Source organism: Mercenaria mercenaria, chromosome 9, assembly GCF_021730395.1.
Source record: "Mercenaria mercenaria strain notata chromosome 9, MADL_Memer_1, whole genome shotgun sequence".
In the NCBI taxonomy this organism is placed as follows: Eukaryota; Metazoa; Mollusca; class Bivalvia; order Venerida; family Veneridae; genus Mercenaria; species Mercenaria mercenaria.
In genome coordinates, this window is record NC_069369.1 from 39,508,905 (window position 1) to 39,580,993 (window position 72,089).

Here is a 72,089-nt window from a genome sequence, read left to right on the forward strand (position 1 = left end):
TCTCTGTAGTAATAATTTCATAAATATATCTAATACATGTAAAAAAGTAAGTATACTAATAGTTGGAGAGAAAAAAGTCAAAGTCAAACTATTTCTTCTGCTAATATCTAGCACAATGTATTTGATGTGGTTTCCCTTTGACGCTACAACACATATCATCATATACACATATTCTAGCTAAAAATATTCTGTCAAATTCAAAATTCTAGTAGTGAACGATAAGAAATATTTAATATTAATTATACAATATAAGGGTTGCAACTGGATATTCATACAGTATGTCTGAAACGTTGGTTGTACTAGTCTTATTTCATGATTTGCTTATAAAATTCTTAAATACTGGTATCAAACCTCTACATACAAACTGACATATATTTTGTAGCAGCCCATTTCAAATTTATGTCTATGTTATTAAAGGCATATTTCATTTTGAACATCCCACTCAGTAGAGAGCCTTTCCAGTCTTTAAAAAGCGATTTGGTACTTGAACTTTACTAGAAATTAGGAAACATAAAAGTAGATGAAGTATGAAAACTGTAACTAAAATTCAGGTACGTAAAGGTAGTTATAAACCGTACAACAACCTTATGTTAGCATGTTACGTGTACAGAATGACTAATATTATATAATCCGTTTCACATAAACATTTTTAGCTCACCTGTCACATAGTGACAAGGTGAGCTTTTGTGATCACTCTTTGTCCGTCATCAGTCCGTCCGTCAACAATTTCTTGTCTGCACGATAGTGGTTTCATTTATGATTTTATTTTAACCAAACTTGCAAACAACTTGAATCACCACAAGATCATGGTTCCTTTCTTGAACCGACCAGATTCCATTATGGGTTCCAGAGTTATGGCCCCTGATAGGGCCGGAATTAGCTATTTTGACCTTGTCTGCACAAAAGCAGCTTTATTTATGATTTAATTTTTACCAAACTTGCACACAACTTGTATCACCATAAGATCTTGGTTCCTTTTTTGAACTGACCAGATTCCATTGTGGGTTCCAGAGTTATGGCCCCTGAAATGGCCAAAATTAGCTATTTTAAAATTGTCTGCACAATAGCAGCTTTATTTATGATTTTATTTTAACCAAACTTGCACACAACTTGTTTCACCATAAGATCTTGGTTCCTTTCTTGGACTGGCCTGATTCCATTATGGGTTCCGGAGTTATGGCCCCTGAAAGGGCCAGAATTAGCTATTCTGACCTTGTCTGCACAATAGCAGCTTCATCTTTGATTTGGATTTAATCAAACTTGCACAAAACTTGTGTCACCATAAGATCTTGGTTCCTTTCTTCAACCTGCCAGATCCCATAATGGGTTCCAGAGTTATGGCCCCTGAAAGGGCCAAAACAAGCTATTTTGACCTTGTCTGCACAATAGCAGCTTCATTTATGATTTGATTTTAACTAAACTTGCACACAACTTGTATAACCACAAGATCTTGGTTCCTTTCTTGAACTGGCCAGATTCCATAATGAGTTCCAGAGTTATGGCCCCTGATAGGGCAAGAATTACCTATTTTGACCTTGTCTGCACAATAGCAGCTTTATTTATGATTTTAATTTAATCAAACTTGCACAAAACCTGTTTCACCATAAGCTCTTGGTTCCTTTCTCCAACCGGCCAGATTCCGTGATGGGTTCCAGAGTTATGGCCCCTGAAAGGGCCAAAATTGGCTATTTTGTCCTTGTCTGCACAATAGCAGCTTCGTTTATGATTTGATTTTAATCAGACTTGCACACAACTTGTATTACCATAAGATCTTGATTCCTTTTTATACGCCCGAAGGGACGTACTATGTTATCGCTTCGGTGTCTGTCTGTCTGTCTGTCTGTTGATTAGCAATTTCCCTTCCGCTATGTAATTCTTGAACTCCTTGAAGGACATAAATGACATAAATGTTCACCTCATCAAAACGACGTACAGAGCACATGTTTTGGATGGCTCACTTCAAGGTCAAGGTCACACTTAGGGGTCAAAGGTCATATGACTTTGTTTTGTGTGTATATTGCTCTGCATTTGCGTTGCATTGCAGTGCTCTTGTTTTTATTTGGCAGATCCTTCTTTTGTTCACTTACAATATTTTTTTTTTAATAACTTCCCTTTTTTGATACTATAGATAGCTTATTTTTGTAACTTTTTTTATTATTGACTGTAGGGAAAAAATGAGACCACTTTTCTGTGGTACAACATGGATGGTACCTCCAATTTTTAGGTGTATTTTGACATATCTGTACCTTGTAAGAATTTTTTTTTCTTTTTGGTTAAATTTCATCCCTTTGTTGTTCCTGCCCTTTGGACTTAGATATTTTTTCTCAGTACTTAGATTTGTTTTCAGTTTCTTCACTTTTTATGTGCCTTGTAAAAATTTTTGTTTTCTTTTTGGTTAAATTTCTTCCCTTTGTTATTCCTGTCCTTTGGATTTATGGCTATGTAGAAAACTGATTTCAAAACAATTTTACACAAGACAAGTGTTCCTTGGGTGATCCTCTACTATATTCCTTCAAATAATTTTGATTCATTAAAAAAATGGCCTCTTGGGGGAGAGGCTCATTTTCCCATATACAGAAAACCATGTACCAGTATGAAACTACCAGCCTGATTTAAATATAATTTTATTTGAAGTAACTTTAAGAAAATTTCAACTATATTTTCTCATAATTCTTTTGATTGATCTTGATTATGATTTTTTGACCTTCTTGTTTTTAAGTGCAATGTAACAGGTGAGCAATATAGGGCCATTATGGCCCTCTTGTTTATAAAAAGTAAACAATACTTAAATCATTTCTTATTGAGTATGTACAGTTTATAAGTGTTGCAGATTACGCCAAACTGCCAAATAAACTGTTCTTTTCTAGTTTTGCACTCTATTTTAGATTATACATTTTTATATAATTACAATCATCAGAACTACTGTCTTCACATATAAACAGTTTGTTGCTTTCTTCACAAACAAGAATTGACGATGGTTTCTGGTCATGCTGCACAAAGAGAGGCAGAATTTCTCTTGTATCTGGTATTATCATGCTCACCCTTCCGCTGTTACCTTGATCACAAACAACAACAGTTCCATTGCTGGTCACTGCAAGTCCTCCTGGTGATTTAAGATTCTCACTCGTCATCGTTGCTTTTAGTTGCCCATCTACTGTTAGCTCATACACTGCATGTTTACCACAGTCAGACACAACAATACTCTTATCACCTCTGAAAGCTATGTACTCTGGACGCTGAAACATGCTCGTATCTTTGACTTCATGTAGAATGTCACCTTTCATGTTCAGTATCTGGACAGCTGGTGGGCCGATAAAGGACACTGCAATGACACCATTATGATGATCAATCCCTCTGCATCCATTTCTAACTTCCAGGCTGTGGCTTTCAGATAGTCCGTTTTTGGTGCTCATAAACAAAATTTTCCCTTTATTGAGTAAGGTGACTGCAACAGTTCCAGAATTTATCACTGTTACATCCCATGGCTCACCAGGTGTTTTATACCTTGTTGTGATCGTATTGTCTCTTACATTCAGAACCTTCAGAGAATCATTTTGATAATCCACAAGCAGAAGCTCATCAGGAGAAAGCATTGCTAATCCTGTAATCCAGCAAATACTAATGTCACCAGTAGTTTTTACATCGAGCTTCTTCTCATAGTGTGCCTTCATATCGACTAAATATTTCTTTCTGTGTACAGTAAATGCCTGCGTTTGTGTCGCAATGTGTCCTAATTGTGTCTGGTTTCGTTTTAGTGATTCCATTTCTTTGCAAGGCTCGAACTTGCACACATTTATTTGACTTCTTGAAGCAAGATTTTCTGAATCCTTTTGAAATTCTTCTATTTTCATCCGTGCCAATTTTGCTGTTACAAACAACTGATTAATCTTGTCGGCATATTTGTCTAGTTTATCCTGAAAATCATTAATTTCGTTTTCCATGGCTTTACATTCGTCTAGAAACTGACTTTGTTGAGAAACATCATTAGTATTTAGCTTTTCAACTTCTTGTATAAGATCTGTTTCAACATGATCTAGGTAACTGTTCATTTCTCTGCGATAGGATTTTATATCTTTGATAATTTTGATCTTCACCTCCTCAGCAACTTGCAAACTTCGCTTTATTTCATGTTTTGAGGCTGATATATCTTTTCGGAGATCTTCTATCTTCTTCTTTATTTGCTCAAGTTCATCACTGTTGCCATAGTTACCGGATACATCAGAAACTAACTGAACCTTGCAGGATTTATGTTCCAACACCATACAATCACTACATCCCACTAAGTTGTGTACTTGGCAATAGAATTTCACTATCTCGGTTTTGTGGACAGCACAGAGCTCAGAACATGGATCGGTCTGAATCTGGACCCTTGGCATTTCAGCTTTAGATCTGATCACGTGATTCTTGCTTACAGACTGTTTACGATGAAATTTTAGACATGACGAACAAAAATATTCATTACAGGTTTCACAGTATCCCTCTGCTGGTACATTATCGCCGTCACCGTGGCACGGTTGGCATATGATGTTTTCTTTTCCATCTTCCTGGTTGGATTTTGTACGTCCTGACACTTCCATATTTAGTTCATTTACTATTTTTACATGTCCGTTTGGTTATATTCTATAAACACTGCTAAATTACGTTTCTTTACTTCAGTAAATCATTTATTTGTTTTCTGAGATACGAAATACTGTCCTAAATGTAAACTGGGTATTGTCCAAAGTTCACATCGGATAAGAAACAGGAAGTTTTTCCGTCGTACAGGTTAAATACGGGGAGACTATACAGTTTTACTTCTTCATTAAATGCATGTAAGTTATATTACTTGTCTCTATTAAAATAAAAGTTAAACTAAGATGTTCCGTTAAAACTTTCGTGAAATCGGTTTGTCGATAGGTGATTATAGGAAAGAACAACAACAAGGTAGTGACAGAGATATGACACATTCATGCAATTGTTCTGGAAAGTACCATGACAAAGATGCAAAACTGCGTTTGTAGTGGGACTTCCGTGGCATAGTTGTTATGTCCGCTGGCTTAGAATCACTTGCCCCTCACCGCTGCGAGTCCGACACTATAATTCTTTCAAGTAAAATAGCCATCAAGCTGGTCTATGGAAGGATGGTGGTTCCTCCCAGGTGCCTGCCAATTAAATGTACGGACTAACAATTTTACCTTAAAAATACAGCCTTATAAAAAGAGCTTTCAACAAATTTCCATGTGTGGAATGTCGTCAGAAAAGCTATTTGCAAATGATTAAGCTGCATTCTAATTAAAGAAATGGGACAGTGGCCGCACTAACCATTTAACAGTCTTTAGTATGTCTAGAGATCGTACGGACGGATAAACATTTTCGAAATAATTCATTTCCGTAAAGGTTACTGTGAACCGCGAAAACATAAAATCGATACTAATTATGATTTTGTTATGCATAAAAGGGTGTAATTTAGTCAAACATGGCAACGAAGTTTCAGCCCCGATGACCCTTATGGTGAGCTTGAGCTCACAATTGAAATATGTATTTTGTAATGATTGAATAATTCTACAAAAACTTATATATTTAAAAAGATAAATTATGTATAGTTTTAGCAACTTTTGTTTGAATATGATTAATTTTCATAGGAAACATACACCCTTATTCTGGCGGCCAACTCTGTTCCGTTTGGACAATAGAAAATGTAATTCCTGAGCCCCTTACATTGAAAGTCGAAATCACGAAACTACTATGGTTAAAGTCGAAATCACGAAACCACGATGATGAAAATGCGATATCATTTCACATTTTCACTATAGTGGTTTCGTGATTTCGACTTTCACTATCGTAGTTTTTAGTTTTTTACCATTGTATTTTGGACTTTCACCATCGTATTTTCGTGATTTTCATTAACAATTAAGCATACGCTGTAACAATAAATGAGGGTACTTTTACACGCAAATTATATATTGTGAGAGAGGGAACGAAGCAGTTGACAGCAAAATAAAATATAACTGGTACCGAGACAGTTTCTGCTTTTATACCGATCAACAGTAAGCACAAACGTGTTATTTTTATAATCGAAATGAGCAATTTATACAAAGTTATGATCTGGTCATTTTTAACTTAAAGTTGAAAAACAGATTTTACTTGAAATTCATTAGGAACTTTCTTTTTGTAGCCGACTACGCATTCGAAGTCAGATGAGCCATAATATAATAAATAATACAATGTAATGAATGTGGTTCAGGTTTTACTTGCATAATTCTACTTTGATATGCTAATTTCATGCCACTAGATAAGTATATCCATTAATGTTCACAATTTCAGCAGGCCCAAAAGTCGAGCGGCAAATGAATGCCGTCGGGTAGAAAAGTGGCACCATGAGAAAGACTGAAAATATTGACTTTTCTTTGAAAATTTATTCAACATTTGAAATATACTTAAACTGTATTATAACATCAACAAAATATAATACAATGTATATGGGACAAAAATGAATTCATAGAGGAAATGCTAATAATATGCGATCGCTTTCATACATATGCATTTTAAGTTTCAACAGAAGAACCACTTTATTATTCCAGTGACACCAGACTATTACCCCGGGTCTCAGAAAAAGAATTAAATATGCGTTATATGGATCAAATATTGATCAAATTGATACTTGAGATCATTATGGCGGAAATAGTTTTTTCAACTAACGCAAATTTCTAAATATGAATTTGAAATTAATTTAAAACTTGAATGTTCGGTGGTATGTTACTAACATTGAATCTGAGCCAAGAAAAAATGTGATCCATTGAAATCTATCGAAATGTATTATGCTATCATGAAACACAAACTATGCATGTACAAAATGTAAACTTGAAATCTTATTGAAATGTTCTGGTTGTAATTAAACCTACTACTTATTTGTTCTTACCATAGAATATTTATCCATTTATCTGTAAAATCTAATGTAAACAAGTTGAACACATATTTTTGTCATTATTTGAGTGTCATGTGCTTTTTAAATCCAAACTGTCTTCATCAAAGTTTGGCTACTTAATGTAAACTATTGATTTTAAAGCACACCACATCAGCAAAAATTCTTGATTAAATGGCACTTTCAAAACTAGCGTAAAACTAGAATATGGGCACCATTTGCACAATCAAGTAGAATAAAAATTCAACTGACATAGTCATTTTAAAAGACATAATATCTGATCAATTAAATCCAGTAAATAAACATATACTTGAAAAAAATCTCATGAAAAAAATTATTTCTGCTTACATCAAGTATTTTATTTACAGTAGATTTTCCTGTCATGATGAGGCTACAATACATGAGCCGTGCCATGGGAAAACCAACATAGTGGGTTTGCGACCAGCATGGATCCAGACCAGCCTGCGCATCCGCGCAGTCTGGCCAGGATCCATGCTGTTCGCTTTCAAAGCCTATTGTAATTAGAGAAACCGTTAGCGAACAGCATGGATCCTGGCCAGACTGCGCGGATGCGAAGGCTGGTCTGGATCCATGCTGGTCGCAAACCCACTATGTTGGTTTTCCCATGGCGCGGCTCACATGTCTTCTTGTATTCTTGTATTACTAACAGAATTCTTTCAAAATGTAAAGTTCTTGGGTACTTTGAATAAAAAAAATCATCAAAAAAATCTTGGGTACTTAGATTTATAATTATTTATATAATGAAAAATTAACACAGAGTTTACAGCTGAATTCTTTCAGTGTGTCTGTAATGTCTATAGTAACAGGCCGAAGTTCATGATTTCGTTTTACCAACAAGTAACGAAAACTCTTTCGGCTTTTCACAAGTTACTCATCTATACTTCTTTAAAAAAGAGAAGTTTATGTTGGTGAGAGTAACGTCTCAGTGACACTGTTCTTCCTTAAATGGTCCACTTTTGTCTAGATGTTGGTATTCCACATAGCCTGTGGAAAAATTGTTGGCATCCCACATGTCCTGTGGAATAAGTTAACATTATAATGTTGCTAATTCAGGTAAAATAACGTATTTACTTTACATCAGCCTCCCCACATTCTGCTTTTTTACATGTTTATGCAGCCTGAGACTTTTATATAGACTCAGTAACTATAGAAGAGAGGAAAAGGCATCAATACCGATGAGAAAAATTGTAAACTACTGATCTTCATGACTGACGCTATTTTAAATTCTTCAACGTGACACTCACGAATGTAATTTGTTTGCTATCTAATACTATTTTATGGACCACTACAATTTGTATTCTAAAAGTGTAGCAAATCTTTCCTCATCACCCCCATAATTTGCTGCTAATATCACTATCGTATCCGTGCCGTAATATTTGGACAAATTGATGTTTCCTTCCCACTGTACCGGACCAAGCGACTCCAAAGGACAGACGTTTTGTTCTACCAATATAACCACTTGTTTTGCTTTCGGAACGTGAGTGCGAAATTTCACTTCCGGTTGATTCATATCCGCGTGCAGGATTAACGGTTCGAACATGTAACAGCCTTCTTTCCAGTGACCAAGCTGACGTGGGTATGGGTACACGGACTCTGTGACTTCTTTACAGCGGATAAGATAGTTGAAGAGACCAAGGGATGTATGGGACTGGTCCTCGGCTACGTTGCCATGGATTTGTAACTTGTAGAAACCGGAAGAGGGAATGTTCACAAGGAATGTGACGATGGAGGGTTGGGTTTGGATGAAGATAAAGTCCGAAACGTCTTGACCCGTGTCGGCCTGAATAAGCTGAGCATTGAATTTCATATCTCGCGTAGTAGCAAGTTGGATTTCTATATGGTTCCCGTCCCTGAGTTCCACAAGAGGGTCATGCTCATTTAGCGTTCGGAGACCAAATTCGGTGAACTTCGGTTGTGGCCCTAGGAACCCTGGTGGTAATTTTGGAAGATCTTATTAGGTTGTTACGTCATTGCATTCTACCAAATATTGCGCCACCTGCGGAATCTCATATCTTCTGCATCTTGCGTGTCCTGGATCACGTCATAAATTTCAAGCCCATAGCGACCTTTTTCGGTTGTGATGACTGTAAAGGAGGCCATATTTTCTACGATTTTGTAGACAACAAGAGGCAAATCTTGCGAAACTGAAACTGCGCTAAGTTTAACCTGGGAACGCAACTGTATCGCCTTGATCATTTAATCCTAACTTCTGCTTTTCCTGCTTTTGAATGTACAATGGCACGATTGTTTCCCGGCGTTAGTCCTAGCTGATAAAATCCCGGGCCTTGTCCCCACATCAAAGAAGAACAAGGCGGGTAAGGACAGACGACTTTTTGCGGCTCCTTCTCTTGATTTAACTGGTATTCACAAACTTGCGAGAAAGAAATATCTTTTCCCGTTGGAGTGTCTTCCTTACCAAATATATGAAGAGAATAGGTTCCTTTTTTTGAAGACTGACACGGATCACCGCCATATTTGGTAAACATTCAACCATACCATATTGGTTTAATTTTATACCGTTAAAGTCATCCGCACCGGTTTCGTAGATCATGTTGAACACAAATTTCAACCCTGTGCGTTTTGATGGAAACCCTAAGTGGATTTCTATTTCATCGGTCGTGTAAATCACTCCAGCTTTGTGTGATACCGTTTGCAGACCAAACTGCAGGAAATGTGGCGTAATTTTTGGTTGCAAAGTAAATTCATCAAGAGTGACTGTATTGTTTATTAACTGCCATACTGGTTCTTCCCACAGGCACTTGGTTGCACTGATAGTATTTTTCTTATATTGGCCTGTACCTACTGTTTGTTGGTTTTAATACGTGCACCAGTGCTCCCTGTATTCAAAAACATTATTTACTGTAAGTGAATCCCTTTTATTAAAAAAGTTAAAATTTTAGGTTTTTGTATATTATTACATATAAGGTATATATCTGACGAGGCAACGGAAGTGTATGACCGGTGTATGACGGGTAATGAAAAGGTTTTGAACCACTAAATTATTTCCGGCTTTTGAGAGTTGATCAAGACTGTTGTCTTTTTTTTTAAACTATGTAATAAAAATGTTACACAAGGTCAAAAACAAGCTCACAACATTAAATTATAGAAAAAGAACTTATTCACAATGCACATGTCAGATATTTAATTTATAAAAATTGAAAATGTATTTCTGTATGAAAGGTAGGTATATACTTCATAAGTGGCTGCAGGCAGGTATTAAAAATCTCTCTCTCTCTCTCCCCCTCCCTCCCCCTCTCTCTCTCTCTCTCTCATAATGTCAAGTCATCTCTCGACTGATAGAGACATGGGATACACGTCGACTTGCTAGTTATGTTGAAAAAGAGTTCTAAAAGACTTTTGGGTCCGACATCAGCTAAAATGAAAAGGCTAAAGGAATGTTAGCATGGTAAGTGTGATTAAAAAAGAATAAGCATTAAAAGATAAAAAAAACCCATAGCACTCTGGTCTAGTACATATACTTTATGGTTGCTACAACCACTTTGAAAGCTGCAAGGTCAGGGTGGTCAAGATTATTCCACAGTACATCTGAAACTTTGTGGTCAGGTTATTCTACAAGGTCAAGGTTATTCCATAGTATTACTTAGGGACAAGATGGTATATGCATATTCTAGCTGTGGCGGACAAGTATTTGTATGCTTATGTTTTGACGTTTTCGTTTGTTGTTGCGATGATTATGAATTAAGCGTTTTATTAGCATTTAAAGATATTTAAGTGATATTTTACATCTGTCACACTATTTTGCACTGACAATTAACTATAAAATATAGCCATGGAGTAAATATTTGTTTTGATGACAGCTTTGATTTTTGTGACATGTAGTGCCTAATTTAGAAGGATTAAACTCCATGTCCCACTTATTTACCCATTGTTCTAGCTTGTTAAGATTTTCCTGGAGGATTTTGTTTCCATCCACAGAATTGATATCATAATAAGGTATATGTATACTACATTATCGTCGGCAAAATGTCGGATTTGAGACTTGATTGAAAATGGGAGATCGCTAATATAAAATAAAAATACTGAGGTGTAGGATGGAACCTTGTGGAAACCCAGATGCCATTGGTACTATCTTTGGAATTCGCCCGTCAAAAACTACAAATTGACTTTCTATCAAGTAGAAATGCATAATACCGCTTGATGACTTGTGGACAGACACCATGATCTTAACAAAAGTCTTACTGAAGTCGAGTACAATTAAGTCAGTTTGTTTACGACTGGAAGTGCTGTTAATCAGCTCACCTATTAACTCAGTTGGTTGAGTTTTACAATATCTCCTTCAGAAACGCCATGTTGGAGGTCATAAAGAATGTTACGTTTAGAAAGATGGACAGAGACATCGGATGCATAGATGTGTTCTAGTGTTTTACACAGTGAATGATATAACAGACAATTTGCCAAGTCATGTGGGTCCCCCTTCTTGAATAGAGGACAAACAAAATCTTATCTCTGTTTTTGGGAACAGTGCCTGAGAAGAAAAAATGTGGAAGATTACCAGTAGAACATCAACAATTTTCATCATTAAGTTCCTGGAGGCAACTGGACAAAAATGGTCTGGTCCTGCAGCTTTGTCTGATTTTAGGTTAGCTAGCAATTGAGAATATCCATTTTATCGATGGAAATTTCAGATATTATAGGAGGCAATGTCAGAAGGCTATAGAATTTTAAGTTTTGAAGTCAGTTTTGTCTAAGATAAAGTGCTGATTTGTTTAAATACGGATTTATAATTTTAAATTTGAAAATGAAATAGATTATTATAGTGTTTGTGGTCTTAAACCAGTGAACTGTCAAAAAGGTTATTCCATAACCTACATATTGCTGGTAAGTAAATATTTAACAGACTATCATCATAACTGAGGAGTTACATTTACATGCTCTTCACCAGTGTGGATTATAAGTCCTGCTTTGGTGTAGAAATCTTTCGCTTGAAAAAATTTATCCTGGTACATGGAAGGTTGGTGGTTCTACCAGGTGTCTAATGAAGTTATACCTGCAGGCACACCTTATGTTTCCTCCAACAACATCAGATGTTTGAAAAATACCATGTCAAGAGACAGGAAAATAACTGTACAGCAATAGACCAATCAGTTATTACCATTCATAATTTTATCATGTCCAAAACATTGCGCAATGATAATTATTTCCACTTTGGTGATTATTACATTTCACTCGGACTTTATCGTAGACCCCTTTGTAAAATCTCAAACTTTAAACTAAAATAAAGGTATTAAATCCATATAATATTTGAACAAAATTTCAAAGTTTTGTTGTTTGTAGCATCGTCTGAAGCATGTGCATTGAAAAATCTTAATTTGATATCTAAAATAGTGTGATATTTATTTCTAGTCACTTTATTTTCATTGTAAATATACTTCGTTATACCCAAGTAGAAACTGGCATGTAACTCGAAAATGCAGCTCTCTGATTGGTCAGTTAGAATCCCTAACGTACGGTGATGTCATGTTTAAAATTATAAATTTCTGGAGGTCCATCATGAATTCTGTGAAAAATTGTAATGATAATTCTTTTACAATCTTTGTCGACGTGTCTGTGTTATGGTTCTGGCTCTGTAGGCAAAAATCGACATGTACTCCAGTTCGTTTTACAGTCTTTTTCATTGATCTGTTTTAGTAATACAGAGTTAATATGTAATATTAACGCATGAAATAAGTGAATTACAGTGGTTTCGTCAAATCACCGGTTCGTCATACTTAATTTATATAGTAAGTGAGAAGTGGTTTCGTCATAAAGACTTTATATATAGTTAATAGCATAATGATCAATACAATGGAAGATGATCGCACCTATTTAATGGCAGTTAATCTCGATGATTGCGTTAAAGTAATTCGCACATACTTAATCGATAATATTACTCAAATTGCAAATGAGTTATTAAAAATTATTGTGTATTAAAAACGAGTTCTTGATAAATATTTTTATTTTTGAAAAACAGTATAAGAAAAAAATCTACTACGTTTCTGAAATAGACGGCTCGATCTATACTTCATTTCATGAAAAAAATGAATGATTAGCCAACAATATAAAGCTGATCTTGATCTGCACTCGTCGCGAATGCAGGTACATACTTGCGATTAGGATGTTGATAATTAAAGGATGCTGTAAGAAAAATGTACAATTTTGGTAATATGAATTATTGGACTTGTATTAAATTACATTAAAAATTTGGCAAAACAGTTAGATATATTTACATATCTAAAATATGAATGTTATAAATGTACCAATGGAAATAAATTGTGTCTATCTTTACATTTACTATTAAAATTTTTGTATTTGTAGAGTAAGTATTTGTTTGCCATAATACTTATTTTACACAACTTCAATTACGGCCTTTACCTTTGCTTCGCAGAGAGGCCGAGACGGTAGATCTCCAAATCAGGCTTGTATCAGCCCATCTACTGACGAGGCTACACAGAGCAAGATACGCCAGACTCCATGGGGCATTGTTTGACGCTTGGGACAAATACGAAGACGGTGAACTGACGACGACACAACTTCTAGTCAAGTCAAGTCAAGTCAATACTTTTATTCAGAGTCACAGTTTACATGGTGTAAATACATGTGAACAAATAAATACACATAACTGATAAAGTTCATACGGGAGTGGTAATTTCTGAAGGGGAAGTGATCAAATCAAGAAGACACTTTAAATAGAAAAAAATGATACTATACGATGAAAAATATCAATAACATAATGTCAGATTTAAATAACAAGTAGAAATAAGAGACAAAAGCAAAAATAGAAGTTGAAAAATAAAACAACAAAAAAACAAACATTGCTTACAAATTATATGGCACGTTATTTTGTTGTGTAATATAGAAGTAGCTAGGTTTGCATATACTCTGTTTTGATTGGACGAGTTCGCAGGGCGCGCGAAGATCACGGAATCCACGTGTACAGTTTATGAATGGAGGCTACTATCGAGAGTTTATCTTAAATTGTAATAAACAAAATAAGTCCGAAAGTACATTTTCCTTATGCTGATATCAAAATGGATTAAGATTTCGGAATGCGTGGACTTACACGAAGGTACTTTATTTTCTTTCTTGACTGAAATACAAACGAACAAGAATTCGTAATGCATGGACTTACACTGGTTTGTTAAATCTTATTAAATCATTTGTACATAGTAAACACTGTTTAAGAAAGGTGTGTATACAGATAGGAAATTACTTAAATTCTCGCAATACATGTTTAACAAATAAGCATAAATTATGATAATTGTTTCATTTTTGCACGTCACAGTTCTTTGTATATCAGGATATTTGGTCTATGGGAAAATCTATGAGGAATATATTTATTCCTAAGAGCTGTAAAGAAAGGACAAATTAAGAGGTAATGCATTTCATCCCCAATATCGTTAAGTGGGCACCGTGGGCACTTTCTCTCCTCATGTGCAATGTGAGATTGTCGCCAGCGCCCGGTTTCAACCGGAAGTCGATGGTTTCCTGTTCTGAAATGCAGGAGACTTAGTCGGAGCGAGCAAGGCAACGACAACAAATAGCTTTCCATCTGAAGGTTATCTTTAAATAGGCTATAGCCTGTACCTTTTGATGATCCAGTTAGGGAAGTTGACCACTGCTGGTTAAATTGGTCTGTTAGAACCCTTTTAACCAAAATATCGATACCTTTACAATTTAATGTCGCCTGATTAAGCCAGTAACAGGAATAGCCAGTATTGTCTAGAATGCTCTTAATACAAGATGACCATTTAAAAGCGTGTACAGACTGTATCATGTTCTGATAACAAATATAAACAATTTTAGAATGCTTGGATAAGATTATTTTATTCCAAAACTTTATCATTCTAGCTTTAATGATAATTTCAATTGGGTATCGCCCAAATTCTGCATACAGCATATACCTAGGGGTACTGCTCCTACATTTTCCATTTTACGTAAAAAGTACAATGGACATTTTCTATCATGTCTAGATTACTATAGCCCACACTTCGCATCCGTAAGTTAGTATTGGTAAGATGGTGTGATCAAACAGCTTTAACTGAAGATCCACGGGAAGATCAGATTATTTATTCTTGAAAAAAGTGCAAACTTTGCCTTATTTGCTTGTGAGACAATATTCTTTTGGCATTGTAAGAAACTACCCGATGATGCGAACAGCACTCCTAGATATTTATATGTTTTTACGACATCAACCACTTGTTCACCTAACAGAAAATTATAATTCTGTGGCTTATTAGTTCGAAAACAATAATTTTGGACTTTGTAAAATTTATATTGAGCTTCCAAGCGCGGCAATACGAAGCAAAATCATTTAGGCTGTTTTGGAAATCTTTTTCGTTATCGCTAATAACAATAGTATCATCCTGCGTAAAGTAAAACCAGTAGTTGTAGAAATACGACTGCGTTGTCAATTTCAGCATTTAAATTTATTCCTGCATTTTTCGTGGTTAAAAAGTCTATCTAAATCATATTAAAATACAATGAAAACATAACTGGAGACAAATTCTCGCCCTGTCGAACCCCGCAATGACTTTCAAATAGATCAGAGTTCTGTCCATTTGCCGAGACACAAGACTTAATATTTTGGTACATGTTGGTTATAACATTGAATATTTTACCACGTATCCCACTTTTAAAAATTTTACTCCGTAAACCTGATCTCCAAACTAAATCAAAGGCGGAAGAAAAATCAATAAAACAACAAAATAACTTTTTCTTACTTGATCTTAAGGTTTCGATGGAGGCCTTGAGAAACAAAAATCAAACAACACCAAATCATAGAAAGAAAGAGTTGTTTGACATGAAAATTGAACAGCATGTAAAACATGTATATTAATTTACGAAACAAGTGTCAGTATACTGATATAAACATTGAATTCCGGAAAAGGGCTGCCTAAAGGGGCTCCACTTCCGGACAGTTAAACGCGTTTAAAAACTCACCTTTTTCAAAGAACAGTTACACATGTTCGTTTTGATGCATTTGCAATAGCGTGCGAGTGATGAAACTTCGCATAACAAGTTGGAACACAGTTTTCAGCAATTGTTTATCTTTATTTATTTACAAATAGCATTCATTTTCAACTGTTCCCGATTATTTTAAGTACAAATGACATTCATTTTCAAAGGGAAACAACTTTTTCCGATTATTTTAAGTAATCTTCGAGAAAAAGTTGTCTCCCTGTTTTGTCCATAAGAATTAGTTTAACAAAAACTAAATCTCTATATATCTTAAGTATCGATCGGCAATTTTACTTTTTATAGTATTTGTTTTTTTTCTTATCAAATTCATATTTTCAAAATAAATTTAAAATGTTTTAATTCTCAATAGAAATTCTTAATTTTTTATTAATTCAAATTTAATATTTTGAAAAATAAATTGTCTTGCGTCGAAATTAACATTTGTGTAGTTAGGTAGTTCTAGTTACCACGCCACGATAAATTAGTGGCTTACTACCGTTTGCAAAACCAGTCGACCGTAGTTCCGTTGCCGATAATGGCCGATAATGGCGGAGTGCAATACCTTATCTTTATATCTATCCTGAGACCAAATTTTTAAGATTCTTTAAAAAGCGAATTTTCAACATACCATCAGTGCAACCAAGTGCCTGTGGTTCTTCCGGAAAATGTGTGTAAATTAGTTTATTTGGGTCAACTAGAAAATAGTTTTCATTAAAACTGTATTTCAGTTCGCCTGTTCCAGTTTTGTTTATAATAGGAATGGTTGCCAGGTAACTGTCAACAAGACACCATTTCCCGTAAATATACACAGCATTCCACCAATGCTGGTATTCCTCAGGGGTCATGGGTTGCCCGATTTTGTAGTTGGCACCCTTTGCTAGACCGGAAATCAACTTGCAGTGAAGGCCGGCAAAACTGAAAAAAAAAACAAAAACAAATACCAATCAAATGTAACATCCAAACGAGATTATCTTTTCATTCCTTTAAGTACATGGACAAAGAAAAGTAATTATGAATATACATGACAATGGCCACTGACATACTACGGACATACATTGCCCAATTCTTTGATTTTAGTAACCAGTAAAATCTGAAGAGCCCATCCGCTTAGCGGAGAGCGCAGATAGATCTAAGGATCGCGGGGTCCCGAGTTCGATCCCTGGGCAAAGCGTATGTTCTCCGTGACGATTTGATAAAAGACATTGTGTCCTCCACATCTCTGATTCATATGGGGAAGTTGGCAGTTACTTGCGGAGAACAGGTTGGTACTGGTACAGAATCCAGGAACACTTGTTAGGTTAACTGCCCGCCGTTACGTAACTGAAATACTGTTGAAATACGGCGTTAGACCCAAACAAAAGTAATCTGACGACGTATTTTCACCTTGGTGTGAAAATATATTATGTTAATAATGTATATTTAACTGCTTTACACGTGTAACGATATGTATTGTCTAATCACAACAGTTTTGCACTAAGAATCAAAATCGAACATACATGATTACTAACATAGTGTAAAACGAAATTATCAGAAAGCAAAATATAATAACAAATTACAACTGTTGTGGCGTTCCATAGATATTTATTATATATTTTACCAGCACATGGTATAGAAGACATGAGCAGGAGTTGACCTTCCCATCTTCAACCATATCAGGATTTCTTCTGGACTGTCTTTTTCAACCGTCTTAAACTCGATATCTGCTACATCTTTCTTTGTAATCCAACGGAATATAAGCCTGAAATATGCAAAACAATACAAAATTATAAAGTAAAGCAATATAAAAATCTGGCAAAATCATTTTGCTCAAGGAATTTTTGTGAGAAAATATATCTCATTTGAAAATCTAACGAAACTTGTATATATCCATAAGTAGAACACGAAAATTCCATTTTAAGAAATACAAATCACTTGCCCCTCATCGATGTGGGCTCGAGTCTCACTCGGGGCGTTGAATTCTTCATGTGAGGAAGCCATCCAGCTGACTTACGGAAGGTCGGTGGTTCTACCCAGGTGCCCGCTCGTGATGAAATAATGCACGGAGTCGCCAGATGACCTATCATGTGTCGGTGCGACGTTTAATAAAAAAAAAAACAAAACAAAAAACAAAAAAAGAAATGCAAAATTAAATTTTGAGAAATTAAAGGTTAATTATCAAGTGAAAAAAGTGTTAGCAAATACGTCATAAAGTGATCTTGGTTATAGAAATAGGATAAAAAACACACCTAGCTTTTGCAAGATCGTTGGTAACATTGACCGAGAAGATTAGGTCCCACATTTGGTCTCTGAAACTGTCGTGGTTACACTGCGCCACCTGGTGGTCAAACAAAACTCGTACTATTAGCTCATATAATTACATAATTTAGTTTTCAATAAATTTACTACTCATTTACACCTTCCTAAAGATCTTAAACCTTAAAATGCTAAAACTGGTATTTCAAAAAATTTCCACATTGCCACTAAATATAGCACATACATGTATATACAGATACATTTAATTTACAGATGTTAAGGGCATTTTCATGCCGGTGCAGTCAAGGGCGTACATTATATTTTCTTATTCAAATCCGTAGATGTAGAAATTTAAAAAAAAAAAAAGAATTGCTGATGCTTCTTTGTTTCTAAAGTGCCAGTTCGGCGGAATATTCGTTTCTGTAAGCAGCGATTCAAAGTTCCGACCGTGGCTTACGGTGGTTGGTTTTTATGCTAACATGGCTGTTTGGCCTATAATTTTTGCGCAACTAGATCAAAAGGTGGATCACTTAAACTAAGGGCTTTCTAAACAAATACTAGTAAGTGATATTCTAACCTCTTCTGCATGAGAATCTAACGATTCGATCGTCCTTCTGTCCGTGAAGTCATAGAAAGTCACGACGCGCTGGTTTCGGCGCTTCGGTAACATTCGGAAGAAGTTCGAAGTTTTCCGGAGGCTTTGGCGGCTCCTTACGATCTTGAAATTCTAACGCCTCAATCGTTGGAATATTCCATGACATAGTTTTCCGAGAAAAAAACATAGATGTTATTTCTAAACTCTCAAAATTTCAATACATAATACTTTAAAGATTTACGACCGATTTTTCAGTTAAATGAATTGATGAAACAATATTTACATATTCAATGTCCAGGTAATTCGCAATTAAGTGCGGTTTAGAATACGCAACAACAAGCGGTACCCTTAATAAATTTTGGTATGAACAAGTGAAATAATTATATATCCTTAGCAGATTTCAGTAAACTTGACAAGTATCGTGTTTGCTAGCTTTATATAGAGGACCAGTTAACTGCTGCTACTGCCAGCAGTTACAGCAGTTAAATGCTCCTACTGCCAGCAGTTACAGCAGTTAACTGTTCCTACTGCCAGCAGTTACAGCAGTTAATAAGCTGTTACACTAGTTTGATGGTGTTGCTGACATCAGGTATTTTGTGTAAATAAAAACCTTCACCTTCTTCACAATATACATCACATCAAGTAAATCCTAATATTAGTTCATTCTGTGCATCCAAATGTTTTCTTTTTGTACTGTTATTTAAAGCACAAAATTGGAGAGATGGGTGCGCTACCTACCCCCCCGCCAACCCCCCCTCCCCCTCCTTCCTTGTTTCTACGCCTATGGTAAAGTAGTTTTAACAAGTTTGATGTAATTAATTCCCTTGATTTGCTCGTTATGAAAATGAAAGTAGAAAAACGCGCGCTTTTCTAGATAGTTACATGTATGATCAATTATGTGGTTTCGTATTTGGCCCGGTCACGTTTTCTAAATAAAATGAGTACGTGTATTTTATAGGCATATATATTCAATGAGATATATTTTAAGATTATTGACGTGAAGATAGGAATAAATATTAACAAACAGTTGCTTGCTGTGGAATCGAATTTCCTGGCTCCGTAAAGACACTAAACTAGGTTTTAGGACTCCATCTATCGCATCATGTGTGCGTGTGTGCGTGTTTGGGTTTAACGTCTTTTTCAACATTTCTTCAGTCATATAAACGACGGTGTCTACTTGTAGCAGTGAGCACAATAGTGCTGCCTCAGACACGTGGCATGATATCCCACCAAGTCACATTATACTGACACCGGGCTGACCAGATCTAGCACTATCCTCTTAATGCTGAGCGCAAAGCGAGGAAGCTGCTAGTACCATTTTTTTTTTGTCTTTGATATGACGCGGTCAGGGATCGAACCCACGACCTCTCGCTCTCGAGGCGGACGTTACCGAGGCAGTACTATCGCATCATATAGATTTGGTAAAAGCGAGAAGTTTGGGGGTCGCCAGCTCCGCCCCAGACCTTGAGTTTTGGATCGGACCGGGTGGCCATTGTAGAGAGGGTTGTCCCCCACCAGGCACGGGTGGCCGCCATTCCGGGAAAACTCTTGTTCGGGAGAAACCCGGGTCGAGGTGTGAGCCGGGGGTGGGTCGGGGGTGGCCTAAAATCGTTCCAGCAGTTAATAGGAGGTCCCTATGGGATCCTGAGTTTGGGTTGAGACCGGGTGGCCGTTGTAGAGGGTGACGGTCTATGGGTGGCCAGCATAGTGGCTATTCCGGGAAAACAGTAAATACACCTGAAATATATTCGAAACTGGTAAATTGCTCTCGTTTGCCGTAACAGGAGCCTTGCTATTTGCTGTCATAAACATTTTACTGCTAGCAGTAAGAGGAGCCTTGTAAACATTTAATCGCTGGAAGTTAGATGTAAAAAAACTTGTATACTGGTCTTTATAATAAACCATTTGACTGCTGCCAGTAACACATAGAAAACTCTAAAACTGCTTCCATTGGTCATTACACTGCTGGAAGTGACATGCTCTCATTACGGTGTCCCGTTTGGACAATCGTGACATTTTATTGAATTCTAAATCGCGATGTACGATGGTACGATGACGAAAACGCGATGGTGCGATGGCAGGATGATGAAACAACGTTGGTACGAAAGTGAAAACGCGATGACACGATGATGAAATCGCGATGATACGATGACACGATGGTGAAATGTGGATGTAATATCGCGTTTTTCATCATCAAAACATCGCGTTTTCACCATCGTATCATCGTAGCATCGCGTTTTCACCATCGAATCATCGTAGCATCGCGTTTTCACCAGCGTATCATCGTACCATTGCGTTTTCATCATCGTACCATTGCGTTTTCACCATCGTGCCATTGCGTTTTCATCATCGTACCATCACATTATCACCATCGTACCATCGCGTTTTCACCATCGTACCATCGCATTTTCACCATCGTACCATCGCCTTCCGGTGGTCATGCGCAGTGGTACAGTTTATGTGTCAGTAAAATACAGGCTTGATACAATTTCATTTTCACATTGCACTATACACCTTCTACATCCTAACAAGAATAAGCTGAGTTTGAATAATATCATGTGACTATTACACCCAGCTTTTTATTTACTTTCATGCATACATAAAATACAAAGGACGTGGCCTTGAAAGTTTTACACAGTTTTAATGAACTGAGCACTGAACATTTTGTAAAACATATTGCAAAACAGCAGAATCTAAATGGTAAATTTCTTCTCACAAAATACATTGAGATACATTCATCTATTGTTGACAAAAGTACAAGTGCACGGGATTACGTATTTCCAGCCGGAAGGCGATGGTACGATGGTGAAAACGCAATGGTACGATGGTGAAACCACGATGGTACGATGATGATAACACGATGGTGAAAACGCGATGGTACGATGATGAAACCACGATGGCACGATGGTACGATGATGACAACGCGATGGCACGATGGTGCGATGGTGAAAACGCGATGGTACGATGATGAAAACGCGATATTACATCGACATTTCACCATCGTACCATCGCACCATCGCGATTTCATCATCGTGCCATCGCGTTTTCATCATCGTACCATCGTTGTTTCATCATCGTGCCATCGCGCCATCGCGTTTTCGTCATCGTATCATCGTGCATCGCGGTTTAGAATTAAATAAAAAGTCACGACGGGAGAGACTTTTAAACCATTTAACTGTTGGTATTACATAGTTTATAGGAGAATTTAAGGGTAAATGGGACAATTTCCTTGATAGGGTAAACAATTTTCCTACGGGCAGAATTTCTTTAAACTTTGTATACTTACAGAGAATCAAGTTTAGAACAAAAATATGTATTAAAATCATAGGTACCCAGGCTTGAGCCTGAATTTTCTGCCCTTGAAAGTCAGTTTCAAGGGCAGATAATTCATGATAGAAATAGATTAAGAACGCTTCAATGATCTTTAAACGGTACGGACAAATGTATAAGCGAGAAGGGCAGGTTTTACGGCCTATTACACATCTGAAGGAAACTTGCAAAACTGATTTTAATAACACAATTTAACTGCTGGCAGTATTATATGTAGGACACTGACAAAATAAATACCTTATGCTATTCTCATCATCTGGTAATACAGCTTTATTAACTGTTATAATTGCTGGCAGTTGTAGCAGTTAACTGGTGTTAGTAAACACGATCAATTGCTGTAACTAGTGGTAGTTAACTGCGACAGGCAATAAACTGCTGTAACTGCTGGCAGTAGGAGCAGTTAACTGCTGCTACTGCCAGCAGTTACAGCAGTTAACTGCTCCTACTGCTGTACTGCCAACTTCACGCCGATTTTATATAGACTGGAGTGTTTCGGTACAAGAATTTGTGTCTCCGTTAATTTCTCAAGAAACTCAAAGTAAACAAATGAGAGAGTTTCGGTGACCACCAACAACATGAAGACAGACAACTTATTTAACAATACAAACAAAGTTTAAATTGCAACCGTCACATCTTTCGAACCGCTTCGGGTAAACAACACAAGTGGCCAGCGGAACAGAAAATGTTTTACCAAAATCTGAATTCATTTATTACACATAAACTAAACTGCGGCCCATAAGGTGAAGAGCCGCGACTTCATGAACCAGATATGAAACGAAACTGTGATTAAGTACTGAGAGTCTCTTGGACTTTTGAGTCATGTGCTCAGGGAGGAACTTTACAATAGTTAGAACTTTAATAGAGCTTCATTTTGAAATTTTAAAATGCATAAAATTTTACAGGAAAGATAACGAAGAAGCTGGTTATGTTGCGTGCATAATCTATTTAGTGTAGTACAAATGTACTTTTATTAAAGGTGAACTAGGGTGATCTACTGGGTTCACTGAATCGCAGTTACTGCGAGAACTTTAGTCGAGTTCAACATATCAAGTTAAATTAAATGAAAAAGTTTATTTCAGTGAAAATATCTTAACTAATTATCACTTTACCTCCTTTTCTTCTTGTTCGAACACCTCACCGTCGATATCATCAGTACCCTGTCCTCTCGTGATTTCTCCAACAAACGTTAACTTCTCGTCGTCCGCGAGATATAGAACGAGATACTGACACGCATGACAGAATGACCGTTTCTTTTTGGGTTGGTTTACGAGAATATCTACACCGTATTCCCCGGGTTCAGATGGATTTAAACTGACACTGACCTGAAATTAAAAGACAAATGAAGCCTCTGTCGTCCTTAACTTATTTTAGTTTTGATTTAAAAAATTCGCAGTGGAAATGCGAGAATATCATGCGATCAGATTCTGAATACTTCTGCACTAAGATATCGTTGCAGTAATTAGTAAGATTCATTGATCAAATTATACGTGACCTTCAAAAGAAATCAAAGCATATTTGCTTTCAGTCTTTGTTTGTTTTTTCATACATTAGATAGAGAATAATGCAATCACCTTAAAAACTAAAAGAATATATAGCATGGTAAAATTACTGAACGTGGCAACACTGCGTTTTGTTTATGCATTAAATATATTTCCATTTTCCAACTAGTAATTACCCTTTCACATCTACAATGAACTTTTAAATACAATTAAAATCAATGATATTTCTGTTGAGATGAAATTTGTATCTTTTAACCAGCCTTTAAAAGATAGGTTGGTAACTTTAATACACCTATCTAGGATAGCATCATCAACATCTCACCTCCTTAACTTGCACAACACCTGTAACGTCAGGTCAACTGTCGGCTCCAGCGAGGTTATTACTCCAGACCTGAAGTCGGCTTCTAGTCCTAACTGTAAAGGAAATGGATTTTCTTTCATAAAAGTTACTTTTATTTTCTTATTTTTCAATAGCGTTCGTCACAAGAACATTTCTTTGAGAAGTTGTTCTCTGGACCTTAATGTATATTTGTTAATTTTTGACATGGTTTTACTTGCGCTAATTTTCGTAAAAAAAGTAAAGCGCGAATTCAAAACAATCATTAATATAAAAATGCGATTATGTCTACACTAAATCGCGTTTTCAACTTTAAATTGGCTCTATAGTACAAGGCTACTAAACCCTAGCGCCACCACCAAAAAGTGGTGATAAGGGAAAGTGCTATCGACATTTCCGTGGTGCAGGTATCACCGGTTTCAAAATATAAACAGGTAAGTAAAATTTATATTTACGTTCCATTTTCGTTGATATAAATTATTTAAAAAATCGGAGAATGTAGTGCCGCGTAAGAACATTATTACTACAGGTTGACTGCAATTTCGTTAAGATATTATGTAAATTGTGGTGCCAAGAGCTTTTCTCCCGATTCCGACATTTGTAAATTTTGACATCTGTATGCATTCCAGCTAAATTTTGATGCATAGAAACACTATATGAACATTATTGCGCTTGCAAATGGTCTAAATGTGTATGATACTCACACAGACATACATTAGTATTGATAAAATGTCCTGTAAATGAAATACACCAGCATTTATAAATTTAATGTGGTGGCGCTTTCACATCAGTGATGGCGCTATACAGTAGTGGTGGCAATGTGGCGGACGGTTAGCGTTAGAACGTCTGACAACAAATAAGTAGTTTGATTCATAATAAATAAGTTATAATTACAGGGATTGTATTTATCTTTTTAAAACTAATGTCTTAAACGTATTTTTGAAACATGTGTGTGAATAAAGATTGAACGACTATTTTTTTTAATCAAATAATAAAACTGTTATATATTCAAGTATCATTCAGACACTGTTTATCCGTTGCAGATGGGAAGTCTTAAGCGAAAACGGAAAACTAGATCTCTCCTAAAACATAAAAGAAGAACAATATCTTGCCAATCCTTTTTTGTCCGAAGAGATTAATTCAAATGAACACAATTATCTCACTGAAGGCAAGTTCTACAACAAGAACACATACTCCTCCAAAATACAGTCACTCAAAAACTTTGAAAAAGGGCTAAATTTTTTCACCGATCAAAAATAAGTCGTAAAACTGAAATCACATTCCAAATAAAACAAACTTTTTGACAAGTCAGTCGCTTTCAAATCAAGCAACACTTTAAGATTTGAAACGATTCTAATCATGACAATGAATATGGAGAGGTACGTGAAACTATTAGCGAAATGGAGGAATGTGACACTTAGTTGTATTAATTTGGTGCACGTGAAGACTCTGTCATTAATTAGGCAGATAAGTCGATTGATTACTTTGTTTTTTAACAAAGGGAAGACCATTTAGAAGTATTAATAGATGTTCTAAAAACATTTGAAAAAAAAATGTAAAAATTGAGTTTCGGTCATTTCACGAAAATTCCACATGCTGATGTTACATGTATGTTGTTTCTAGATGTAATAAATTGATTCAGTGCAAATGGAGTTCAGCAGGCTAGATATGTATAACGATACATTTCTCAGGGGAAAATCGCCATATGATATATTATGTGGTGGGCACTTTTATTTCGGAAATGCTTAGTTTCGAAATGTTTTCTTTTCTGTGTGTTTTTATTGATTGAACATTTGTTGTTTATATATATAAATAAAACTTCAAATTGCCCAGATCTTAAACAAGATAGACGTGTAAGTTGGTAGCCACAATTGATATTGAACAGAAAACGAATGCCATAGCCACAGCACCACCACTACTGTATAGCGCCATCACTGGTGCGTTAGCGCCACTACTTTTAAAAAGTACTGGAATATTTCTTTTAAGGGAGATTTCATTACTGCTAATGTTTGCCTGTGTAAGTATCATGCATATTTAGACCATTTGCACGTGCGATAACGTTCTTATAGTGTGTTTATGTATCAAATTACAGCTCGAATACAGACGGATATCAAATTGTGCAATTGTGCGAACCAGGAGAAAAGCTCTTGACACCACAATTTTTAAGACATTTCAATGAAATTACAGTCATCCTATAGTAAAAGTGTTCTTACACAGCGCTACATTCTCTGATTTTGAAATAAGTTTTATTAACAAAAATATAAGACAGAATGTTAAAATTTAGTTTGAAAGCGGTGATAGCAGCACCACGGAAATGTCGATAGATGTTTTCCTTATCACCACTTTTTGGTGGTGGCACTAGGGTTTAGTAGCCGTGTAATAGATATACAAAAATGTATTGAAAACAATGAACTAGGGTGATCTAAAATTTTCTCCGGGGAGGTAACCGCAACAGGCTTACAAAATTTTGACTGTTAATTCCCTGGAAAACAGAACTGAGTTCTCGCTCTTGCATTATAAAAAAGGTGCACTTCATATTTTAGTTACCTAAATTAATTACATTAAGTAAACATAAAAGACAAATAAATAAAATCCAAAACAAAACATCTCGTTTAAATGTTTCGTCTAAATTTTGTTTAAGCATTAAATCCTTTAATCTAAACGATGGAAACAATAAGTATTTATGAGTGGGGCATGTGCATGCATTAATTTGAATACAACGACAGGAAAAGCACCTGTACCATCGGCGGCAGACAAAACATTTGTACGCATGTGTAAGCCATAGCCACTCGTTATATATTACCTGCAGAAAAAATATTCTCTAAGACAAGATAAATGTACCGGTTGAGAGCGGTAATGTAATCATGAACTTTTAATACTGGTGTAATTATGCTTAGTTTTTAATAACAGTTTAGACATTGCACAGGCACAATTCTGAAGATGTCGTAAATTAATGAGATTTGTTTCTCAAACTCGTGACGTTGGCGGGATACAAGCTGTACATGCAAATGGGCCGATATCAAGCAATCTTAAGTTTAATTTCTTTCTTACCGAAATTTTCTAAGAAAACCATTTGTCTATCTAGGCTCATCTTAAAAGTCAGAGACACAGATAATGTAAAACATTTTAGAAGTGCTATTAAAAAGCATATTCTACTGCAGAGAAAATTATTGCAATGGACGCTATAACATTGGCAGTCAAAATCCGTTTAATTGTTTGTCGAATGTCGAAAGGCGAACACACGACAAATAAGCAGTTTTCGACCTTTCGTGTTTCCGACATTTCGACCCGACTACACGAACAAATATGCATCATTTCGACATTTCATGTTTTCGTTACTTCGACATTGCGCCTCGCCGACACGAACACACGAAATGGCAGAACTAAGCCGCCATAGTTATTCGAATCATTTCTACAGAATAACAGCCAATGTGTACCAACACTTGCTGAGACTGCAAGCAAATTAAATGACATATGTTCCAACGAAAATACTTCGGAAGTTCGTGAGGCACATGTTGATTTGTTGGAATCCATTAACGAACAAGACATAATGAAGCATCTCAGTTTCTTTAATACTAATGGTAGCCCAATACACATAGCGTTTATCAACTATATAAAGATGATTATATGCATGCTTCAGTTTCAACGTAGAACAGGTAACTGGCTGTTACATCTATCTTCGCTGCAAGAATTTTTGAAATAATTTTTGCAATGGACAGATTAAATTTTGCAATAATGATACCTCTTTACTTTACTGAAATGAATGAACTAAAGACAACTGAGTCCGGTATTTGGTCAGAATTCGAGTCTGGTAATTAGGTTGTGAATCGGTCATCTGTAGCATTTTGTGCTGTTGGTGCTGATCATGCATTAGAACAAGTTAACAGATAAATTAAAGTTGCAGGAGGTATTGTCGGGATAACTCGCAATGAGCATGCCCGCACACGCTTCTTTCTTGTCTCCCCAGAACTTACAAGCATTAAATCAGACGCCCAGACAATGGCAAATGTTTCACCATTCAGTCATGATGTACATTATGAAAAGTCCCCTTCTTCCTGCAAACTGCTTGCCTCAAATGTAGCGAAACTTACAAGTGCTATATCCAGTTCCAATGATCCGTTTTCTTACGAAAAAGGTGATATCCTAAACATTGTAACAAAAGCTATAATAACTGACAAAATCCAAACAGACATAGTTACAATGGAGACCACAGGATCTTCTAAAATGAATGACTTTATTATAAATAAACTGTGGAAGGATTCGATCAAAGATAAAAAAATATATATCTGTTGTGACTGGACTATTTGCCTAATTTGTAGAATGCTAATTGTTGCAAACTCACGACAGGAAGTCAATCTTGAAAATACATTAGGTAAGTATGAGCTGTCAGTTGTTCCAAGAGCTCTTTTTGCAGCAGATGGCACTATGAATCACATTTCAGAAAAGAGCCAGTTAATAGCAATCCTTGAAAAAAAAGTTCCAGATAATAAAACCGAGATCGAAATAAGGCCGTACTCATTAGAAAAACCTTCCGTTGCTATAGTTGATGCAATGGCAATGATACAAGCTCTGTATATGCCCACATCAATTAAAACGTGCAAAGACCTCGCTGAACATATCTTTGAAAGAACAAAACAAAAGTTTCATGATTACGATGAGGTATTCATAATATTTGACAGATATGATATCCCTAAATCACTTAAAACAGCCACACGCGTCCGAAGACAAGGCAAGAATCAGCCAATAGCTTATCACATAACTGACAATACGAATATAGAAAATGTTCAAATGCGAACACTTCTTTCATATGCAAGCCCTAAAGATGAACTATCGGTTTATTTTGCTCCCAAATTAATTATGAAGGCGAAGACGAATGATGTCAAACATCGTTGCGCGTAGAAACAAAATAGTCTCTTCCAAGATTAAGGTAGATTATTTGGGAGAGGCTGATACAAAACTATTACTTCATGCTGTCGACGAAACAAAGCGAGGTGCAAATTCATTACAAATATTTTCTTGCGATACAGACGTGTTTATTTTGTCCTTGACACAATACGAATACGTGCCAAAAAGTACCAGCTTCATTACGGGCACTTGGGATAAAAAGCGAAAAATAGAAACTTGGTCCTATATATGAAGCAGTGGGTCATGAAATTATTCAGGCTCTCCCACTAAGGCAGCATTTTTACAGGCAGTTCATCGTACACAATATCAATGTATCGTTTGGAACAATGATATCACTAATCACCCAGACTTGCCCGACCAAGAACAGTTTGGCTGGAAGAATGGCGACGGTATTTATATTCCTATAATGACATTAAATTCTCCAGCTCCTGACACATTATTGCAGTTAATTAAATGCAGCTGCTCAAAATCACTATGCGGTACTACGCGTTGTAAATGCAGAGCAAACAAACTGGTTTGTACCGGATTATGTTCATGTGGAGCAAAGGAAGATCTTTGTTCAAATACAAATAGCATAGATATAGACATTGACATGTAAATATCCTTTTATTAAATTGTTAATAACAACTAAAAAGCTACGAAAGTCTTCGAATATCATGATTTTGGTATATTAAAGTAGTAAAGTTGATACGTAACAAATATATGCAAGAACATAAGTTTATGTTTCAAAACGTGGGCGGGGTAAGCTTTATTTCGAGTATTTCACTACATTTTGTTATCTCTTTACTTCTGTATCTTATTCAGTATTGTAGTTACATGGTATACTAATATTCCAGAACAAGAAACAAAGATATTGGTTCTTAATTTTGCTATATATCTAACGTTAATGCCGAGTAACACAAAGTTTCATTTACACAAATGGTCGACATTTTGATGACGTCATAAATCGGTCCAGTCGCGGAACTCGGACTGGCGACATGTCTTTTTGTGACCAATAAGCATTACTTAACAAGTTGGTATATGTCATTATTAAACTTTTTTTCCGATCGCACGGGATTCCCGTTCTGAATACCCTAATAATAGGGTAGTATGCTTAATTGTTTGCCAGACAGATTTGAAAAATTTGGACCGCGTACAAGTTCTCGTAATGGGCGTGTACGGAAAAATCACAATTTTGATAACATTTTCGCAAACAAATAATTTTTCTGCCTTGTGGATTTTAATGACACTTGTCTCAGTCATTGATAAACATGTAGTCTGTTATATGATGAAATAAAATGAATAGGTTTTTGAAATATTTGCCAATGATCTGCACATCACACCCTGATTTTATGAAATTTACACATTAGTTGGAGCTACTTAACGTGCCAAACGTTTTAATATTATCTTTTACATTTAGAAAGATTGCAACGATGCCATTTAAATAAATTTTCTTCCAGGTTGCCATTAATTCATAAAACGATTTTCATTTCTGTATACTGACCCGAGGCTTTTGTTTTAGCTCACATGTCACGTAGTGACAAGGTTTGATAGGTGAGCTTTTGTGATCGCTCTTCGTCCGTCTTCCGTCCGTCGTCCACAATTTCTTGTGAACACGATAGAATTGATTTTAATCAAACTTGCACACAACTTGTATTAGCATAATATCTCTGGCCAGATCACATCATGGGTTCCAGAGTTATGACCCCTTAAAGGGTCAAAATTTGCTAATTTGGCTTGTGAGACCACATTTTGCAATCAATTTTAATTACACTTGCAAATTTGTATTGGCATAATATCTTGGTTCTTTTCGAAAACTGGCTAGATCCCATCATGAGTTCAAGAGTTATGGCCCCTTAAAGGGCTAAAATTTGCTATTTTGACTTTTGCAGCCATATAGAGATGAATTGATACAAACTTGCAAAATATCTTTAACAACAATAGATCTTGGATTCCATGATGAATCTGTCAGATCCAATAATATGTTCCAGAGTTACAGCCCCTGACTGACCCCTGAAAGAGCCAAAATTTGTTCAAATCTTTACCATGTGAACACGATAGAAGTGACATTTTACATTTGATTTTAACCACACTTACACACAACTTAAGACAGAATAAAATCTCGATTCAGATCGAAAACCAGCTAGATTCCATTATGGGTTATAGAGTTGCAGCCCCTGAAAGGGGCAAAATTTTATAATTTGGCACTTTCAGCCATATAGAGGTTCCACTTGATGTATGTTATTAAAGGCATATTTTACATTTTCCTACATTACACTGTGGAGAGCACTTCCAATCTTTTCAAAAACGATTCGGTACTTGAAATTTACTAGAAATTAGGAAAAATAAAAGTAGATGAAGTATGAAGTATGAAAACCGTAACTAAACATTCATGCGAGTAAAAGCACTTATAAACCGCACAGCAACCTTATTAGCATGTTACATGTACAGAATGACTAATATTATATAATCCGTTTCACATATATAAACATTTTTTAAAAGTTAAGAATACTGAAATAATTTCTTATGAAGTATGTACAGTTTATATGTGTTGCAGATTACGCCAAACTGCCAAATAAACAGTTCTTTCCTAGTTTTGCACTTTATTTCATATCATACATTTTTATATAGTTTTGATAGTATTCACATACAAACATTTTGTTGCTTTCTTCACAAACAAGAATTGACACTGGTTGCTGGACATGCTGTACATAGAGAGCACGAATTTCCCTTGTATCTGGTACTATCATGCTCACTCTTCCTCTGTTACCTTGCCCACAAACAATAACAGTTCCATTCCTGGTCACTGCCAGTCCCCTTGGTGTTTTAAGATTCTCACTCGTCATCGTTGCCTTTAGTTGCCCATCTACTGTTAGCTCATACACTGCATCTTTACTACAGTCAGACACAATAATACTTTTATCACCTCTAAAACCTATGTAGTTTGGAAACTTAAACATGCTCGTATCTTTGACTTCATGTAGAATGTCACCTTTCATGTTCAGTATCTGGACAGCTGGTGGCTCGGTAAAGGACACTGCAATGACCCCATTATGATGATCAATCCCTGCGCACCCATTTCTAACTTCCAGGCTGTGACTTTCAGATAGTCCGTTTTTGGTGCTCATAAACAAAATTTTCCCTTTATTGCGTAAGGTGACTGCAACAGTTCCAGAATTTATCACTGTTACATCCCATGGCTCACCAGGTGGCTCATACCTTGTTGTGATTGTATTGTCTCTTACATTCAAAACCTTCAGGGAATCATTTTCATAATCCACAAGCAGAAGCTCATCAGAAGAAAGCATTACTAATCCTGTAATCCAGCAAATAATATTGTCATCAGTAGTTGTTACATTGAGCTTCTTCACATAATGTGCCTTCATATCAACTATACTTGTCTTGATTTGTGCAGTAAATTTCTGCGTTTGCGTCTTAATGTTTCCTAATTTGGTCTGGCTTCGTTTTAGCGATTCCAGTTCTTTGCTGAGTTCAAACTTACACACATGTATTTCACTTCTTGAAGCAACCTTTTCAAAATTCTTTTGAAATTCATCTATTTGCGTTCTTGCAAGTTTTGCTGTTACGAACAATTCATTAATCTTGTCTGTATGATTGTCTAGTTTATCTTGAAAGTCAATGATTTAGTTTTCCATGGTTTTACATTCATCTAGAAACTGACTTTGTTGCGACACATCATTAGCATTTAGCTTTTCAACTTCTTGTATAAGATCTGTTTCAACATGATCTAGGTAACTGTTCATTTCTCTGCGATAGAATTTTATATCTTTGATAATTTTGATCTTTGTCTCCTCAGCAACTTGTAAACTTCGCTTTATTTCATGTTTCGAGGTTGGTATATCTTTTCGGAGATTTTCTATCTTCTTCTTTATTTGCTCGAGTTCATCACTGCTGCCATAGTTACCAGATACATCAGAAACTAACTGAACCTTGCAGGATTTATGTTCCAACACCATACAATCACCACATCCCACTGAGTTGTGTCCTTGGCAATAGAATTTCACTATCTCGTTTTTGTGGACAGCACAGAGCTCAGAACATGGATCGGTCTGAATCTGGACCCTCGGCATTTCAGCTTTAGATCTAATCACGTGATTCTTGCTTACAGACTGTTTACGATGAAATTTTAGACATGACGAACAAAAATATTCATTACAGGTTTCACAGTATCCCTCTGCTGGTACATTATCGCCGTCACCGTGGCACGGTTGGCATAAGATGTTTTCTTTTCCATCTTCCTGGTTGGATTTTGTACGTCCCGACACTTCCATATTTGGTTCATTTACTTTCCTAACAAGGTAATTTTTACATGTCCGTTTGGTTATATTCTATAAACACCGCTAAATTACGTTTCTTTACTTCAGTAAATCATTTATTTGTTTTCTTAGGTACGAAATACTGTCCTAAATGTAAACTGGGTATTGTCCAAAGTTCACATCAGATACGAAACAGGAAGTTTTTCTGTCATACAGGTTAAATACGGGGAGACTACACAGTTTTACTGCTTCATTAAACGCAGGTAAGTTGTATTCCTTGTCTCTATTAAAATAAAAGTTAAACTAAGATGTTCCGTTAAAACTTTCGTGAAATCGGTTTGTCGATAGGTGATGATAGGAAAGAACAACAACAAGGTAGTGACAGAGATATGACACAATCATTCAATTGTTCTGGAAAGTACCATGACAAAGATGCAAAACTGCGTTTGTAGTGGGACCTCCGTGGCATAGTTGTTATGTCCGCTGGCTTAGAATCACTTGCCCCTCACCGCTGCGAGTCCGACAGTATAATTCTTTCAAGTAAAATAGCTATCAAGCTGGTCTACGGAAGGATGGTGGTTCCTCCCAGGTGCCTGCCAATTAAAGGTACGGACTAACAATTTTACCTTAAAATACAGTCTTATAAAAAGAGAACTTCCAATAAATTTTCATGTGTGGAATGTCGTCAGAAAAGCTATTTGCAAATGATTCAGCTGCATTCTAATTAAAGAAATGGGAAAAAATCATCCACAAACATGTTTTCAATTTCTTCTTAGAAAATAACTTTTAAAATTATTTCTTCTCTCCAATCTGGATTTGTCCCCAACGACTCAACAACAAACCAACTTGTCTCGATATACAATACATTCTGTCAAGCACTAGATGAAGGAAAAAAAGTCCGTGCAGTCTTCTGTGACATCTCTAAAGCCTTTGATCGCGTCTGGCACAAAGGTCTTCTTTTCAAACTCGAATCTACAGGAATCTCTGGACGTCTTTTAAACTGGTTTCGTGACTACTTATCACAAAGAAAACAAAAAGTAGTTCTTCCTGGTGCCTTTCCTGATACAGTTGTAATCTCTGCTGGTGTACCACAGGGCTCTATTCTGGGACCTCTTCTCTTCACTGTTTTCATCAATGATATTGTTCATGACGTACACTCTACCATCAAACTCTCTGCTGACGATACAAGTCTATATATCATTGTAGATAATCCAATATCTGCTGCTGAATCTTTGAACTCTGATCTTTTAAAAATAACTAAATGGTCAAATGACTGGCTAGTAGACTTTAATCCAAAAAAAACAGAGTCTCTTCTTATCTCTCGTAAAGTTAATAAATCCTTACATCCTCCTTTAACCATGCATGATGTCCAGATCAATGAGGTTGAATCCCACAAACATCTTGGAGTTGTCCTCTCTAAAGACGGAACATGGCACGAACACATAGATAATATCAAGGAAAAGGCGTGTAAACGTATCGGTATCATGAGGACCTTAAAGTTTATTCTTGATCGCAAACCCCTCGAAACTATCTATCTGTCTTTACGACCTCTTCTTGAGTATTCTGATGTGGTATGGAGTAATATTACCCACCAGGAAGAATTTGAACTTGAGAAAATTCAACTGGAAGCCTGCAGAATCATTACTGGAGCAACCAAATTAGTTTCTTTTGAGAACCTGTACAATGATACTGGATTTGAGCCCCTTAAAATCAGGAGAAACAAACATAAACTGATCCTATTCTATAAAATGACTAATCTTCTGACTCCCCATTATCTCTCCTCCTTGGTTCCAGATGCCGTTGGCCAAACATCTGTATACAATCTAAGAAATGCAAACAATATCAGAAACTTTCAGTGTCATACACAACTATATGCTAACTCTTTCCTACCATCAACCATAACCGATTGGAATCAATTACCACTAGATCTGCGAAACTCTCCCACACTAGCTATCTTTAAAAGGAGATTCTTTTCTGGAGGACATAAAGCCCCCGACCACTACTATGTTGGAGACCGCAAATACCAAATTCTCCATTGCAGACTCAGAACACATTGTAGTTCTCTAAATGAAGACCTCTTTTCCAAGAACATCGTTAATAGCCCACTATGTACATGTGGCGAGGTTGAAAATACATACCACTATTTCTTGAACTGTCCTATTTACACAAGAGAGCGCACGGAATTATTCAACAGCGTCCAACTAATTTCCAACATAACACTACATACTTTGCTATATGGTAATTCATCAATCACAAACACACAAAATAATTCTATCTTTCTACATGTACAAAAATATATACAGCAAACAAACAGATTTAAAACATAACACGACTCCAAATTATCTGATTTCTTAATTCAGACCCTTTATGAGTATGATACAAGTCCGTCAAACATAACCAAGTGCTCTAAAGTGACCACTACAACCTATCTTTTCTTGCTTCTTGCTTTTCTGTCCTTTCTTTCCTGTACGATCTCATAGATATGTTTTTGTCTTTACATTTGCTTTAAATACTAAATGAATACACGTATATGTATTTTCCTTCATTTTATGTCTAACCGGTCTACATACAATACTGTTTATTGTGAAGTTAACATGTTACCGAAACAAAATACCAAAATACGCAAGGAGAGAGTTTCAAATAAGCTTGGCTTTCTACTCAATCCTTCATGCTGTAACTATGTAACGTTTCATGTTGTAAATATATATGAATAAAATATTGTTTAAACCAAAGAAATGGGACAGTGGCCGCACTAACCATTTAACAGTCTTTAGTATGTCTAGAGATCGTACGGACGGATAAACATTTTCGAAATAATTCATTTCCGTAAAGGTTACTGTGAACCGCGAAAATATTTAATCAATACTAATTATGATTTTGTTATGCATAAAAAGGTGTAATTTAGTCAAACATGGCGACGAAGTTTCAGCCCCGATGATCCTTATGGTGAGCTTGAGCTCACAATTGAAACATGTATTTTGTAATGATTGAATAGTTCTACAAAAACATATATATTTAACAAGAAATCACAGAGTGATCTTGGCGCCCACCAATGTTCCATTTTTGAGTGTTCCAAATTTCAAGACTTATTGACTAGCTCATGGTCAAATTTAATTTCTGCACACAACATTGTGCATGTGGTCCAAATTCGAAAGCTGTAGCTTGGAAAATGTGAAAGTAGGTCACTAGATCAATTTCAAGGACAAAGTTCTTTGTACACAAAACTATGCATGTGCATCAAGTTTGAAGGCTGTAGTTTGAGAAATTTAAAAGTAGGTCACTGGGTCAATCTTAAGGTCAAAGTTTATTTCGGTACACAAAACTATGCAAGTGGTCCAAATTTGAAGGCTGTAGCTTGAGAAATGTGAAAGTAGGTCACTAGGTCAATGTAAAGGTCAAAGTTTGTTTCGGTACCTAAAACCATGCATGTGGTCCAAATTTGAAGGCTGTAGCTTGAGAAATGTGAAAGTAGGTCACTGGGTCAAAATGAAGGTCAAAGTTCATTTCGTAACAAGAAACTATGCATGTGGTCCAAATTTGAAGCCTGTACCTTCAAAAATGTGAAAGTAGGTCACTAGGTCAATGTCAAGGTCAAAGTTTTTTTCAGTGCACAAAACTATGCATGTGGTCCAAATTTGAAGGTTGTAGCTACAGAAATGTGAAAGTAGGTCACTAGGTCAAAATCAAGGTCAACTCATGTCAAGGTTCATCTTGCCACTCAAAACCATACATGTGGTCCAAATTTGAATGTTGTAGGTTATTGACAAGAAGTTTTTAAAAGTTTTTTCCTATATAAGTCTATATGAACCATGTGACCCCCAGGGCGGGGCCATATTTGACCCTAGGGGGAAAATTTGAACAATCTTAGTAGAAGACCACTAGATCATGTCACATACAAAATATCAGAGCCCTAGGCCCTGTGGTTTTGGACAAGAGGTTTTTCAAAGTTTTTCCCTATATAAGTCTATATAAACCATGTGACCCCCAGGGCGGGGCCATATTAGACCCCAGGGAAATAATTTGAATCATCTTGGTAGAGGACCACTAGATGATGCTTCATACCAAATATCAAAACCCTAGGCTCTGTGGTTTTGGACAAGAAGATTTTCAAAGTTTTTCCCTATATAAATCTATGTAAATTATAGAAATAAACAAAGGGCCATAACTTACTAAACAATTGTTGAACCAGTCTGATTTTCAGGGGGACACAACTAGGGTACCAATTCATCATTCTGACAAAGTTTGGTCAAAATCCCCCTGGTAGTTTCTGAGGAGAAGCGATAACGAGAAATTGTTAACGGACGGAAGGACGGACTGACTGACGGACGGACGGACGGACAGAAGGACGACGGACCACGGACGCAGAGTGATTTGAATAGCCCACCATCTGATGATGGTGGGCTAAAAAGATAAATTATGTATAGTTTTAGCTACTTTTGTTTGAATATGATTAATTTTCATAGGAAGCATACACCCTTATTCTGGCGGCCAACTCTGTTCCGTTTGGACAATAGAAAATGTAATTCCTGAGCCCCTTACATCGAAAGTCGAAATCACGAAACTGCTATGGTGAAAGTCGAAATCACGAAACCACGATGGTGAAAATGCGATATCATTTCACATTTTCACTATAGTGGTTTCGTGATTTCGACTTTCACTACCGTAGGTTTGAGTTTTTTACCGTTGTAGTTTGGACTTTCATCATCGTATTTCCGTGATTTTCATTAACAATTAAGCATACGCTGTAACAATAAATGAGGGTACTTTTACACGCAAATTTTATATTGTGAGAGAGGGAACGAAGCAGTTGACACCAAAATAAAATATAACTGGTACCGAGACAGTTTCTGCTTTTATACCGATCAACAGTAAGCACAAACGTGTTATTTTTATTATCGAAATGAGCAATTTATACAAAGTTATGATCTGGTCATTTTTAACTTAAAAGTTGAAAAACAGATTTTACTTGAAATTCATTAGGCTAGTTGACATCCCAACCAGGTTGTAAAACCGTCATCAGAAATGTCATCAGACTGGCACTCTCTTTTTGTAGCCGACTACTGCATTCGAAGTCAGATGAGCCATAATATAATAAATAATACAATGTAATGAATGTGGTTCAGGTTTTACTTGCATAATTCTACTTTGATATGCTAATTTCATGCCACTTTGATATGCTAATTTCATGCCACTTGAGAAAGACTGAAAATATTGACTTTTCTTTGAAAATTTATTCAACATTTGAAATATACTTAAACTGTATTATAACATCAACAAATGTAATACAATGTATATGGGACAAAAATGAATTCATAGAGGAAATGCTAATAATATGCGATCGCTTTCATACATATGCATTTTAAGTTTCAACAGAAGAACCACTTTATTATTCCAGTGACACCAGACTATTATCCCGGGTCTCAGAAAAAGAATTAAATATGTGTTATATGGATAAAATACTGATCAAATTGATACTTGAGATCATTATGGCGGAAATAATTTTTTCAACTAACGCAAATTTCTAAATATTAATTTGAAATCAATTTAAAATTTGAATGTTCGGTTGTATGTTACGAACATTGAATCTGAGCCAAGAAAAAATGTGATCCATTGAAATCTATCGAAATGTATTATGCTATCATGAAACACAAACTATGCATGTACAAAATGTAAACTTGAAATCTTATTGAAATGTTCTGGTTGAAATTAAACCTACTATTTATTTATTTTGTTCTTACCATTGAATATTTATCCATTTATCTGTAAAATCTAATGTAAACAAGTTGAACACATATTGTTGTCATTATTTGAGTGTCATGTGCTTTTTAAATCAAAACTGTCTTCATCAAAGTTTGGCTACTTAATGTAAACTACTGATTTTAAAGCACACCACATCAGCAAAAATTCTTGATTAAATGGCACTTTCAAAACTGGCGTAAAACTAGAATATGGGCCACGTCACATTAAAATGGCACCATTTTCACAATCAAGCAGAATAAAAATTCAACTGACATAGTCATTTTAAAAGACATAATATCTGATAAATTAAATCCAGTAAATAAACATATACTTGAAAAAATCTCATGAAAAAAATTATTTCTGCTTACATCAAGTATTTTATCTACAGTAGATCCTTTCCTGTCATGATGAGGCTACAATACATGAGCCGTGCCATGGGAAAACCAACATAGTGGGTTTGCGACCAGCATGGATCCAGACCAGCCTGCGCATCCGCGCAGTCTGGCCAGGATCCATGCTGTTCGCTTTCAAAGCCTATTGTAATTAGAGAAACCGTTAGCGAACAGCATGGATCCTGGCCAGACTGCGCGGATGCGAAGGCTGGTCTGGATCCATGCTGGTCGCAAACCCACTATGTTGGTTTTCCCATGGCGCGGCTCACATGTCTTCTTGTATTCTTGTGTTACTAACAGAATTCTTTCAAAATGTAAAGTTCTTGGGTACTTTGAATAAAAAAATCATCAAAAAAATCTTGGGTACTTAGATTTATAATTATTTACATGATGAAAAATTAACACAGAGTTTACTGCTGAATTCTTTCAGTGTGTCTGTAATATCTATGGTAACAGGCCGAAGTTCATGATTTCGTTTTACCAACAAGTAACGAAAACTCTTTCAGCTTTTCACAAGTTACTCATCTATACTTCTTTAAAAAAAGAGGTTTATGTTGGTGAGAGTAACGTCTCAGTGACACTGTTCTTTCTTAAATGATCCACTTTTGTCTAGATGTTGGTATTCCACATAGCCTGTGGAAAAATTGTTGGCATCCCACATGTCCTGTGGAATAAGTTAACATTATAATGTTGCTAATTCAGGCGAAATAACGTATGCACTTTACATTAGCCTTCCCACATTCTGCTTTTTTACATGTTTATGTAGCCTGAGACTTTTATATAGACTCAGTAACTAAGCGAGGAAAAGGCATCAATACCGATGAGAAAAATTGTAAACTACTGATCTTAATGACTGACGCTATTTTAAATTCTTCAACGTGACACTCATGAATGTAATTTGTTTGCTATCTAATACTATTTTATGGACCACTACAATTTGTATTCTAAAAGTGTAGCAAATCTTTCCTCATCACCCCCATAATTTGCTGCTAATATCACTTTCGTATCCGTGCCGTAATATTTGGACAAATTGATGTTTCCTTCCCACTGTACCGGACCAAGCGACTCCAAAGGACAGACGTTTTGTTCTACAAATATAACCACTTGTTTTGCTTTCGGAACGTGAGTGCGAAATTTCACTTCCGGTTGATTCATATCCGCGTGCAGGATTAACGGTTCGAACATGTAACAGCCTTCTTTCCAGTGACCAAGCTGACGTGGGTATGGGTACACGGCCTCTGTGACTTCTTTACAGTAGATAAGATAGTTGAAGAGACCAAGGGATGTATGGGACTGGTCCTCGGCTACGTTGCCATGGATTTGTAACTTGTAGAAACCGGAAGAGGGAATGTTCACAAGGAATGTGACGATGGAGGGTTGGGTTTGGATGAAAATAAAGTCCGAAACGTCTTGACCCGTGTTGGCCTGGATAAGCTGAGCATTGAATTTCATATCTCGCGTAGTAGCAAGTTGGATTTCTATATGGTTTCCGTCCCTGAGTTCCAAAAGAGGGTCATGCTCATTTAGCGTTCGGAGACCAAATTCAGTGAACTTCGGTTGTGGCCCTAGGAACCCTGGTGGTAATTTTGGAAGATCTATATTAGGTGTTACGTCATTGCATTCTACCAAATATTGCGCCACCTGGCGGAATCTCATATCTTCTGCATCTTGCGTGTCTGGATCACGTGCATAAATTTCAAGCCCATAGCGACCTTTTTCGGTTGTGATGACTGTAAAGGAGGCCATATTTTCTACGATTTTGTAGACAACAAGAGGTAAATCTTGCGAAACTGAAACTGCGCTAAGTTTAACCTGGGAACGCAACTGTATCGCCTTGATCATTTTAATCCTAACTTCTGCTTTTCCTGCTTTTGAATGTACAATGGCACGATTGTTTCCCGGCGTTAGTCCTAGCTGATAAAATCCCGGGCCTGGTCCCCACATCAAAGAAGAACAAGGCGGGTAAGGACAGACGACTTTTTGCGGCTCCTTCTCTTGATTTAACTGGTATTCACAAACTTGCGAGAAAGAAATATCTTTTCCCGTTGGAGTGTCTTCCTTACCAAATACATGAAGAGAATAGGTCCCTTTCTTTGGAAGACTGACACGGATCACCGCCATATTTGGTAAACATTCAACCATACCAAATTGGTTTAATTTTATACCGTTAAAGTCATCCGCACCGGTTTCATAGATCATGCTGAACACAAATTTCAACCCTGTGCGTTTTGATGGAAACCCTAAGTGGATTTCTATTTCATCAGTCGTGTAAATCACCCCGGCTTTGTGTGATACCGTTTGCAGACCAAACTGCAGGAAATGTGGCGTAATTTTGGGTTGCAAAGTAAATTCATCAAGAGTGACTGTATTGTTTATTAACTGCCATGCTGGTTCTTCCGGAAAATGTGTGTAAATTAGTTTGTTTGGGTCAACTAGAAAATAGTTTTCATTAAAACTGTATTTCAGTTCGCCTGTTCCAGTTTTGTTTATAATAGGAATGGTTGCTAGGTAACTGTCAACAAGACACCATTTCCCGTAAATATACACAGCATTCCACCAATGCTGGTATTCCTCAGGGGTCATGGGTTGCCCGATTTTGTAGTTGGCACCCTTTGCTAGACCGGAAATCAACTTGCAGTGAAGGCCGGCAAAACTGAAAAAAAAACAGATACCAATCAAATGTAACATCCAAACGAGATTATCTCTTCATTCCTTTAAGTACACGGACAAAGAAAAGTAATTATAAATATTTCTATGACAATGGCAACTGACATACTTCGGACATACATTGCCCAATTCTTTGATTTTAGTAACCAGTAAAGTAATCTGAAGAGCCCTCCGCTTAGTGGAGAGCGCATCTAAGGATCGCGGGGTCGCGAGTTCGATCCCTGGGCAAAGCGTATGTTCTCCGTGACGATTTGATAAAAGACATTGTGTTCTCCACATCTCTGATTCATATGGGGAAGTTGACAGTTACTTGCGGAGAACAGGTTGGTACTGGTACAGAATCCAGGAACACTTGTTAGGTTAACTGTCCGCCGTTACGTAACTGAAATACGGCGTTAGACCCAAACAAAAGTAATCTGACGACGTATTTTCACCTTGGTGTGAAAATATATTATGTTAATAATGTATATTTAACTGCTTTACACGTGTAACGATATGTATTATCTAATCACAACAGTTTTGCACTAAGAATCAAAATCAAACATACATGATTACTAACATAGTGTAAAACGAAATTATCAGATAGCAAATTATAATAACAAATTACAACTGTTGTGGCGTTCCATAAATATTTATTATAATAATTATATTTTACCAGCACATGGTATAGAAGACATGAGCAGGAGTGGACCTTCCCATCTTCAACCATATCAGGATCTCTTCTGGACTGTCTTTTTCAACCGTCTTAAACTCGATATCTGCTACATCTTTCTTTGAAATCCAACGGAATATAAGCCTGAAATATGCAAAATAATACAAACTTATTATAAAGTAAAGCAATATTAAATGTGGCAAAATCATTTTGTTAAAGGACTTTTTGTGAGAAAATATATCTCAATCAATGTCACACAGTGACATTTCTCTCATTTTAAACTCTAACGAAACTTGTATATATCCATAAGTAGAACACGAAAATTCCATTTTAAGAGATGCAAAATTAAATTTTGAGAAATTAAAAATTAATTATCAAATGAAAAAAGTGTTAGCAAATACGTCATAAAGTGGTCTTGGTAACAGAAATAGGATAAAAAACACACCTAGCTTTTGCAAGATCGTTGGTAACATTGACCGAGAAGATTAGGTCCCACATTAGGTCTCTGAAACTGTCGTGGTTACACTGCGCCACCTGGTGGTCAAACAAAACCCGTACTATTAGTTCATATATCTAATTCAATTTTCAAATAGAAGTGCTTTTGAGAAAAGCGCATGTCTCCCACAACTGCCTAATCATCTGAATAGTAAGTCTGTTTTTGTGTACTGTTTGCGGCCTATTGGTATTCACATGTTGGAGTAACCAGTCTACAACGCTGTATCGGTAATTATGTTCAAGTGCCAAAATTCCGAAGTGACTGGGCCGATTTGGCTAGTTATCGAATTTGGCCGAGGACTTATTAGCAAACACATTTTGTTCAAGTTTGGTGAAGATAGGATGAGAAATGTTCGACTTAGAGTGCGGACAAGCTTTGTGACAGACAGACAGACAGACAGACAGACAGACAGGAGTAAATCAATATGTCTTCCACACCACTGTGTGGTGGGAGACATAATAAACTGGCTACTCATTTACACCTTCCTAAAGATCTTAAACCTTAAAATACATAAAACTGGTATTTTCAAAAATTTCCACATTGCCATATAAATATAACACAAATATACAGATACATTTAATTTTCAGATTTTCATGCCGGTAGTCAAGGATGTGCATTATATTTTCTGATTCAAATATCTACAGGTAGAAATTAAAACAAGAGGACCATGATGGTCCTGAATCGCTCACCTCTTCCCACATGACCCAGTTTTGAGTATGACGTCCTTTTTTCTATTATTTGACATAGTGACCTAGTTTTTGAGCTCATGTGACCCAGTTTTGAATTTGACCTAGATATTATCAAGATAAAAATTCTGACCAATTTTCATGAAGATCCATTGAAAAATATGGTCTCTAGAGAGGTCGTAAGGTTTTTCTATTATTTGACCTATTGACTTAGTTTTCGAAGGTACGTGACCCTGTTTTAAACTATATCTAGATATCATCAAGGTGAACATTCTCACTAATTTTCATGAATATCTCATGAAAAATATGGCCTCTAGAGAGGTCACAAGGTTTTTCTATTATTTGACCTATTGACTTAGTTTTCGAAGGTACGTGACCCTGTTTTAAACTATATCTAGATATCATCAAGGTGAACATTCTCACTAATTTTCATGAATATCTCATGAAAAATATGGCCTCTAGAGAGGTCACAAGGTTTTTCTATTATTTGACCTATTGACTTAGTTTTCGAAGGTACGTGACCCTGTTTTAAACTATATCTAGATATCATCAAGGTGAACATTCTCACTAATTTTCATGAATATCTCATGAAAAATATGGCCTCTAGAGAGGTCACAAGGTTTTTTTATTTTTATACCTACTGGCCTAGTTTTTGACCGCACGTGACCCAGTTTCGAACTTGACCTAGATATCATCAAGGTGAACATTCAGATCAATTTTCATGAAGATCCATTGAAAAATATGGCCTCTTGAGAGGTCAAAAGATTTTAATAATTTCAGACCTACTGACCTAGTTTTTGAACGCAGTTGACCCAGTTTCAAACTTGACCTAGATATCAAGATGAACATTCAGACCAACTTTCATACAGATCCCATGAAAAGTATGGCCTCTAGAGAGGTCACAAGGTTTTCTTTATTATCTGACCTACTGACCTACTTTTTGAAGGCACGTGACCCAGTTTCAAATTTGGCCTAGATATCATCAAGGTGAACATTCTGACCAATTTTTCTGGAGATCCATTCACAAGTATGGCCTCTAGAGAGGTCACAAGGTTTTTCTATTTTTAGACCTACTGACCTAGTTTTTGACCGCACATGACTCTGTTTCGAACTTGACCTAGATATCATCAAGATGAACATTCAGACCAATTTTCATACAGATCTCATGAAAAATATGGCCTTTAGAGAGGTCACAAGGTTTTTCTATTATTTGACCTACTGACCTAGTTTTTGAAGGCATGTGACCCACTTTCGAATTTGACCTAGATATCATCAAGATGAACATTCAGACCAACTTTCATACAGATCCCGTTAAAAATATGGCTTCTAGAGAGGTCACAAGGTTTTTCTATTATTTGACCTACTGACCTAGTTTTTGATGGCACGTGACCCACTTTCAAACTTGACCTAGATATCATCAAGATGAACATTCAGACCAACTTTCATACAGATCCCGTAAAAAATATGGCCTCTAGAGAGGTCACAAGGTTTTTCTATTATTTGACCTACTGACCTAGTTTTTGACCACACGTGACCCATTTTCGAATTTCACCTAGATATCATCAAGGTGAACATTCTGACCAATTTTCATGAAGATCTCATGAAAAATATGGCCTCTAGAGAGGTCACAAGGTTTTTCTATTTTTAGACTACTGACCTAGTTTTTGGCCGCATGTGACCCAGTTTCGAACTTGACCTAGATATCATCAAGATGAACATTCAGACCAACTTTCATACAGATCCCATGAAAAATATGGCCTTTAGAGAGGTCACAAGGTATTTCTATTATTTGACCTACTGACCTAGTTTTATATCGCACGTGACCCAGTTTCGAACTTGACCTAGATATCATCAAGGTGAACGTTCTGACCAATTTTCATGAAGATCTTGTGAAATATATGGCCTCTAGAGAGGTCACAAGGTTTTTCTATTTTTAGACCTACTGACCTAGTTTTTGATGGCACGTGACCCAGTTTCGAACTTGACCTAGATATCATCAAGGTGAACATTCTGACCAATTTTCATGAAGATCTTGTGAAATATATGGCCTCTAGAGAGGTCACAAGGTTTTTCTATTTTTAGACCTACTGACCTAGTTTTTGACGGCACATGACCCAATTTCAAACTTGACCTAGATATCATCAAGATGAACATTCTGACCAAATTTCATAAAGATCCCATGAAAAATATGACCTCTAGAGTGGTCACAAGCAAAAGTTTACGGACGGACGCACGCATGCATGCACGCACTGACACACGGACGGACGACGGACGACGGACACCGCGCGATCACAAAAGCTCACCTTGTCACTTTGTGACAGGTGAGCTAAAAAAATAAGAATTGCTGATGCTACTTTGTTTCTAAAGTGCCAGTTCGGCAGACTATTCGTTTCCGTAAGCAGCGATTCAAAGTTCCGATCGTGGCTTACGGTGGTTGGTTTTTATGCTAACATGGCTGTCTGGTCTATAATTTTTGCGCAACTAGATCAAAAGGCGGATCACTTATACTAAGGGCTTTCTAAACAAATACTAGTAAGTGATATTCTAACCTCTTCTGCATGAGAATCTAACGATTCGATCGCCCTTCTGTCCGTGAAGTCGTAGAAAGTTACAACACCAGCCATGCTCACGGGCGCTGGTTTCGGCGCTTCGGTAACATTCGGAAGAAGTTCGAAGTTTTCCGGAGGCTTTGGCGGCTCCTTACGATCTTGGAATTCTAACGCCTCAATCGTTGGAATATTCCATGACATAGTTTTCTGAGAGAAAAATAACAACATAGATGGTGTCATCTAAACTCTCAAAATTTCAATAATAATACTTAAAAGATTTACGACCGATTGTTTAGATAAAAGGAATTGATGAAACAATATTTACATAATCAATGTCCAGGTAATTCGCAATAAGTGCGATTTAGAACGAAACTACGAGCGGTACCTTTGATAAATTTTGGTAAGAACAAGTGAAATATATATCCTTAGTAGATTTCAGTAAACTTGACAAATATCATGTTTGCTGGCTTTATATAGACTGAAGTGTTTCGGTACAAGAATTTGTATCTCCGCTAATTTCACGAGAAACTCAAAGTAAACAAATGAGAGAGTTTCGGAGACCAAACAACAACATGAAAACTGACAACTTATTCAACAATACAAACAAAGTTTAAATTGCAACCGTCTCATCTTTCGAACCGCTTCGGGTAAACAACACCAAGTGGCCGTGGAAGAGAAATTGTTTTACCAAAATCTGAATTCATTTATTACACATAAACTAAACTGCCGTTAGCAGCGACCTCATGAACCAGATATGAAACGAAACTGTGATTAAGTACTGGGGTTCTCTTGAACTTCGGGTCATGGGCTCAGGGAGGAATTTGACAATAATTAGAACATTAAAAGAGGTTCATTTTGCAATTTTAAAATGCATAAAATTATACAGGTAAGTCAACGAAGAAGCTGGTTATGTTAAACGTGCATAGAGTTATGTAGTGTAGTACAAATGTACTTTTATTCCGGGCGAACTAGGGCGATCTACAGTGTTCACTGAATCGCAATCAGTGCGAGAACTTTAGTCAAGTTCAGCACATCAAGTTTAATGAAAAGTTTATCTCAGTGAAAATATCTTAACTAATTATCACTTTACCTCCTTTTCTTCTTGTTCGAACACCTCACCGTCGATATCATCAGTACCCTGTCCTCTCGTGATTTCTCCAACAAACGTTGACTTCTCGTCGTCCGCGAGATATAGGACGAGATACTGGCACGCATGACAGAATGACCGTTTCTTTTTGGGTTGGTTTACGAGAATATCTACACCGTATTCCCCGGGTTCAGGTAGATTTAAACTGACACTGATCTGAAATAAAAAGTAATCAAAGGCCTGAAGGGCCTGAGTCGGCTAATGATTGATGTACTGACAGTAAAGTCTACCAGTTTCAGTTTGTTTTTAGTTTTTTTTCTTAAAATTTCATAACACAGCTCGATATTTACCCAAAATATTATATCCGGATACGATTACACTTTTCTCCAGTTTTCAACAATATATTTTACAAATTGTGACGATACGAATACATTTAGCAGCAATTGGCAGTATCTGACATTGAAGTTTACGGTTGAATTACCTCTTATTTAAATCTTTTCATAAAAAAGTTGTTTCGTTTCGTGAAAGCAGCAAAACATAGACGATCTACTTTCGATTTCAAAAACTACAAGAAAATACAATTTAATGTTTCACCGATTTGTTTATTTCTCGAAAGATAAGAATTAAAATCATTTTTAATATCAGTAGTAACTAAACAAACCAGTAAGAGCTTCTTCTTCCGATAATTTATCCGTTTACTGACTGCAAAATTCAACCCACGCAAAGTTTATAGAAATCATACGATGCGTGTTTACGTTCAATGTGGGAGAATTAAGGCTGATCGGCTATGTTACCTAACGCATCCAGACGATTCAGATTTTGTTTTTAAAAAAACATTGTGTGCGTTTCTGTAATTTTATATACGTTTTTATACGCTTAGAAATTATTAGACATGCGTATTTGCATTATTTCTATACGTAATTTACGCTAATACGCATCTTATCTGGAGCCCTGTGGAACTATTTTTTGTCTTTCGCTGGATGTTACCCAAGTTTTGTAAGCCTGCGCAATTCTTAAAATGCACATTTATGCTTAATGAGTTACATTCGTGTATTGCACAATTACAAGTCATAAATATGACAGATTACATCGTACATTGGTCATAGCAAAGGGAATTGACACAACTTAACTTCATTCATGCAGTGAACTGTTTGAAGTTTGAGAAATCTAATGGAACTACATCCCTTCACGTGTTATTCGGTCCATTTAGAGAATCGCTGAACAGCAAGGACTCGTCAAAAGGCTTTCAGCCTTTAGCCGACTCAATAAAAAATGACGACTTTTTCGTCCTTCACTTGATTTAGTTTGGGTTTAAGGAATTCGTGATGGGAATGCGAGAATATTATGGGATCAAATTCGGAAGTGACCATCGGAAGTCAACAAAGCATATTTGCATTCATTCATTGTTTTCCAAATATTAGATAAAGAATAATGCAACCACCTTAAAAACTTAAAAATATATAGCTTGGTATAATAACAGTCAAACCTGTCTATAAACACCACAATGTGGTCTTTGTTTGGAGGTGGTCTTTATACACAGGGTTAAAATACACTATAAATGTTAAAATGGGAAACAAAACATGTGGTCTTTAGAGCCAGGTGGTCTCTGTTCAGAGGTGGTCTTTAACGCAGGTTTTACTGTACTGAATGTCGTAACACTGTGTTTTATTTACGCATTAATATATTTCCATTTTTCCAACTAGTAATTTCTTGTCTACAATGAAAAACGTTTAAATACAATTAAAATCAATGATATTTCTGTTGAGATGAAATTTGTACTTTTTAACCAACCAATCTGAAAAATGGTCCATACCTTATCAAGGTTAGTGACTTTAATACACCTGTCTAGGATAGCATCATCAACATCTCTCCTCCTCAACTTGCACAACACCTGTAATGGACGGGTCTTCTGAAACTTCAGGTCAACTGTCGGCTCCAGCGAGGTTATTACTCCAGACCTGAAGTCGGCTTCTAGCCCTAACTGCAAAGGAAAACGGATTTTCTTTCATAAAAGCTACTTTCATTTACTTATTTCTCAATGGCGTTCGTCTCAAGAACATTTCTTTGGCAAGTTCTTCTCTGGACCTTAATGTAGATTTGTTAATTTTTGAGATGGTTTTACTTGCGCTAATTTTCGTAAAAAAAGTAAAGCGCGAATTCAAAACAATCATTAAAATAGAAACGCGATTATGTCTTCACTAAATCGCGCTTTCCACTTTAAATTGACTCTATAACAGATATACCAGGATGATCAACAAGTTTTCTCCGGGGAGGTAACTGCAACAGGCGTACAAAATTTTGACTGTTAATTCCCTAGAAATCAGAACCGAGTTCTCGTTCTTACATTATAAAAGGTGCGGCATTCCTATTTTAATTACCCAAATTAATTATATTTAAACATAAAAGAGAAATAAATAAAATTCATAATAAAATGTCTCGTTTAAATGTTTCGTCTAAATTTTGTTTAAGCATTAAATCCTTTAATCTAAACGATGGAAACAATAAGTATTTATGAGTGGGGCATGTGCATGCATTAATTTGAATACAACGACAGGAAAAGCACCTGTACATTTGGCGGCAGACAAAACATTTGTACGCATGTGTAAGCCATTGCCGGTTTCCATAAAAACTCATCATATATTACCTGCAGAAAAGATTTACTATCTTTTTGTCTAAGAAAAGATAAATGTACCGGTTGAGAGTGGTAATGTAATCAAGAATATATGCATTTAGTTTTTAACCTTTAGCATGCTAGGTAAATTGTCGTCTGCTGGAAATGTCGTCTGCTAAAATTGTTAAGTTCATTCAATTTGCTCCAAAATTGGAAGAAATATTGTCAGAGTAGCAAACAGCTTGGAACCTGATCAGACGCCAATTTAATCGGCGTCTGATCTGGTTCCAAGCTGTTTGCAAAGGCTGTTAAATTCGCCTGCAGAAGGCTAAGGGTTAACAACAGTTTAGACATTGCACCGAAACAATCCTGAAGATGTCGTAAATTAATAATAAGATTTCTCTCTCAAACTCGTGACGATGGCGGGATATAAACTGTGCATGCAAATGAGCCGGTATCAAGAAATCTTAAATTTAGTTCTTTCTTCATGCAGACACTGAATTTTTCTTTGAAAACCCTTTATCTATCTAGGGATTTGTTTTGAAAATTTTAAAGATGTCTCATCTAAAAAGTGAGAGACATAGATAAATGTAAATCGTTTTAGAAGTGTTATCAAAAACATACTTTAATGCAGAGAAAAAAATTATTTCAAAGGACTCTAACGGCTGATTACAACAACATTGGCAGTCAAAATACTTTTAGTTGTGTAATTACAGCAGTTATAAAACAATATTCAGAAATATTTGGTGGCCTTGCAAAAACGACTGAATTTTATTCAAGCTATACAAAAAAGTTACTGCTAACTTTTTCTATTCAAACTAAGGATATCGATATAGCAAATACCTTTCTAGATTTAACTCCTGGACCCCAGATAGTGTGGGTGCACTGTGGTAATGGCGCAGCATCCGGTGCTGGTTCCTTGACTTCCATCCGGTATTCAACTATTTCTGTCAAGTGTTTATTAGCATCTTCTGGTTCCAGACTTTTTGCATAAAATTTACATATAAATGTTCCGGATTTCGGCGCTCTGAACACGAACTTGGTTTCATCAACTTTGCTTTCCTGATACATGCATGTTTTCAAATCAGGTCCTTTGTATTTAACATTATCTTCATTAGCTAGAAATATCTTAAACCCAAATTTCAAAGGTTTTGCGTTTTTTAAAGTCCATGTGACGACGCCATGATGTGAACGGATAACTGGTTTCTCTGTCCAGCCAAGAGTAATGCTGGTCTTGAAATAATGGGGCTTAACAAAGGGAAGCTCTTCAAACTCGCTCAGTGATATTTTACGGGGTAAAAACTGCCATTCTGTTTGATGAGGCCAGTGACTGTAGATAAAATGCTCCGGGTCGGTCAAAAAGTAGAAGTCATCTTCAACATTCACCTGCAAGAAACATTATTATGCGTGTTATATTTGAACTTTAATTACTAACAAATGCATAGACTATGGTATAAGAAAATGAAACAATTAGTTATTAAAACATTATCCGATGCGCAGTTCTTATAAACATTTGCAAAAAATAAGTGACCGCACAAGAGTGGACGGGGAGTACTGGCTCCGAAAAAATGTTTCAAACAACTTTTCTATGGTTAATCCATGTACAAGTATTTATAAATACGGCAATGAACATGAAACAATTTGGGATTTTTTGTTGTTGAAAATCTTTGCCAGGCTTTGTCGGTTGAACCAGCAAACTTCTTCCTAAACCATCCTACGCCATTTGTAATTAAAATTGACGTCACGTGAGGAATAACCTCAAAATGGTTTACTGACACCGTTTGAAAAATTCTGATTGCAAGTGTGAAAATAATTCGGAGCATCTTAAAGGTTAATAAAGGTTAAACTTATAATAAAGGTTAAACTTATAGCTATAATGACATATTTTAAGCTGAGATTCCATCTAACAAAACCCCATAAATCCAGATGTAATAAAAATAAAAAATATTTGATTGATATCACGCCCGAAAGTTTAACTATCGTGACGTTCACTACAGTTTTATTTGAAATCCACTTTCGCACTTAAAATTATGATTCTAAAGTCTTGATTTATTTCGAGTTTTACATATGTTAAGCTGTCAAAATTTAAAAGAGTTTTCTTCCCAGAACAACTGATAAATTGTTATCTTTTTGCTGCATCTAATTGCGATTTCAAATCATTTTCTGATGTTTTGCCTCAATTTTAACGTGGAAATATTAAAGGTAATCTGTTAGCACAAGTGTGCATAAAAATCGAACAAATACCGGTTTTACAGTGCGATTAATACTTGAGAACCAAAATGTATTTCGCTGTGTTGAGGTTGAATTACAAAATGTTGTCTAAATGGAAATACAATGTCTCGCTCTTAAAGGAAGGTATTTGCTCTGTAGAGTAGCGGTTAACAAAGGTTATATTCACTGTATTTCTAAACAATGCAGGACAATACCTTTGACTGCACAACAGCCAAGATAAATTCCCCTTTTTGATAGTTTCTGGACAACATAGACAAACATGACTTTTTCCTTACTACGGATTAATTGTATTCCATAAATAATTGTCACAGTCCTACTTAATTAAAATCTATAAATAATACAACGAACTAAAATATTAACTGTCTCTAAGTCTGCTTTTGCAATAAGTTTCTTTAAATCAAATATGACTTAATCTAACTACAGTGGAGATGGATCGCACACCATCCTGGTCATGATCGAACCTGCTCACACTGAAACCAGCACTAAAATGTATCTTTTTTTCTGGCAGCAAACTCAAGATGGTTCTAAATATGTTCCGACATTTTTTTTCACTTTGATAAACGGGGAAATAATTCCAACAATGATAGAGGCAATGTCTATAGAACAATAAAAACGGTATCTAAGAGGCACTGACAGACTGAAATATCATTAGGCGATGAAAATTATATTTTCAGCAAGTTATATCCACTGCAAGATCAACAAGTACGTTAATTATGTTCAAGGTGATTTTTTCTGGCAAACATTTTACGGAAGTCTGGAACTAATGTTCCAGAAAGTAGTTCATCTTTAAACTAAGTCATTGACATGTTCAGAAATCAGGGCCCGTGTTTATCAACGTTAAACGTCTGTAAACTTGGTCTTATGAATAGAAAATGTTTAAGCTGTCATTTCATTGTTTATAGTAAGCATGAGCCGCGCCATGAGAAAATCAACATAGTGGCTTTGCGACCAGCATGGATCCAGACCAGCCTGCGCATCCGCACAGTCTGGTCAGGATCCATGCTGTCCGCTAACAGTTTCTCTAATTGCAACAGGCTTTGAAAGCGAACAGCATGGATCCTGACCAGACTGCGCGGATGCGCAGGCTGGTCTGGATCCATGCTGGTCGCAAAGCCACTATGTTGGTTTTCTCATGGCGCGGCTCATATATTACTGAAATTTTGCGGAGCTACCAGTTACTACGAAATGAAACGTCATGCAAAGTTTCATTGACATGTGTAAGTCTATATATCTTTAGGTGAATACGAGCCTAGTCTAGAAATTCATACCTCGTTTTATACTTCTTACTGACATGCATGGAGATTTATGAGTTCATGACAAGTTTTTTTACCAATATATTTCAGTTTGCAACACAGCTCACTTATACAGTGTTTTGCGCAATCTGAACAAATATGTAGATTGGCACGGGACTGGTCAACCTCACCCATCGCAATAAAACAATCCCAAAACTGGCATGAAAAATGATGCCTTGCTCAACATTTCCCGCGAAATATAAGCCAAATAAACGCTTTTGATAAAAAATTCATTTTTCAATTAGTCACTTACACAGGAGACTTATTTTAAGCGATCCTGAATAGTGTTGATACAAAAACACACATTATCTCTAAGCAATCAGGTACTATATAGTAAAGATATTCAAATTATATTGCCACTTTGCAACCTCTCAAGATAATCCGATAAAATGCAGTTATATTACAGCAACGAGTAAGAGCAGATTTGGTACTTGATCAACAACCCAGACAATTAATATGCCGCACTCAAACGGAAAGCAAATTAATCTTTGAAAAGTGCCTATATCCCTGTGATTGTTAATAGCCGGAATCGAATATTTCTGGACTGATTTAACCGTGTTCATTTTGTAGATAGGAAATGTGAATGAATAAAACCTTTCCTTACGTTACGGAGAAGGCAGACTAGCCCTTGGACTATGATATGTTTTTGTTACATTATAATGATTCACCGTAATGAACTGAGCAAGTCTATATCCTATGTCCAATAGTTTAAAAATCATGTAAGAAAAGCTCTAAAATGGCTTTTGTCTCTACGAACTGGAAAACGGGTAGCAATATCTACAATTATTATCAGTCTAGTGTGCAAAGTTTCAAAGCTTTAGCTCTTATAGTTTTTGAGAAAAGGTGGACCTAAACAAACAATCTAACAAAGTACAAAAAGGGCCATAATTCTCACAGAATGCTTATCAGAGTTATGGTTCTTGGCCTACAAAGTCACCTAATGATGATTAACAAGTGTGCACAGTTTCAAAGATGTAGCTCTTATAGATTTTGAGAAAAGGTGGACCAAAACAAAAATTTTAACCAAGACACTCGAATTTTCAAAGTACAAAAAGGGCCATGATTTTGACAAAATGCAAATCAAGAGTTATGATTCTTGGCCTACACTGTCATCTTATGATGACACACAAGTGTGCAAGGTTTCAAAGCTGTAGCTCATATGGTTTTTGAGAAAAGGTGGACCTAAACAAAATTTTACTAACTCCGACGCCGACGATCAAGTGACGACAATACCTCGTAGATTTTTTTCAAAAATCAGTCGAGCTAAAAAACGGCATCTGCTACCTTAAGACAACAGTAAATATTTGTAAGTGCTTTTCTTTTGTTGGTGATGCTTTCCTGGATGTGTTACAGTCAAAGTGATAAAGACCACCTCTGAATAGAGACCACCTGGCTCTAAAGATCACATGTTTTGTTTCCCATTTTAACATTTACAGTATATTTTATTCTGTGAATAAAGACCACCTCCCAATAAAGACCACATTTTGGCTCTCCCAAGGGTGGTCTTTATAGACAGGTTTGACTGTATTTATAAAGTCTGAACTGAAAGGATTCATTACATGGACAGTTCTTGTTCGACAGTGCATAATTTAATGGACAGTAACTCCTTATTTTTATCAAGTAAATGAATTTATCTAAAGAAATTTAAATACAATCGCTTTGCTATTTTAACATTACAAGGCTCGGAAATAGACTTGATGGTTAATTTTCTTTCGAAGACATTTTTCGAGTCGACTGCCAAGGTATGAATTTAGATCTTATAGAGTTTGGCGGTAGCTTGTACCAGTTTAGGTACATAACCATATACATGTATACTGGTGAGTTGCATTTCAGGTCCATGTTATCTTTGCAGATATTTGTTTTTAATTTAGGGAAAATACAGCTGAAATGCACCGCCCGATCAGTAGTCTCAGTGCTTTGATTAATTTAGGGTGTAAGCTGTCCCTCGTAGATGTAGTAGGAGGCTGCTCGTATTAGTAAAATACGTAAGTAACAACAGCAATGCTTTGTAAAGTATTTAATGCTGATGAATGTATACATACTAGTAATTTAAGAATCATGGAATGTATTCAACTATTCGTTTTTTTTCAGTCTTTAAGTATAGCTTTGCAGTTTTCTCGGTCAACCATAAAGCTGCCACTAGAGAAATGTTACTTTTTTCCGGAAAACATGTCCAAGTTAAAAACTACGTTTTGGACAGATGATGTTGACCGTTACGGTTGGTACAGACGTAAACGTGTTAGATTGTCTGTTCAGTACATCGTTTGGAATTTTCACTATTAAATCAAGAGAGGCATTTTCACTATCAAATCAAGATTTTCACTATCAAATCAAGATAATTATTTAACTATCCAATGCATTACGTGTGTCACAATTTGCCCTAACAGTCTTGAACTGAGTGAAGTTAATAACAGTAGGCAAGTATTGCCGTCTAAGAAGAAAGCACAAGTCACAGCAGGTGTCCAAGATGTAGGTAATTGTCATATGTAACAGATAAATCCTAGATTCACTTCATTTTTTGTTGATTTTTGTTTTTGCGCTTTTTTTTATTATTTTATTCAGTATTTTAATGTTAACACACACGTAAACCGTAGTCGTGGTATTGGGTATTTTCTATGTGGACGGAAGATTTGTTTGCTTTCTGCCTTCGTGATACGCATGTTGTTCACCATACTTGTAGCTCCAGACGCATACGGTGTCTGACAAGTCACATGTGCTTTGGTCCAAGCTGATTTTCCTAAAGTATAGTTGCTAGACGGCCGCCCATATTTCATGAGTACGAGCCGGGAAAGTTCCTGTTCCATTGTGTAATATAAATGTTACTGAGTGCAAGTTTTCACAGATACTAGGTGATATATAAATTACAAAGGTTTCTCATTATTACCTAGAACAGTTTTGTATCTTTAGTCTTTTTATCGTCGTTAGGTTTACTTAGTGACAGATGACAGCCAAATGGTAAGAAAGTATTACAACCCTTTAGGTGACTGGAACAAACTGATAAGTTTGCGAGGTCCAATAGCACAATGAACAATACTTTAAGAGTTCAATTGCCTTTTCCAATGAAGTCTTTAGTATTTTGCTTAAGTCCATGGAGATTTTGCAGTTCCTCCATGCGCACCCGTGTGCGCAAAGAAGTAGTCAGTTTTTGGACATAAGTGTTCTTGTATGCCTAGTTTAAAACTTTTGACGCGTTTATTCAAAGGCACTTAGGTATAGTGTTGAATATCTGACATCTCTGCATTATAGTCTCGTAATGCCTTCGCAACTTGTGAACTCGAGTCGGTTGTCAGTGATCGGACTTTGATATGACCTCCTTTAGCCCTGTTGTCAAGATTTTGTTTTCGCAGAATATTTTCACTTGATGAAATGGAAGCATCACTTGAACATTTGTTTTGCAGTTTTAACGAATGCAGTTTTTTTTTCATACAGTGCTTATTTGCTACTACTGTGCTGATGAAATGTTTCTCTCGGGACTTGTATGCTCAATTAGTGGAGCATAGGTATGTTGAGCCATTTCACTTCCAGCCTGTGGTCTTCTGGAAAAGGAAGTATCGCACTTGGCGTCAGCTATTTTCTCTTTTCCTGCAAGAGATGTTATTCTTGCATGATATTCCTGGTTAGATATCATTTGTTTTTATGCTTTTGTGTTGTAGTTTCAATCAGGACGTTCATTTTATTCAGAAGTTAAAATTTCGATTTGGTGTTTTGATATTTAGGCATGACAACCTGATGGTCCCATTTGTGACTTCATAACACAGCCGAGGGACCACGTGGTTTAACACATATACCTCGCCAGGTGAAAAGTTTCACAGCTAATGTATGCAATGTCCAGTAATGTCAGGGTTTTTGTTTTTCTAGGTGTGGTTGATCGCATATGTGTCCATTTAAAGACTTCACAAGTTCTTCCAGGTTTAAGATATTAAATATTACATTTTCATCCAATTTTTTTTATATTGCAAGTATTGTCTGTGTTGGCTTTTGGTCTCAGTCTGCAGATTGTCATCTCAAGATAAATTCAGTAATTCTTGTGTATCCGAGTTTCGTAAACGCTGTGTGAAAGTCTGTATTTGGTCTTGTCTAGAATTTAACTCCTGTGCCTTTTCTTATATATTGTTGACTGCTTTCCTTTCTGTTAAGCACTTTTTAATGATCCCTTACTTATGACTGATAACATATAATATTAACATATAATCCAAATTGTTTACACAAAACTATGGCTAGACTGTGAAATATCCAGATGATTTGTTTTAACTTTTACGCACTTTCTGTAAGAATGTTTGCTCAAAAATGACCGGTCAGAAGGCAATTGTCTGTTCTTATCAGCTTGTTGGATATCAGATTTCAGAACATGATACACAGTCAAAGCAGGTTATACAACCCCAACCGTAGCCTAGCTCCATAGCTACATGGTTATTTAGTACATTTTTAAGTGCCAGGGGCCAGTTTCGTATTGTGTCCCAGGTACGCTTTTTGAATAAAATAGGCAGATGTATTTTATAGGCATTTATATTCAACTGTTTTTTTTATGATATTTATAGAACTAAGGATTCCTGCGGACGAGTAATTATGGTGTAAAATAAATAAATGCTTGAATCGATGTAGACGACCGGCCTGGCCTAAATTCTTACTCGGGGTAACGGAAGTCAGACGAAACGGAAACGGTAAGCCATCCATCCAGATTCAGCTGAAATTTGCGGAAAAAGTAAACGGTTATGAAACACCTTTCTTCCCACCATTACTTTCGTCTGGTCACATGCTTTATTAAAACCATACATATGTTTTAAGATAATACGCTACAGTGCGACGCAAGGTGTGTATTTTGGGCCATTTTTGCCTCAAAATTTATTGTCCTGAAACCGGAGTTTTACTCGTTTTTATAATAGAAACAACGGAATCGGCAGGCTGAAAATGTCACATGATGAAGAGCTAAGTATATGTAAATACATCCGCTCTACACTTTCCTGGCATTTCTCAAAGCTGGATTTTTTTAAATAATTTTTTTTTCCGCACAGGTATCAACGCAGATTTGTGGAATTTTCAAATTTACTGTCCCTTGCCCCTATATCTAATGGTTAAACCATACATATGTTTGGAGCCAGGGGCAATAAAAATTTTAATACAGAAACAACCTGCTGGAGTTACTTCAACTGTAAATGGACAGAACAAACATAGGGACGGAAGCCAGTCTACACCAACAGGTCCTGTTTGCTGTCAGCTGCAATTTGTGAGTATTTAAAGACCTGCTCCAGTCCTACCTTTTAACCTTAAATTGTCACCGAAAAAGCATGAAAATCCTGACTATGAACTATGAAATAAAGTGTGGCGCGTGGCCGTTAACAGTTACCTATTATAATCATGGGTTGCATACACACAATAGAATTCGAATAGCCGCGGAGCAGGGCTTTAAAGACCCACCACAACTTAGTGACCTACTTTTTCTTTCCACATGAACTTCGTGAAAATCATTCTGATAATGCAGTTATACTCCAAGATGACAGGCGGACAATTTAGGCCACCCGTGAATCAATATGTTTTCACAATTTCATATGCAAACTTCTTCAGTCAATATTTTGTCAGTACAGTTTTAAAAAAGTAAAATGAATAACTGTTTTACACTGTGGAAACAGTGTGGTCTAAACTCAATTTCATACAGCAAGTAATGTGCATACTGCTTTATTTGCTCAATTAAATGTTTAAACATTAAACATATCTTCCTGGCATAATATCTATCACTGTCAAAATGTAACTAGATACTTGTATTTCTCACTTTTTCCATGCAAATCATGTATAATTACCATCACGGAAAACAAAAGAATACAGTTACTCTGTGGCGCATCTTTAAGACCAGAGATGAAGCTAGAGATATAGTTTTACACAAAATGGCATAGTTCTGTTTAAAGGGTCGTTCTGGCTATGATCGTTTATTTGTGGGTACATTTTGTCTTGTTTGTTTCGCATCAGTACCAGTTAATGCCCTTACTTTGCAATCTGAAGTCACGGAAGGCTGCATTCGATTTTTTATAGGAGCTCGAGGTCGGGAACGCAGATTTTTCGGCCTTATCCGGCCTTTAAGTATTTTTACGGAGCTTACGGCCTTTACGAATATGATCCAAAGTTTTCATAATCTCAACTTTTAAAAATTACTCACAGACTCGGGTATATTGCTATGTTAAAATATTGCTAGTGTGAGAGAAGCGATATGCACTTCAGTTTTGCACTTGATATGCTGCTGTTGTCGTTGAACACGTAGCTTTAGGTGCCATCTCTAAATTAACTTAATTAATGCTATCTCATTGTAAATTATTAAATGAATTCCCAAAGAAATCCGTCACTTTGATGAAAACAGGTGGCCATTTACCGCTAGCCTTTCCCCCAACATTTTATGGCCAATAGGAAAAAAGCGGCCGATTTGGGCATGTTTTTTTCGCGGGTTGAAGTACTGGATTGAAGAATATATGCTTTGTAACAAGTTGACTATGAATTTTAATTTTCTACAAGTAAGATATTTTCAGGTCCGTTTTTTTTAATATGAAACGTTCCAGGAACCGTATTTCCAGAAAAAAACAACTGACATCTGCTACAATTGAAGTACACTGGAATCACTGGTTATATAACGGTATACCGGAATATGCCATACTGGTACTGGTCTTGGCATACTAGTATAATGTTTTCGTACAACTAAAGCACTAAGAACATTTCCTTCAAAGCCTGGCACAAACCTTTCAGTTTTATTTAAGACGCCACGGTGCTTTTCATGAATCGAAGTTGTAACATCTGTGCCGACATTTCGAAGGTATTCATTTTCAGTTATTCTGGAAAATAGTTTTAAAATTATTAAAATTATCATACAAACAGATAACGGCACTTACACTGGTGTTATTGTTGTTCCGTGCCATGGCTGCCCATTTCGAGTCCACCAAATGCCAGTTATCATCGATGTACACGGCGTTCCAACTGTGGTTCGACTCCCCTTTGAAAGAGTCTCCAGGTTTGAAGTCTTTTCCTTTTGCATACCCCGTAAGTACAACACAGTACAGTCCCGCATACCTGCATAAATTATTAAAACATGTTAGTGATATCATCAAGTTGGTATTCTCATGTGAACTCTAATATATTTTAGGTCAATTATAAATAAAGCTTATTAAATAAGTCTTGTGTCGATTCAGGCAGCTTTGTGACCTCGGCTATAGATGGAAACAGCGACTTCCAGCTTAAACATCTGACCACTTAGAAGACATTTCAGACACAGCGCCAACAATATTTTGGTTATCTATCACCAGCTTGGCAATAAATAGATGAATAAATCATCTGTGCAGACTTGAATGTAAACACATATATATAGCCCAGTTATCGAACAATTAAATACGTGCGTAAGCTGGCTAAATCCATTCCCAATGTTGGTTATGATATTGTTATAAGGAATTTATTCAAGTTGGATCTTCCGCGAAAAACACATTTCCCGTGTTACAAATACATTGTAATTATATCATGTATAATCTCACGCATGTAATAATTTTATTAAATTAAATAAGAACACGTAAACAGTTCATTGCATGACCTATGATTAAACCTATGGAATCCTTCAGGGCCCTTCGCACAAACGTGGTGCGTGTAGTTGTCCTAACTATGTATTTTTCAGATCATTTAAATCAATGTTTCTTTTTTCAATCACATAAACTTTCATTTATATATGCAAGCCTATATCCTACTATCAAGACTTGTTATTTTTTACATAAAAAATGGTGCAAAATATTTGAACAATGTGCGTACAAAAGCCAAATCACACAATGTCTCTGTTAGGTTCATACACCGCATTTGGCTTGTATACTGACTAGGAAATATTCAGTCGTCTATTTTCTTTCTCTTTTTTTCGTCCATGTTGGAAAACAGACGTTTTCTGAAGATGAGTCAATCAGATGTGTACTGGTCGTTCTTAATGGTTCTCTTTAGTGACCCTTAACCTACGTACTAAAAAACTGAGCCACGTATTATAACAACTTTAATGTCAGGTCTTTTTCCGATTAACAAGTTAACAAGACGCAAATATTGCTACAATGTTATTATATTGCTGCACATCAATTTCCACCGTAAAATCTCGCATATACAATATTTTGTAAATTAAAAAGCGTTAAAAATGCGATAAACTGACAAATAAAGACACCATATGTATCACGCCTTAAGACATAAAAATCACACAAAATATGAACCTTGTGTCAAATATGTAGTAACATCTTGATTTTGTCGTCAGTACAATTGACGATCCATTTAACACCTAGATAAACATGTGTTAGATACAAAAAGTGATCTACATAGGCATGCAGATACGATCAATTGACCCGGCCCACGCAAAAATGTTCTCTTTTTTTTTGTTAAAAAAAATCTTGATCGCATTTCATCAGGTCGTTGGACAATGTTAGATAGCCAATCACTGTGAATGTAAGCGACACTTGTCTAAACAAGTTTATAAATTGAGAATACTCATATTCGAGAAATATTTACATGATTTTATATAGTCAATAGAACGCAATTTTTGCTTTGTTTCTCTTATAAAAAGAAAACAACAAACTTACATAATATTATCATGAATATATTTTGAGTGCTGATCATGTGCTCGGTCATTTGCAGTTTCAATTATTTTTCTATGTAATAGTGACTTTCTTTTCTAGAGTAATTTTAACAAGGTTAACTATGATGGTTTTCTAGCTATAAAGATGAATAACGGACAAGTCAAATATGACGGTTTTCCAGCTATAAAGGTGAAGGAACACACAAGTTAACTATGAAGGTTTTCCAGCTATGAAGGTAAAGGAACGGGCAAGTTAACTATGACGGTTTTCCAGCTATAAAAATGAAGAAACGGGCAAGTTAACTACGACGGTTTTCCAGCTATAAAGGCGAAGGAGCGGAAAAGTTAACTATGACGGTTTTCCAGCTATAAAGGCGAAGGAGCGGAAAAGTTAACAATGACGGTTTTCCAGCTATAAAGGCGAAGGAACAGACAAGATGACAATGATGGTTTTCAAGCTATCAAGGTTGAGGAACAGTCAAGTTAATTATGACGGTTTTCAAGCTATAAAGGTGAAGGAACGGGCAAGTTAATTATGACGGTTTTCAAGCTATAAAGGTGAAGGAACGGGCATGTTAACTATGATGGTTTTCGAGCTATAAAGGTGAAGGAACGGGCAAGTTAACTATGACAGTTTTCGAGCTATAAAGGTGAAGGAACGGGCAAGTTAACTATTACGGTTTTCCAGCTGTAAAGGTGAAGGAACGGATAAGTTGTTTACTATGGCGGTTTTCAAGCTATAAAGGTGAAGGAACGGGCAAGTTAACTATGACGGTTTTCAAGCTATAAAGGTGAAGGAACAGGCAAGTTTACTATGACGGTTTTCAAGCTATTAAGGTGAAGGAACGGGCAAGTTTACTTTGACGGTTTTCCAGCAATAAAGTTGAAGGATGGCCAAGTTAACTATGACGGTTTTCAAGCTGTAAAGGTGAAGGAATGGGCAACTTTACTATGACGGTTTTCAAGCTATAAAGGTGAAGGAACGGGCAAGTTAACTATGACGGTTTTCAAGCTATAACAGTGAAGGAACGGGCAAGTTAACTATGACGGTTTTCAAGCTATAAAAGTGAAGGTACTGACAAGTTGACTATGATAGTTTTCAAGCTATAAAGGTTGAGGAACAGTCACGTTAACTATGACGGTTTTCCATCTATAAAAGTGAAGGAACGGACAAGTGAACTATGACGGTTTTCAAGCTATAAAGGTGCAGGAACGGGCAAGTGAACTATGACGGTTTTCAAGCTATAAAGGTGAAGGAACGGACAAGTGAACTATGACGATTTTCAAGCTATAAAGGTGAAGGAACGGACAAGTGAACTATGACGGTTTTCAAGCTATAAAGGTGAAGGAACAGGCAAATTAACTATAACTTTTCCAGCTATAAATTTGAAGTAACGGGCAAGTGTCATCATCGGTATTTTTTTTTCGGAAAGGGAAAGTACATTCTTTAAACTGCAGACCATTGGCAAGTTCGCTGGATGGTTATAATTGCACTGATATGAAACAGAATATGTCATTTTGCTGGCAGCATAAAAACATGTGCAAGATATTTACTCACCCACAGATAACAGCAAACACCTTGGCATATGTAGTCTCCTTGTTTTGAAGGGTCTTGAACAATTCCTCTGCCGAACCATGGGGATACTTCTCAAACTGTATTGCATGAAGGTTCTTTGTTGTCATCCATTTAAATATAACCCTGAAATAATTACAAATTTGAAAATTATTTACAATGACTTAGCAAAAACGTTCTCATTTTCTTTCGTATAGTTGTTTTAGAAAAGACACAAAAAATCCATATGCTGCATATCAATACGGTGATATTTCCCACAAACAACTTTTCGTCATCTGTCGATGGTCAGGCTAGTTTTGACCAAGGCTGCCTTGAGGAATGTTTAGTCAAAGCGTTCTTCAGCAACGTGTTCTAATATGGTTTCGTTTAATAAATGCGTTAATAGAGACAACAACAACAAAACATAGAAAGTTGTGTTTGGGGAAATAGAGATTACACTGACAGTATCTGCGCTTCGAATCCACTTTGATAGAGAAATCTGTTTCCTGAGAAAAGGAAGGAACAAACACTGATAAAGATTTTTTGGTCTCAACAGATTTAGTTCGTTCGTCTGATCGAAGACTTTAAAGGCAGTAAATTACAAAGGAAAGAAATATTTTTTCGATAAAAGCATCTTCATTAAAAGCGGAATTGATTAGCACAATTCAATGCTTTTATGGCTTTTAGGAAAAGAAAACTAATATAAAAATCAACAGTCGAACCGGTAGATAAATACTACATTTTTGATTTACAATTCTTTATGTCAATTAACCAGTTCTTTAGACTATTTGCTCTCATTAAAACAATTTTATAAAACAAACTGGCAAACACATGGCATATACTTCACTCACAACTAAAGAATATTGACATGTTTATACGGCAAACATCTCTAGTGCGGTGTTCCATCTGTTGTTTCGGAAATACTGACCACCGTATCGTGTTGTTTTTCTCTTCAGTATTAAAGATTGACGCACAATAAAGATAACTCTAACACTACCACCGATAACGAATGGCACGTGCATATCTTTTGTGTCCGGTGAGGGTGAAAAATGTTCTGTTTATAATGCAGATAGCAAAAACCTGACATTTTCTCTCTATTGTTTCATGTTTGTAGACTACGTACATTGAATCGCTTCCAGAGCGTCAAACAATTTTATTCATTTACGTGCTTAACCATACTACGGAAACTTTAAGGGAACATTTGGAAATATAATTATTTTCAACCTTGACTATCTTGTATGCACAAACAGCAGTAGAAAAATGTTGAAGCAAGTTTTATACTCGTGCATGCACACTTCATTTTTAAATGAGTGCGCGCACAAACGGTACACTTACAACCCAAATGTAGTCCGTGATCAGACCCCGTGTTTTGTTCATAGGAGATAACTCCTGAGGCTATTCAGATTTTGTATAATTATGCCCCTTTTCTTCTCAAAGCGAAGAAAGATCGGTCAGAATATATAAGAGAAATGATAAGATAATTTTAAAAAGATTATCTAGTTGGTAGCCAGATTAACCCAAATGATACACAACAGAGATAATACGCTGAGTACTCGTGTGCACGAAAAAGCCGGTCTTACGACAGGATTTCTGTTTTAAAAACAAGCAAAATAGACCAAAGCTTTCAAATCCCACTGAGGTTTTGTAAAATGGAGAAAATCTGAGCTAAATCAAGATTTAGCTGTACGATACACCAACTCTGTTTAGAAAATTTTCTCAACTGCTGCATAATAGAAATACGTTTGTATTGCAGGTATTGTTTTAGCAGCTAATTCATCCATGTGTAGTTAACAAATGTATAAAATCTTGAAAGAATCATGCACCTGTTAAATCTTGGCTTTGCTCTTTTTAATCTATCCGTTTTATTACAGTTTCTTTTCGCAGCCCAAATGCTCATATATAACATAAAAGACTGGTTTCATTCTCGTACTAAAAAGCATATATTTTCGCTGGGTCAAAATTTGGCGAATTTGCGAGTATGTTCGCGAGGTTTAATATTCGCGAAATTGTAAAAATGGTATCCTATCTGAATTTGAATTATACTGATGGTGAATATTTACGCAAGGATTAATTTTTGCGACATGTAGGGCCTCGCGAATATAGCGAAATTTAAACCCTCGCGAAAATTTCTGCTTTTACAGTATTCACACTGTTTCACTTCTTTTCAAAATATTTTGAATATAATGCACCAACAGTGTTGAACTGCATAGCAGATGCACATGTAGATGATTTTTGTCTTGATCCCAGTAAGAACTAAGCAGGTTCTCAACATTTTATGATTTCTTATAACTATTTTATAAGAATTTAAAATCACTGTAAAGAGTTTAGAATTAACATGCTATAATGGTGGAGGACGATCACATGTCTCGGCTTAGACAGTGTACTTCAACCTGTGAATTGTTACTTTAATGGTTCTCTCAACCGTTGTATTTATTTACAGGTTTCAGTGTACTGTTATTTTAATGGTTCTCTCAACTGTTATGTTTATTTACAGGTTTCAGTGTCCTGTTATTTTAGTGAACTGTTATTTTAATGGTTCTCTCAACCGTTGTGTTTATTTACAGGTTTCAGTGTACTGTTATTTTAATGGTTCTCTCAACTGTTGTGTTTATTTACGGGTTTCAGTGTACTGTTATTTTAATGGTTCTCTCAACCGTTGTGTTTATTTACAGGTTTCAGTGTACACTCAACCGTTGTGTTTATTTACAGGTTTCAGTGTACTGTTATTTTAATGGTTCTCTCAATCGTTGTGTTTATTTACGGGTTTCAGTGTACTGTTATTTTAATGGTTCTCTCAACTGTTGTGTTTATTTACAGGTTTCAGTGTACTGTTATTTCAGTGAACTGTTATTTTGATGGTTCTCTCAACTGTTGTTTTTATTTACAGGTTTCAGTGTACTGTTAATAAAGACATGTAGAACATTACATATCACGGAATGAAACAGATTGTAGCCAAATCGGGACTCAAACCCGAGGCCTTGGCATACCGATCTAATGCTCTACTGACTGAAGAAAAAAATTGTGTAAGAAGTTTGAAATTAGGTAGATTGTTCAGTATTCAAATTATTAAGACATTGTATTCAGATTCGAACACTAATCTTCGGCTGGTCTCTATAGAACTCGGCCTTTCGTTGACGGTAACCCGGGAATGTGACATAAATAACACTGTTTTGCCACATCAACTGAGAAAACTACGAAATAACTCTTCCTTGAACTCGACCAGTAGATATTATGTGGATGACATACATATAAACTTGAAAGGGCGCACGTCCCAGGAACTTATGAATCATAAACGTATTTTCTGGGAGTGTGTTTGTTAGAAGAACTACTCGGCAGGACTGTATGTTCGGAAACAATCTGTTAATGGATTGGACGTTTTGTAGAGACTTAATGAAAAAACGTTTTTCCTGCTGCAGAACGGTTCACTGTTTACGTATTGTCCCCTTTGACAGGCAATTCGTCTAAACGAACATTTTCGGACAGTTTGATAGACGCTGATAAAAGACATGAAGCCGAAATATCTCGTTATTTCCTATTGATTAGTTCCCATGTAATATAGCTGTCAAATTTCCTGCTATTTATCAACAGAAGTCAGAGACAATGACAGATTCCGCGACGTCATTCTACGAGATCTCGCGAGTTTTATGATGCCTCATTTCCAGAACAAACATAGAAACCGCCATTTTCCAAGAGGTTTTGGCAACTAGACCATCGCTCATTTTACAAAATAAATACAACGGAACAGAGAAATTTCCTGAAAATCAGATAACGTGAAATTTAATGTGATGGTATCTCTTAGAGAAAACATAATATAAAGAAATAGGCAATTGCATCTAGAGGAGTTTCTCTAGAACTGTCTATTTGTCTTTTCGCTTAAATAACTTTCGAGGAGTAATAGGACAGACAAATGGCAAGACAATTAGATTTTTCAGTCAGAAACCACCACTTTCACAGGGTGTATGGTTTTGTACAATGGCACTGATGTATATAATGCAAGAGTAAGTATTTGCGCTAGATACATATCGTCTGTTGACCGCCAGATGGTGCTAATAGCCTTCTTATTTCATAATTATGCTGACAGCACCTTCTGGCGGTCAACAGACGATATATTCTATAGATAATCACGAGAATTTCGTGAAAACAAAACCTGCAAACCACAACTCATTAACTGAGAGGTCTTATTCAATAAATTATTAAAGGAAAAACCATGAAGGAGATGGCTCCGTACATCTGTAAAATTTAAAACTAGTAATAGGAAACAGCGATCGCGTTCAAGGGAAAGCGTCTAGAATGACGTGTGACGTCTTGACGCATTCAAACACATAATATTGCGACATTACGGATGCTAACAAACAAGTTCCATCGATCTCTCCGGCCCTCTAAATATGCTACACTTCAATATGCGGACTGTACTAGCTACAGTGGGTAAAGTTTCATTCTACACTAAAAATAATTCATTCAAGCCAACACATGCATTTCATTAATACTAAAATACAATTTCATTTATTACGTGGCTTAAGATATTAAAACTTCAGATAATAAAGCGAAATTTAAAGAGCAGTCACATAAATCTTAATGCTCATTTTAATACCAAATAAAACTTATGAATGTTGTCATAAATAACCCCGCTCCGTCTTTGTATAATGCCGCTTTTCTATTGTCGACTTGATATCGTTTACTACAATCTTGAAACTTGAGTTGCATAAATAATATGCTTCTTAATATAGTAATTTTCATGTTTTGTCTGAAAAGTACGAAAGCACGGAGAGGACATGACTGTGAAATTTTTATTTCATCTCGTGGCCATGAGAAAAGCTAAAAGATATTTTTTAACTTTTGTTTTGAAAAATAAAAGAAAGCGTGTCTACGAGATAAAAAATGGAAACTAGAAGATGCTTTTGTAGAAAAGCGCATGTCTCACCCACTGCAGAGTCGTATAAGCAAGAAGACAATAGGGGACAGGAGCGAAAGTCAAAGAGACACTGATGGTTGGCTGCAATAGAGATCATTTACTTGGCATGTCCAATCATCCCACTAAGTTTCAACATTCTGGGCCTAGTGGTTGTCATGTTATGAATTGGAAACGGTTTTCCATGTTCAGGCCCCTTTGACATTAACCATTGATCAAGTGACCCCAAAATCAGTAGGGGTCATCTACTCTGCATGTCCAATCATCTTATTAAGTTTCAACATACGGAGTCAAGTGGTTGTCAAGTTATTGACTGGAAAGAGTTTTCTATGTTCAGGCCCCTGTGGCCTGACCTTAGCTCCCCCAAAACGATAAGGGTCATCTACTCTTTAAGTCCTATCATCCTATGAAGTTTGAAGGTTCTGGGTCAAGTGGTTCTCAAAATATTAAGAAAACCCTTTTCCGCGTTCTGGTCCCTGTGACCTTTGCTTTTGATCAAGTGACCCAAAAGGCGATAGGGGTCATCTACTCTACATGTTAAATCATCCTATGAAGTTTCAACATTCTAGGTCAAGTGGTTCTAAGTTATTGATCAGAAACGGCTTTCCATGTTCAGGCCCCTGCGACCTTGACCTTTGATCTATTTACCAGAAAAATAATAGGGGTCATCTTCTCTGTAAGCCCTATCACCCTATGAAGATGAAGTTTGAAAGCTGTAAGTAAAATGGTTCTCCAGATATTGATCGAAAATGAAGTGGGGTTGACAGATGGCCCCTGTGACCTTGACCTTGGATTGAGTGACCCCAAAAACAATAGGGGTCATCTACTATGCAAGTCCTATCACCCTATGATGTTTGAAGGTTCTATGTCAAATTGTTCTGAAGTTATTGATCGGAAATGGACTACTATGTTCTGTTCGCTGAGACCTTGACCTTTAATCAAATGACCCCAAAATCAATAGGGGTCATCTACTCTGCATGTCCAATCATCCTATGAAGTTTTAACATTCTGTGTCAAGTGGTTCTCAAGTTATTGATCGGAAATGGTTTTCGATGTTCAGGCCCCTGTGACCTTGACCTTTAACAGAGTGACCCCAAAATCTAGGGGTCATCTACTCTGCATGTCCAATCATCCTATGAAGTTTCAACATTATGGGTCAAGTGGTTGCATTGATCGGAAATGGTTTTCAATGTTCAGGCCCCTGTGACATTGACCTTTGAAAGAGTGATCCAAAAAAAAAAAAAACAACAGGGATCATTTACTCCATAAGCTCTGCTATACCCGTTCTAGGTCAAATGGTTCTCCAGTTATTGATCGGAAATGAAGTATGACGGACGGATGGACGGTCAAGGCAAAAATAATATGTCTCCCCCAATGGTCGGTCGGTCTGTCGGTCTGTAGACCAATCCGTTTCCGGACGATAACTCAAGAACGCTTGGGCCTATGATCATGATAGTCGATCGGGAGATTTGTCATAACCAGCAGATGACCCCTATTGATTTTGAGATCAGTAAGTCAAAGGCCAAGGTCACAGTGATCCGAAACAGTTAAACGGTTTCCGGATGATAACTCAAGAACGCTTGGGTCTAGGATCATGAAAGTTGATAGGGAGGTTAGTCATGACTAGCAGATGATCCCTATTGATTTTGAGATCAGTAGGTTGAAGGTCAAGGTCACAGTGACCCAGAACATTTAAAAGGTTTCCGGATGATAATTTAAGAATGTTTGGGCCTAGGATCATAAAACTTGATAGGGAGGTTAGTCATGACCAGCAGATGACCTCTATTGATCATGATTTTGAGGTCAGTAGGGCAAAGTCAAGGCCACAGTGACCCAGAACATTTAACCGTTTCCGGACGATAACTTGAGAACGCTTGGGCCTAGGATCACGAAACTTTATAGAGAGGTTGATAATGACCAGCAGACGATCCATATAGATTTTGATGTTATTAGGTCAAAGGTCAAGGTCACATTGACCCAGAACAGTAGAACTTTGGTGTACAGTGAACAAATAATTTCTGTTTCTTGTGCAATTACTGAATGCTTCAAGGGGAGCATTTCGTGTTCTACAAGCTCTTGTTAAAGAAATCTTACAGTCTAGATGTATAAAAGAAAACTACATCTTAAAAATAAAAATTCTTCAGTTAAAAAAGAAACAACATGCCCCCTCCATGCTCCCGTACTTCGGTATATTTGCATCAACGCTAAATGATAATGAACAAGACAATCTACAATTCAGTTTTGCTAATACTGGTTTATTTATTACAACTGGGAGAGCAAGCTTCCTAGGAACCGATATGTGCGATTGTACGCAATCATGGCTCGAATCAACCATTTCTCGTAAAGGTTGTCTTTGATAAAATAATTACTTACTGATACAAGTGTTTAAAAAAAAACTACGAATAGACAATTAAAAGCAATTACAAACAAAACTATTTGCGAGAGGTTACCTTCAGTTATATCAGAAATCATTCTCAAATTGTTGGTCAGGAAAGATGGCATCTGTAAAATTGTATAGATAGTACAGATATTGCACTGTGTTGTGTCGCGTTGTATTGTGCTGTAATGCATTGTTATCAATACTGAATAGCAGTCTTTAAAAACGTCTGTTATTCAAATATAGTTTTTTTTTTATAATGTGCATACACGCGATAGTTACCCACTTTATTCACTGTATACAACATTACGAAAAATGTTATTTCCCTCTTTATAACAGTACATTGTATTAATATTACAAAAAGTTGTTTACCCCTTCATCAAAGTACTTATAGCTATAACAAAAAGCTATACAACAGCGGCGTAAACATTAAAAAGAACAAATTACTATTTAATGACCGAGATGAATTACGTCATATGATTGATCTACAAGGTAAATACAGCAATTTTTGATGGCGAATAAGACCTGACGGTCTTTCAAAGACTCTGATAAAACATTACCTTAGGTTATATATAACACAAATTCTTGCAAAGAAAGAAAATCTTTGAGGGAACTATTTTACAACGATTTTATTGCACAAGTAAAATATGTTCTGGCTGTGATACTTTCTGCATGAAACGTTTTGCTGAGAACTCTTTTTTTTCTTAGACTAGTAGAAATAAACGAGAAAAAATAGTACAAAGAGAGAGAGAAAAAAAAGAAACTGAAATAAAACGACGGTGTATTTTTTGTTGCTACATGTACCCAAAACTATTTCGACAGTTTTCTGTTTCTAGGCCTACCTACATAATGTTGTTTTTAGTTTCCGTGGGAGATTAATTTTCGTGGCGGTTGTGATTGTGTAGGTCAATAAAACTAAGTCAAAATGAACGAAGAAATGAAATTCCCATTTAATATTTGCAACCAACGATTCGGCAAAAATTAAACGACTTCACAGTATCCAAATAAATTACATGAATACACACTATTGACTTTTATGGGATAGACGGCTATATAAAAGTATGCATCACATTCATACGACTTTGACACTAAAATTTACGACAGTATTTTTGCTAAATGAGGAAGTAAAAAAATGTATACAATATGAAAATGTCAGAAAACATTGGGCGCATTTCACTTTCAGGTTGAGGTAGGAGTGGGTGGATGTTGGGCGGAAGTGTAATGGTAAACGGAATTGAAAACAAGAGC

General features: G+C 36.2%; 4 protein-coding genes across 8 annotated transcripts in view; all 4 read right to left on the minus strand.

Moving 5' to 3' along the window:
- Positions 1–2,876: 2,876 nt before the first annotated feature.
- On the minus strand, positions 2,877–4,577 carry LOC123546124 (uncharacterized). The gene has a single exon (XM_045332312.2). The coding sequence runs from the start codon at positions 4,575–4,577 to the stop codon at positions 2,877–2,879; it is 1,701 nt and encodes a 566-aa protein (XP_045188247.2).
- Positions 4,578–8,207: 3,630 nt separating this feature from the next.
- On the minus strand, positions 8,208–8,729 carry LOC128559268 (uncharacterized). Its single transcript, XM_053550524.1, has one exon. The coding sequence runs from the start codon at positions 8,727–8,729 to the stop codon at positions 8,208–8,210; it is 522 nt and encodes a 173-aa protein (XP_053406499.1).
- A 7,621-nt stretch (positions 8,730–16,350) lies between these two features.
- On the minus strand, positions 16,351–18,749 carry LOC128559688 (hillarin-like). The gene is made up of 4 exons (XM_053552026.1): positions 18,690–18,749; positions 18,106–18,194; positions 17,478–17,618; positions 16,351–16,795 (listed from the first exon to the last, which is right to left on the minus strand). The coding sequence occupies exons 2-4, from the start codon at positions 18,156–18,158 to the stop codon at positions 16,456–16,458; spliced, it is 534 nt and encodes a 177-aa protein (XP_053408001.1). The 5' UTR covers positions 18,159–18,194; positions 18,690–18,749; the 3' UTR covers positions 16,351–16,455.
- Positions 18,750–38,245: 19,496 nt separating this feature from the next.
- LOC123546923 (uncharacterized) overlaps positions 38,246–72,089 on the minus strand; it is an 80,995-nt gene continuing 47,151 nt past the window's right edge. For all 5 annotated transcript variants that reach the window (XM_045333579.2, XM_045333577.2, XM_045333576.2 and 2 more), the window contains exons 4-12: positions 63,562–63,702; positions 60,307–60,484; positions 50,757–51,299; positions 49,116–49,283; positions 47,306–47,518; positions 46,216–46,422; positions 42,930–43,018; positions 42,488–42,628; positions 38,246–41,818 (exon numbers count right to left, since the gene is read on the minus strand). In XM_045333579.2, coding sequence (XP_045189514.2) covers positions 40,096–41,818; positions 42,488–42,628; positions 42,930–43,018; positions 46,216–46,422; positions 47,306–47,518; positions 49,116–49,283; positions 50,757–51,299; positions 60,307–60,484; positions 63,562–63,702 — 3,403 coding nt within the window. In that variant the 3' untranslated portion in view covers positions 38,246–40,095. The remainder of the gene's footprint in view (positions 41,819–42,487; positions 42,629–42,929; positions 43,019–46,215; positions 46,423–47,305; positions 47,519–49,115; positions 49,284–50,756; positions 51,300–60,306; positions 60,485–63,561; positions 63,703–72,089) is intronic.

Bases quoted from the DNA above. Each gene is read 5' to 3' on its own strand.
- LOC123546124 (XM_045332312.2), bottom strand. From the start codon at position 4,577: ATGGAAGTGTCAGGACGTACAAAATCCAACCAGGAAGATGGAAAAGAA.
- LOC128559268 (XM_053550524.1), bottom strand. From the start codon at position 8,729: ATGAAATTCAATGCTCAGCTTATTCAGGCCGACACGGGTCAAGACGTT.
- LOC128559688 (XM_053552026.1), bottom strand. From the start codon at position 18,158: ATGTGGGACCTAATCTTCTCGGTCAATGTTACCAACGATCTTGCAAAA. The intron at 17,619-18,105 runs GTGTGTTTTTTA...TGCATATTTCAG, and splicing joins AACGATCTTGCAAAAGCTAG to GCTTATATTCCGTTGGATTA. The intron at 16,796-17,477 runs GTAAAATATATA...TTTTTTTTTCAG, and splicing joins GTCTTCTATACCATGTGCTG to TTTTGCCGGCCTTCACTGCA.